General features: G+C 30.0%; 5 protein-coding genes and 1 pseudogene across 5 annotated transcripts; all 6 read left to right on the forward strand.

Annotated features, from left to right (window-relative positions):
* Positions 1-4,944: 4,944 nt before the first annotated feature.
* LOC100248552 (probable LRR receptor-like serine/threonine-protein kinase At1g07650) lies at positions 4,945-8,739 on the forward strand. The gene is made up of 3 exons (XM_059739754.1): positions 4,945-5,302; positions 7,219-7,403; positions 8,370-8,739. Exons 2-3 carry the CDS (start codon positions 7,354-7,356, stop codon positions 8,581-8,583), a joined length of 264 nt encoding a protein of 87 aa, XP_059595737.1. The 5' UTR covers positions 4,945-5,302; positions 7,219-7,353; the 3' UTR covers positions 8,584-8,739.
* Positions 8,740-21,594: 12,855 nt separating this feature from the next.
* Positions 21,595-22,644, forward strand: LOC132254297 (receptor-like protein EIX2). Its single transcript, XM_059739601.1, has one exon. It carries the CDS (start codon positions 21,595-21,597, stop codon positions 22,642-22,644), a length of 1,050 nt encoding a protein of 349 aa, XP_059595584.1.
* Positions 22,645-26,160: 3,516 nt separating this feature from the next.
* Positions 26,161-28,138, forward strand: LOC109122235 (large ribosomal subunit protein uL30w-like). The gene is made up of 5 exons (XM_059739602.1): positions 26,161-26,264; positions 26,356-26,413; positions 27,354-27,433; positions 27,531-27,633; positions 27,716-28,138. The coding sequence occupies exons 1-5, from the start codon at positions 26,161-26,163 to the stop codon at positions 27,929-27,931; spliced, it is 561 nt and encodes a 186-aa protein (XP_059595585.1). The 3' UTR covers positions 27,932-28,138.
* Positions 28,139-34,490: 6,352 nt separating this feature from the next.
* On the forward strand, positions 34,491-39,549 carry LOC100852844 (receptor-like protein EIX2; annotated as a pseudogene).
* A 5,166-nt stretch (positions 39,550-44,715) lies between these two features.
* LOC132254298 (large ribosomal subunit protein uL30x-like) lies at positions 44,716-48,917 on the forward strand. The gene is made up of 5 exons (XM_059739603.1): positions 44,716-44,850; positions 47,212-47,238; positions 48,116-48,195; positions 48,293-48,395; positions 48,478-48,917. Exons 1-5 carry the CDS (start codon positions 44,716-44,718, stop codon positions 48,691-48,693), a joined length of 561 nt encoding a protein of 186 aa, XP_059595586.1. The 3' UTR covers positions 48,694-48,917.
* Positions 48,918-54,626: 5,709 nt separating this feature from the next.
* LOC104880447 (receptor-like protein EIX1) lies at positions 54,627-60,366 on the forward strand. The gene is made up of 2 exons (XM_059739756.1): positions 54,627-56,524; positions 58,048-60,366. The coding sequence occupies exons 1-2, from the start codon at positions 55,495-55,497 to the stop codon at positions 60,267-60,269; spliced, it is 3,252 nt and encodes a 1,083-aa protein (XP_059595739.1). The 5' UTR covers positions 54,627-55,494; the 3' UTR covers positions 60,270-60,366.
* Positions 60,367-66,379: the final 6,013 nt, after the last annotated feature.

The raw sequence follows: 66,379 nt of genomic DNA on the forward strand, positions 1-66,379 counted from the left end.
GGATTTCAGAGGATGAACCACCTAAGTACAAATCAAGGCTTGTGGCGAAGGGTTTTTCACAAAAGGAGGGGATTGACTACAATGAAGTGTTCTCACCTGTTGTGAAGCATAAATCTATTCGGGTCCTCTTAGCGATGGTAAGCGTTTTTAACTTGGAGCTTGATCAACTTGATGTTAAAACTGATTTTCTGCATGGAAATCTATTAGAGGAAATTTATATGAAACAACCTGAGGGATTTGTTGTTTCTGAAAAGTTTGATCATGTGTGTTTTTTGAAGAAGTCCTTGTATGGGTTGAAGCAATCTCCTAGGCAATGGTACAAGAGGTTTGATGCATTTATGGTCTCTCATGAGTTTATGCGAAATCAGTATGATAGCTGTGTTTACTTTAAAACATTGCCTGATGGTTCATTTATTTATTTGTTGCTATATGTGGATGACATGTTGATTGCAGCTAAGAATCGAGCTGAAATTAACAAACTGAAACAGTTGTTGAGTAGTGAGTTTGAGATGAAAGATTTGGGTGCAGCTAAGAAAATCTTGGGGATGGAGATTTGGAGAGACAGAGATGCAGGCTTGTTGTATGTCTCACAGCAAAAATACATTGAGAAGTTAATGCAGGCTTTCCATATGGATCACTCTAAACCGGTGAGTACTCCATTAGCTCAACATTTTAAATTTGATCATAGTACATTGCCTAACACTGATGAGGAGGTGGAGTACATGAAGAGTGTGCCTTACTCTAGTGTGGTTGGTAGTTTAATGTATGCTATGGTGTGCACTAGACCAGATCTTGCTTTTGCTGTTAGTGTTGTAAGCAGATTCATGAGTAACCCTGGTAAAGCTCACTGGGAAGCCGTCAAGTGGATTATGCGATATTTGAAGGGTTCAAGTAGTGTATGCTTGGTGTATGGGAATGGTGATGTATCTAGTGGATTGGTTGGGTTTACTGATTCTAATCATAGAGGAGATCTCATGAAGAGAAGATCATTGACCTGTTATATTTTCACTCTGTTTGGGTGTGCTATTAGCTGGAGAGCTTCTTTGCAGCCAACAGTTGCTTTGTCTACAACTGAAGCGGAATACATGTCCTTGACAGAAGGGGTGAAAGAAGGTATGTGGTTAAATGGTTTTCTTGGCAGCTTGGGTTTGAATTTGTCTAAGCCGGTTATCTATTGTGATAGTCAAAGTGCTTTGTGTTTGGCAAAGAATCCTGTTTATCATGAGAGGACAAAACATATTGATGTTAGGTTGAACTTTATTCGTGATGTGATTGAAGAAAAGTTATTCTCCATTGAGAAGGTTGCCACGGAAGTTAATCCTGCAGATATGTTGACTAAGCCAATTACTACTGAAAAGTTCAAGCATAGCTTGGACTTGGTGAATGTTTGCAAAGTTTGAGCTTGAGGCCCTTCGGGGCGTAGCAGATGAGTAGTTCTATATTCTGAATTGAAAGAAGAAAGAAAACTCAATTCAAGGTGGAGAATTGTGGAGTTGAATTGATTTTTTCTTTGTAATATGTTGAAGCTATCCTTGTAAAACATGGGCTAAGGCTAAATGGGCCGGGTCTTATTGTTAAATGGGTTTTAGGGTTAGGGTTGGTATATGATAACTAGAACTCTTGTAAACTCTATAAATAGGTGGCTTGGGAAAACGTAAAAGTGAGATGGGAAGGTGCATGAGCCGTCTTTCAATAGTAAAGAGAATTGCTCGCTCTCTGCCCGTGGACATAGATCACTTTGATCGAACCACGTAAATCTTGTGTTTGTTCTTGTGTGTGATTGTTTTCTTCCATTATTCCACGATTCTATTGCTTGCTTGCTTTACAAAATATTTATTTATTTATTATTATTATAAAATAGATATATTAAAAATAAAAATGATTAATATATGTAATTGAAACAATTTACTTCTTTGTAAGGTATGTAAAGTAAATCCTTATTTTATCTTATTATTAAAATAATAATTTTGTTTTTTTTTTTAATATCCAGCCTAAAGACTGAAATGTTAAAAAATAAAATCAACACCCCTATTCAAGTATTATTTTCAAAAATATTATAAAATTATTTTATTATTAAAAATATAAATTTTTAGATTTCTATCCCCGAGTTCGTAATGTGTGGATGACTCACGCCTGAGTAGATTAATTATTACATCCAGCAAACTATTAATTATTGCAAATTAACACAACTGTATTTTTAAAAATACAAGTTGGATGACTCACCCAACTTGTATTTCCTTTATCTTTTGGGTAATCGACTAACAGGGACTATCCCATATTCCATAGACACCTTACTTTTCTTTTAAGTCATGGATTTTTCAAGTAAAAATTTGATTGGAAGCATTCCTTCTACCATAAATAATCGCTCTAGCCTAATTGTTCTAGACCTTGGAAATAACAATTTGCCTAGAATGATACCAAAGTTATTAGGTCAGTTACAATTGTTGGAATCACTACACCTGAACCACAACAAGCTTTCAGGAGAGCTCCCCTCATCTCTGCAAAATTTAACAAGTTTGGATGTCCTTGATCTCAGTTACAATAGATTTTCAGGTCAGGTTCCTGCTTGGATTGGAGCTGCTTTTGTAAATCTTGTAATACTCAACTTGAAGTCGAATATATTTTTTGAAAGACTTCCTTCCCAACTTTCAAATTTAAGCTCCATGCATGTCTTAGACCTTGCAAAAAACAATTTGATGGGTGAAATTCCAATCACTTTGATTGAGCTTAAAGCTATGGCTCAGGAGCAATTGAATATATATATCTGTTAAATATGAATGTCAACTCCTTGTATGACGAAAGATTAGTTGTGATTACCAAAGGCCAAAGTCTAGAATATACAAGGACTCTTTCTCTTGTTGTTAGCATAGATTTATCCGGTGATAATTTAAGTGGAGAGTTTCCCCAAAGAATAACAAAATTAAATGGTTTGGTGGTTTTGAACTTGTCCAGGAATCAGATCACTGGCCAAATTCCTGAAAGCATTTCATTATTGCGTTAATTGTCCTCTCTTGATCTATCAAGTAATGAGCTTTTCAGAACCATTCCTTCAAGCATGTCCTCATTAACATTCTTGGGTCATTTGAATTTGTCAAATAATAATTTTTCTAGTAAGATCCCTTTTATAGGGCAAATGACAACTTTCACTGAGTCAACCTTTGTTGGGAAGCTTAATCTTTGAGGAGTTCTACTGCTCACAAAATGCCAAGATGAAGATCCAAATAAAAAGCAAAGTGTTATTGAAGACAAAAATGGTAGTGACTATATTGATCAATGGTTTTACTTTAACGTTGGCTTGGGATTTGTGATGGACATTTTAGTTCCATATCTTGTCTTAGCAACAAAGAAATCTTGGTGTGAGACCCATTTTGATTTTGTGGATAAAATTGTCAAATGGTTTGAGAAAATAAAGGTTATGCTTAATGAATAAAAAACACCCAAAGGGGGAGGAGGGGGAGGGTGAATTGGGTTTTTAAAAAACTTTTCCAACACAACAAGTTCAAACAAAATATAAACAAAAATAAAGAGATAGAGTTAGAGAATTCAAACTCGGGTTTTATAGTGGTTTGATCAGCACTTCCTTACCTATGTCTACTCTCCTCAATCTCCTAACCAAGTGAAGGTTCCACTAACTTGAAGTTTCAACCAAGCTTCCAATCTTCTTACACTTGGATTCCGACTCCAATGGGCTCTTATCTCTTCAAGATTCAAACCTGTTGAAGGCTTTAACACTTGGTTTTTACAAGAATGAATCCTCAACCTAGCTCAAAGAGAGCTCAAATACAAAACAAAGTTAGGATGATTCACAAGGGTCCACTAAATGATATGCAAGTGATGATTTAATGCACTAAGAAAGAAATGAGAGCTTTCAGGCCAAGAATAGGTAGGTAGACAATTAATTGCAAGTGTTCTCTATCTCATAAATGAAATGGAGCTCTTAATTTATAGGTTTTAAGCTTGGGAGACAAAAACAACAAAATGCAGCCTCGACCAGTCGAGTTAGGGGTCGACCAGTTCATTAGCCATTTGAGCATTTAATGCTTTGGCAGGTTACCGTTGCCTCGACCGGACCTCGATCGGGAATGGGTGAACCTCAACCGGGAAGAGGAAGCTACTGGATGAGAGAGAGTGTTTTTGACACTCCTCGATCGGACCTCGATCGGACAAGGGCAACCGGTCGACCAGTTCCCCAACCGATTGAGTTGATTGGCTAGAGCCTTGACCGGTTTAGCCTTTTGATCCCGAAAACCTATCTTTTTCAATTCCTTTCTTTTTTAACACTTAGGCAAAGTCTTTAGGTGAATTAATATATCAATTTTAAAACATTTTTCCTAAGGTACATTTAATAAAAATCAGGTTTTAACGAAATCGAAATTTTAAAGGATAAATCGAGTTTTCAAAAATGCATGAAACGATATGAAAAACCTAAGTGCACCCATGCATTCATCTTACATTCGTTTCCTATGATCAAAATACTTCCAAAAGTCTTGATCTTGTATCCATTTGACCCTTTGATGAATTTTCGAATTTTCAAATTTATACCTGAGATTCTTTACCATTCAAACCAATTGGTCACTTAACCATGGTTTGTTATTATTAAAACCCGATTAAGAAAACCCTTGAGCTAATATGGTTGTTAAGAGGAAGAGCAACCTATACCATAAATCACCCGTGAATGAGGTAAATTTTGTTTGTGGATCTTTGTTTGTTTTATATATCAGTATAAGCTTTGGAAGCCAATTTTATCACATTGCAATAGATGAAAAGTCTTGGCTTTTAATTTATTCATAGGTAATTATTTAATATATTAGTTTTGGGCATGGATTTTATACTCTTTTCTAATTTCTAATTTGAGTAGGATATGATGGTCATATTACAATATCATGTCAAATATTTCTTTTTCATGTCCTAAAATTAGTATTCTATAAAAAATTTGATTAGTTCAACTTAAGATATTAGTATTCTTTTCATATTTAGCCCTTGCGTTTGGTTGCCGTGAAGGTGTAGGAAAATGAAAGAAAAATCAATTTGAATTTTGAATTTTTGTAAAGTGATATTGAAGCTGCCTAGCCCTAGCACTGGTACTAGTATAAAAATTCAATTTTGTCGCCACTGTTACTGTTGATTTGCTCAGAATTTTCTAGCAGTGTCGATGGATTAAATTTTTTTACAATTTCTACTTTCTCTCTCTATCAGCATGTAAGCGTCCAATATTATCTGTATATTTGACTGAAATTTATAGAAATGGACGGTGTTGATGATTGGAAGAAGAATCTGGAAGAGGAAAAGCTTCGATTTTAAGGTTCCCTCTCTATAATCGCATATGCAATTCATTTTTGGGTTTGATTGCGTCAATCGTCAACACTTTTATCTTTATTTATTTATTTATTTTTTAGTTTTTTCAAAAACCGTTTTGCAGAGAAAACCGAGAGGAAATGGATAGGGGGAGAAATTTTCATGATTATGTGTCGTATTTTCTTGTGGTTTTTTGAAAATGAAAATTCCCTCTCAACTAATGTCAAGTGCTTATAATAGGTTTAATTCCGTGGGAGAAATTAATGATGAACGATTTGGCATTCAGGATTTTGATTACTATTATTATTATTGTTGTTGTTTTATTTTTTGTTTTTCTTATATTTTCTTGGTATCCAAACAAGGTATTAAGGTTTCAGAATTTCATTTCACATAAATTGGTTGATGATTGTTTTATGTTAGGTGTATGGTGTGGGTATTATGGTAGTTTAATTATTTGTTACAGGCATTTGTGTGAATGAATGCACTGAATGATCATCTATGAATTAGTTGTTATGCTATTGTGTTGCAACTTATATGATTTTAATCTGGATATATATGCAGGCCATGTAAAAGTAAAAAATTCAATGGCATAGATTTTAATCATTTTTGAATTTCTGGAAAGAAAGGTAGAAAATTTGATGTCTTAGCAGGTTCACAGTCAATAGTTCAAATAGTGCACCTATCTTATATTTTCCAGCAGCTAATGTTTAGTTCATCTTATTTTCACTTTGCGTGATTAATAGAATTTAATATTCTTTAAATGAAATTTTATTCAGGAAATGTAATTTTTGTCGAAACTAGCACAATGGTTAGTGAGAGTGTGGTATCTGAAATAGCACAAAGTAGGCAAGAGGAGCAGAACAATGAAACCTAGAAGGAGAGTGGGGCTTCAAAGCCCTAGCCGGAGAAGGATTCAAAGTCTAGACATAATGATCTCATGCTCAAGTCTGTTGATCCAAACAACCAAGGATCTGTTTTCAGGCCCTGTTTCTGTGATGTATTTCTGATTATCTTAGATTTCACCCGTATAAGAGAATGGAAAGCTAAAAAGTAGACATGTGTAGATTTTACTTATGTGTTCCTTTTAAACAAATGAGTAGCAAGGAAACCAAGGGTGGGCGGAGAGTCATTGCTCGCAGAATGGTGAAGGGTCATTCAAGAATAACCATGTAGCATCTTTGCCTCCATCCAAGTTCTCTTATGCAATCAAAATCTAAAAGCTTGTCGGCATCGTTAGCCTAAGCAAATATGAACTTTTATGTGGTGGTTTGGTCAACACTAACTAGGAACTCTTTTAGGTCTCCCTGATTTGTGCTCTCATCACAGATTCTGCTCCTTTCATGTGTAAAACAATTTGTTATTCATAATGATGCGCAAGTGTTAATTTTGAATTGCTTTATTGAATTAAATAACATTTTTTATTTTATAATTAGTTTGAGCTAATCTGTTTTGAGAGCAATGAGAGTAGAATGCAGTTCTGGATTTGATGGTCCTGATCTGCTGAGCATTTAAGAAAATAAGAAAGTATTGGAATGATTGATGCTTGAACATGGCATTTATGCCTTTCATTTTCCAAATGGTTTCAGGCAACAGTTCTCCTTGTGATTCCTGGACTTGGTAAATTGGGTTAGGTTAATGTCCATTGGAACTAAACCAACCTATACCCAACCAAAGCCACCCAAAATTTTAGCCTAGCACTCGTGGAATTAAAACTAGGAATTTTCGGCAGTAGGCACCTAAGCTCCCTAAACTTTTGTGAAAAATACCATCAAGGCATTCGACTTGTTTTTCTTCTTGGCTATGATTGCTCGTTCAACTAATATCACTTTTGAAACCATCCTAGAAGTTTTTTCTTTTGATCACCAATGTTTATCCTTCATTTCAAATGGAAAATTTGTGTAAAATCAAACTCTCATTTTGCAGTGGATATAATATGGCACCTGAATATGCAATGCCGGGGTATTTAACCAATAAAGCAGATGTTTACAGTTTTGGAATTGTTGCCTTGGAAATTGCCAGTGGAAGAAGCAACATTACTTATAGGATCTTCAAGGATGAATGGCTTCATCGTCTAAACTACAAGCTGTAAAACCTGTTGAGAACCCAGAGTGAGTATAAATTTCCCAGCTTGATCAAAGTGGAAGTGAATAGGATCAGAATCATGAACCCTTAACCATGGCTCTTGATTTATATATATAAATATATAGTCATCACATCATGGCAACTACATTTTCCTATCTTGGGCCGAAGTTATATTCTAATTCATGGCATCCTTTGGACCATTTTCCTTGTTCATGACTTTATATGGATAAAATAGTCTCTCTTGAACAAAAATTTGCTCAGACAAATCAAAATTGCCCCAGTACTACTAATACTAACATGTATTGCTTCCTCTTCAACCTTAAACGAAGAAGCAGGTAGTATATGCTCTCTTCCTGAATGACTTCAATTATACAAATTGTGTGGTATTACCATATTAGTAATAAGACGTCATCAAGGACTTGCCTGGACCACTCTGAGCAAACCCCTGTATTAGCATGCCTCTTTCTAGGTAGCAGGCTAGCTAAGCACATCCCATTCATCACATACCAAATATTTAACTCATTCAATGAGGTTGTGACATTTCCATGGCTTCATTCAGCACATGTTGAAACAAATCATAGTCTTATTGCTTGAGTCCATATCGCTTGATTTAAACACAAGCAATTCTCTTTTAGGTTATGTTTGGTTCCCGGAAAGTACAAAGGAAAGAAAAAAAATGCTAAGGAAAATGATTTTCTCATATTTGGTTATTCTATAAAATATTCCAAAGAAAATTAAATATAATTAAAATTAGTTAAGAAACTTATTCATTTTAAAATTATTTAATCTTTATATTGATGAGTTAAAATAAATAAAATGAGTTTGAAATAGCAAATGAAAAAAATTTATGATCTTTAATTCTATTTTTTATTTTCCTTCACTTTTTCTTTCCTTTTACTTTTCCTTTCTATTTTCTTTTATTTGCATTTTCCCTCAAATTTTCCGAGAACCAAACATAGCTTACTGTATTTTCTTTGTTTCTTGATTTCTAGGCACTCATTAAAAGGGAAGGGGGATTTGATGGATCTAGTCTACCCCAAATTGGGCTTAGACTTCAACAAGGAAGAGATCATGGCGATGATGATCAACATAGCTCTCTTGTGCACAAACGTCTCTCCAACATCCACGCTAGCTATGTCATCAGTTGTGAACATGCTTGATGGCAGAACTGCTATTCAGGACATTGTTTCTGAGTGCTCCTTGTGACGATTTAAAGATCAAGAAGATGAAGAAGCATTGTGACATCTAAGAAAAGAGCACGGGTTTAGCAGTAGTGTGACATCTTATTCGTACTAACCTTAGGGTGCTAAAGGATGTAATATTTATATTAAATTATTAAATTATTAATATTCTTTGTGTGAATTTATGGGCCTTAATTGTTTTTAGCTAAATTCATCTTTTGTTTTTTTGCTTTTATATATATATATATATTGATCCTAATTCATGTCAAGGTGGTGATTCATATAATTTATAATTTTAGTTTTTAGCATTGAGGCACAACAATGGTAATATGATCATTGATGCTCTTTAGATAGCAATTTAGTACTATTAGAAAATAAAATAAAATTAATTTTTTAATTGAAAATAAACTTTTGCCACAATTATTTTTTATTTTTTTTAATGGTGGAATTTAATCATTAACCATAAATATTTTTCATAGTGACCTTTTACCATGAATTTTGTGTTCATGGAAAATTTTGATTTTTGCCATGAATTGATTTTGTGGAAAAAGGTGAGTGTTGCTACGTGTTTTATTTTTTTGGTGAAATATAACATATTGCCACAAATTTTATTTTGTGGAAAATTTTTGCCTTTTTGGCTATAAAATTAATTTTTTATTGTAAAAAATAATTACTCACAGACTTGTACCAACAACCTTGCCACAAAAATTTTAGTGGACAATTTTTTTTTGCCATGAAATGCTACTTTTTAAGTACAAATTAGTACATGGAAAAAGCCCACATTTGTGGTAGTTTAATGAGAAGAAAAAATGACTAAAATTATTTTAATGAGCAAAGAAGACTTCAATCAAGGTATAACTTTGTGAGTAAACAAAATGTTGTAACATAGTCTACACTTCATATAGATAAACTAGTTCATATAAGTATTTTCTCTTTATTATAGTAATATTTTTCTATTTTTCTTTTATTTTTATATGAACAAATGTGATTATGTGGAGTAAAATCTATTTTCCCTATATAATGATTGTTAGGAAGTGTCTCGAATTCCTAATTAGTATAAATTCTTTTTTTGTAAAGAATATTATATATAATATTTCTAGGTTGATATATAGTGTAATATTAGACTTCCTTATAGAATAAGGAAGGTTTTTGAAATATCTCAATAAATATTCTAGGTCTTGGGGAAAAAGTTATGAGATGGAGATGGGCTTGTAAAGATTATACGAGGTGAATAAAGATGTGAGGAAGAACGGGAGGTACTCGGTGGAGTGAGAGGGCTCATGGTAGGGTAGGGATACGAAGAATGGGGAAACATGGGATGTTTCAAGAACCTAATAGTTGTATCTGGTTATATCCTTTGTAATGTTTTGGTTCTATCTTTTGTAATATTCTTTATTGTATGGTGGAATGATTCTCTCTCATGTGTGGATGTAGGCGTGGTTGATCGAACTACATTAAAACCTCGTGTACCGTTTGTGTTGATTATTTTATTTTTGTGTTCTTGATTAACGATGTTTGCATCAAAGCTTCCGCCATCATAATAAACTGGTATTAGAGCTTTGAGTTTAAGATTTCTGGAAAAGTAAAAGATCACAGAGCACACAAGATGAAAACAAAAGGAATTTTCAGTTAAAGGTGGAGTCGATTGCTCTCTCATGGTGATATGATACAAAAGCTTGTCTCATGGAGAGTTTGAAGATCGACTTCATGGAATTTGGTCCAAGGTGGAAATTGTTAGGAAGTGTCACAAATTCCTAATCAGTATAAATTCTTTTTTTGTAAAGAATATTATATAGAATATTTCTAGGTTGATATATATTGTAATATTGAACTTCTTTATAAAATAAGGAAGGTTGTTGGAAATATGTCTATAAATATTCTAGGTCATGAGGGGAAAAAGTTATGAGATGGAGATGAGCTCATAAAAATTATACGAGTTAGATAGAGATGTGAGGAAGAACAGAAGGTACCCGGTGGAGCGAGAAGGCTTATGGTAGGGTTATGGTTTTGTCCTTTGTAATGTTCTCTATTGTATAGTGGAATGATTCTCTCTCATCCGTGGATGTAGGCATGGTTGACCGACCCACGTTAAAACCTCGTGTACCATTTGTGTTGATTATTTTATCTTTGTGTTCTTCATTAACGATGTTTGCATCAAAGCTTCCACCGTTGTAACAATGGTGTTATTTAACAATTTTCTTTTAATTTAAATTAGTGTATTATTAATATGATGGATTTGTATTATGATATAAAAATAATGTTTTGATGACTAAGTAGAAACTTGTTTTATCCAATATTATAAAAAGAAAAATCATCTTAATCAGAAAATTAAATAACCAAGTCAAGGTATTTTTTTTTTCATTTTTGTTTTAAATTTTGGGGAATGTTTTACTTGAACATGGTTTAGCTTTTTGACTTGTTAACATAGTTAATACTATATAGAGGATAAAGTTCCTTTAGTATTGGTCATGATCAAACAAAATAAAGACTGGTATGATTTCAAGTTTAAGGTCTTTTAGATTTCGTATAAATTCATCCTTAGAAATTTTACTTAAACATCATGAGACTTTTTGACTTGACAAAACTTAACAACATGGTCTACACTTTATATAAAATAAATATTCTTTATCATGGGCTTATTATCAATATGACCTTGTGACATGACAAAACTTTTACCAAGTGGTCTACACTTTATATAATATAAATATTCTTTATCATGGGCTTATTATCAATATGACCTTGTGACATGACAAAACTTTTACAAAGTGGTCTACACTTCATACAAAATAAATATTCTTTATTGTGGATCATGATCAAGAAAAATATGGACTATTATGATTTTATTTTTAAATGGTTATTTATTCTCCATTTTTATGTAATTTAAAATTTGTATAATAATAAAAATTTGGAAGAAACTAATCTTTTACAACATAAGGCGATATGATTATGTGCATGTTTTTGATTACTTGGACATCAAAAATTAAGTTTGTGGATTGGATCAAGTTATTTTCTAATACTATTTTCCTTTAAAGTTAAAAATGATTTCTTAAGTTTTCAAACATATATATATATATATATATATATAATATAATTTATTATGCATGTATAAGAGAACAAATGGGATGCAATTAAATAATCGTAATGATGCTACTTTGGCACATGTAGATTTGAATTAACTTTCTTTATTTTGATGTTTGCTTTTACGAATTAATCAAGATTAGATGTAGTAATTGAATTATGTGTCCTTCAATTTATAATATTTTTTTTTATAATTATATATAATAAATCTTTAATTTTATAATATTATTATTCAAGTTAGTCTTATCTCATTTATAATAATTTGAGAACATTAAACTTATCTACTATTATTACTTAAGTAGGCAACATTTTCCATAGATTCAAATATTTGAAAAGATATCACTACTTCAATAAGGTTATAAAGTTTTTTTATATTATGAATAATGGGATGGTTGTTAACTTAGTTGCTTTATGATGTTATATGTTTTGGACCTAATAATGGTTACATTCAATAACAGATTATAACTTTTTCCATGGGTCATTCACAATGAGAGAAGACATAGATCAATATTACATAAATTTTTTGACTTCTATAGAAATTTATTGTCCTTATTAATTTTTTGATAAGACATTTTACACTTTTTAGAAAAATAAACTAGTTTTTTCTAAATGAAAAAAAAAATAGTAAATGTTTTTATCATTTTCTAAGTGGCCAATAAATTTCCATGACTTATTTAACTAAGTGAAGTAAAAAAAAAAAAATTGTCAACCTTCTTTTAACTATTCTGCATAAATAGATTTTTATTGAAATTCCTTGATAGCTTCTACTTATTAGACTTTAGCATCTTATGACTAAAATAAAAGTTTTGAAATTTTTAAGTTTTGAGTATTAGCCGAGAAGATTTTCTATTTTTTTATATTTTACTTTAGCTATTCTTCATTTATTATTATGTAAAAACTCTCTAATAATTATAAAAAGCTTGGCAAAATAAGATCCAAGTAGAATATATTCTTATATTTCCACCATTTTATCTATTTGCAAGAAAAACAATCATATGGGATTGAGACTTTTCTAAATAGCAAAACTAATAATGTTCTTTTCTCTTTTTATAATACTCCTTTTATTTTTCAAGAAAATCAATGAGTTAATATATAAGCAAATTTTTATTCTTCAAATTAAGCATATACTTGTTATTTAAAAAAAAAAAAAAGGAACTATGAGCCAAATAAGGTCTATCAAAGTTTCTTTAAATTTCATCTAATATTTTATTTAAAACATATACAACTTATTTATTTTAATATTTAGGCAAAGAATATTTTTATTTAATATGTAAAAGAACTTAAATTCAAAAAATAACTTTCTCAAAGGTTTCTTTTTTCTTGGTGTAAACATATCATATTCCAAGCTTGGAGCTAAAAGAGTATTTAGAATGCCTTTTAACTTTGTAGTGGTTTAATTATAAGTATATATATTATATAAAACTCTTTTAATGGTCACCAAATACCTATGGACATTAAAAAAAGTTAGATCAAAGAAAATTATACTTACAATCCACGATTATGCTTGATGTAAAGTAGTTCATTGTTTTTAAGTCTCATACGAAATAGTTTGTGCAATAAAATAGTTTTTTAAGGGACAAAAAGTAATTGATGTTGTTTTTTCGATAATTCTCCTTATTTATTTTTTGTAAGATAAAATTAATAGCCTAATCATTATAGAACTTTCTTTTATACCATAATGAGTTGTATAATTTTCAATACTATTTTGGTATGTTGAATGTCCTAAGCCAAGGTCTCCCAAAGTTTTAAAACAAATGTAGTTTTCTAACATGGAAATGAATTTTGATTATATATATATATGGATACCCCACTCATGCCTTTTTCTTTTCTCCTAATCAAGGTCTTCTAAAGTTTAAAACAAATGTACTTTTTAAATTGTAAATCAATTTAGATTGCTTTTCTTCTTAAATCTATTGGCACGAAGTCAAGATCTTTGAAAATTTAATTATATTCCACATCTTAATACTACATTGCCACTATTTTCCCCTTGAAGTCTAGGTCTTCCAAAGTTTAAAACTATATACCTCATTGCCATTTTTTTTCGTCTAAGTCTAGGTCTTCCAAAGTTTAAAACTATATGCCCCATTGCCATTTTTTTCCACTTCAGGTCAAGTCTTCCAAAATTTAAGACTATATATATAAAGTTAAATTATATTTCAAGCTTTAATACCCCACTCACACATTTTTTTGTCCTCCTAGTCAAGGTCTTCTAAAGTTTAAAACAAATGTATTTTTTAACTAGTAAATCAATTTAGATTACTTTTCTTCTTAAATCTATTGGCACGAAGTCAAGGTCTTTGAAAATTTAATTATATTCCACATCTTAATACTACATTGCCACTTTTTTTCCCTTCAAGTCTAGGTCTTCCAAAGTTTAAAACTATATACATCATTGCCATTTTTTTCAACCAAGTCTAGGTCTTCCAAAGTTTAAAACTATATGCCCTATTGCCTTTTTTTTCCTCTTTAGGTCCAGGTCTTCCAAAATTTAAGACTATATATATAAAGTTAAATTATATTTCAAGCTTTAATACCCCTTTCACACATTTTTTGTCCTCCTAGTCAAGGTCTTCTAAAGTTCAAAACAAATGTATTTTTTAACTAGTAAATCAATTTAGATTACTTTTCTTCTTAAATCTATTAGCACGAAGTCAAGGTCTTGAAAAATTTAATTATATTCCACATCTGAATACTACATTGCCACTTTTTTTCCCTCCAAGTCTAGGTCTTCCAAAGTTTAAAACTATATACCTCATTGCCATTTTTTTTCGTCTAAGTCTAGGTCTTCCAAAGTTTAAAACTATATGCCCCATTGCCATTTTTTTCCACTTCAAGTCTAGGTCTTCCAAAATTTAAGACTATATATATAAAGTTAAATTATATTTCAAGCTTTAATACCCCACTCACACATTTTTTGTCCTCCTAGTCAAGGTCTTCTAAAGTTTAAAACAAATGTATTTTGTAACTAGTAAATCAATTTAGATTACTTTTCTTCTTAAATCTATTGGCACAGAGTCAAGGTCTTTGAAAATTTAATTATATTCCACATTTGAATACTACATTGCCACTTTTTTTTCCCTCCAAGTCTAGGTCTTCCAAAGTTTAAAACTATATGCCCCATTGCCATTTTTTTCCACTTCAGGTCTAGGTCTTCTAAAATTTAAGACTATATATATAAAGTTAATTATATTTCAAACCTGAATACATCACTCACACCTTTTTTTTCCCCTCCTAGTCAAGGTCTTTTAAAGTCTAAAACAAATGTATTTTTTAACTTGTAAATCAATTTCGATTATTTTTCTTCTTAAACCTATTAGCATATAGTCAAGGTCTTCGAAAATTTAATTATATTCCACATCTGAATACCCCATTGCCACATTTTTTTTTCTCCATTTCCACTTCTATTGACATTTCATTGATTGGAAGTCAATGGGTCGAGGTACTAAACCAGCTTCCAATTTTAACTAAGTTGCATCTAACTCATTGTCTACTCCATAGCTCAATTCTAGTAACTATCCTATATGAATAAAGTTTCACTGAAATTTCGTATCAGTATCTATTTACAAGATTTCAGCATCTCGTGATTGGAATAATAGTTTTTGAAAAATTTAAGTTTTGAGTATTAGATGAGAAGATTTTCAATTCTTGCTATTCTTCATTTAATATAATGTAAAACTCGTTAATGATTATAAAATGTTTGGCAAAACAAGATTCAAAAGTGGAATCTATCCTTAAACCTTAAATAATTTTTTTTTTAAAGACTATTTTTATAAACTGAAAAACTAATAATAATCTTTTCTCTTCAATAGCACTCCTTTTACATTGTACGATAAAACTAATGAGCTAATCTATAAGCACATTTTTAATCAAGCATATAATTGTTAATATACATTTTTCTATTTTAATATTATGAAAAAATAATGTTATTTCGTATGCAAAAGAACTTTAATTAAAAAAATCATTTTCTTAAGGTTTTGCTATAAACATATCACATTGTAAACACAACCCTTGGAGTTAGAGGAGTATTTAAGTTTAAAATATTACTTGATTTAGAATCTATTTGTTTATTAAGAAAATTTGAAAAATATAGCTATATGCAAAGGAGAAATAAGGGAATCAAAATTCATTTTAGGCCAACTTTGGTCAATTATTTTCTAGTACAACTCATTTTGAACCGGTTTTCATCTATTATTTTTTGGTACTCACTGGTCAATTTTAAAGTTTCAAATTATTTATAAAAAATATTATACTCACTAACAAATTGAACACAAGTCTTACTTCATTTGAAGTCCATTTATCTATTGTGCAAATTTGTAAAATTATAGTTATATGCATAGAAGAAACAAGAGTTATTTTAAACTAAAGTCCATGAATTTCTTGTGGTGATTAAGTTGCTTTTTGAGTCCCAAATTCTTTCCTGAAAGTAATAAACTTTTAAAAAAAAATCCAAACCAAGTAAGTATTGCTTGATTTGAAGTCTATTTATCTAGTAAAAAAAGAAAAGAAAATTATAGTCTTACACAAAAAATAAACAATAGAGTCATTATATACCAATTTTGTCTATAAATTTATGTTATTAACTGAGTACGTGAGTTTGAAATTATTTTTAAAAATTATTAGATTCAATAAAGGATTGGAGCATTAGGTCTAGCTAGATTTACATTTTATTTTCCTAGTTAAAAAATTCATAAAAATATAGTCGTGTAATGAAGAAACTAGAAAAGTTATTCATAATAAATTTTGGTTCATGAATTTTTTTAATATTAATTGGATTAGCTTTGAGTTTGATGACTGTTTAGTATTAATTGGATTGATTTTGAGTTTCAAATTATTTTTAAAAATGAATAAATCCTATATATTAATATTACTTGAGTTGGAATCTATTTGCTTAAAAAAAAAAATTAGATAAGTTAAAGGAAATAAAAAATTATGTGTAATTAAGAGAAATATCATATTTGATGATTTTTTTGGTATTGATTGGTGAAGAGAAAATGAAAAAAGAAAGAGAAAATGAAAAATTATTTTTTTATTTCTTTTATGTTTTCTTTTGCTTTTAAAAACAAGTGAAAAATAATTTTTATTTGTTTTTCGGAAATTGTTCTCTATTTAACTTTCATTTTAAAAATTGTTTTCAAACAAAAGGCCAAATAATGCTATAAATTTTTAAATTACACCACCAAACAATCTTATAGATTTAATAGTATTTTTGTATGCTAAATGACCTAAGCTCTTTATTTATTCTTGATAACTTGATTTACATTTTTTGTTTCTTCCAATTAAGATTTTTTTTGCGTCTAGAATGAGTATAGTTTTTTTAATTCTTAAATGAATTTTCATGTTTATCTTAATCTTATTGACCTTGACTTAGTGCCAAGTTATGGCTTTTCTATCCACACTTTTTTTTTTCTTTTTTTTTTCGTTTTTGTCCAAGTCAAGTTCTTCAATCAAGACACTTGGTTTCTATGGTGACACAAGGACTGAGGTCATTTTCCACTCAATTAGAATTTAATATGATACAACTCATATAATACTAAAAAAGAAAAAAAGTGAGGCTATCATTGTCATTACTTTAAACCACCTTCTATAAAAGCAAGGGAAACGAGAAAGAAGTTTCAAGTAAGGTTCAACTCCACTAATATTGATAAATTATTTTCAATATGCTTTTCTATATAATCCTCTTAACTCTCTTACAGGTGATTTCGGTTTTCGACAATCAAAGTAAGGTTGATCTATGAGATGATCATAACTGTTTTTCTTAGTATATATTTACATATGCTATTAGTAGATCTTTTTAGACTGGTGATGTTTGTTAAATGTGTTGTTTAAATAAGTTTTTCATGTTGATGCAATTGTCTTTTAAGTTTTGTCAATTTTTTCATTTTTATGTTGGAAATAAAATTTTAATTCAATTCAAGAAAATGCTGACCACATATTGGAATTCAATTTTTACAGGTGCTCTCTACTAGAGAACTGAATATTTACATGGAGAGAATTTCAATTCTTGGTTTCAGTTTATCCATTCTCTATTTCATAACAACAGAACTTGCATGTAGTGGTCATACTCATATTGGCAACAATGTTCAATCTGTACAAAAGGCGCTTATTGACTTCAAAAGCAGTCTCAAAGATCCCAACAATCGGCTTTCATCATGGAAAGGAAGCAATTATTGCTCTTGGAAAGGAATTAGTTGCGAAAATGGCACAGGATTTGTCATTTCAATTGATCTTCATAACCCTTATCCTCGTGAGAATGTATATGAGAACTGGAGCTCTATGACCTTAAGTGGAGAAATTAGTCATTTGTTGATAAAACTCAAGTCTTTGAAATATCTAGATTTGAGTTTCAACTCATTCAAAGCCATGTCAGTTCCTCAATTCTTTGGGTCTCTGAATAATTTAATATATCTAAACTTATCGAGTGCTGGGTTTAGTGGATCAATTCCTTCAAATTTAAGGAATCTTTCTGGCTTGCAATATCTCGGTCTTTCTTCTGAGTATCTTGATGATATTGATTTTGAATATTGTAATGATTTATTTGTTGAAAATATTGAATGGATGACTGGCCTTGTTTCCTTGAAGTATCTTGGTATGAATTATGTTAACCTTTCATTGGTAGGAAGTCGGTGGGTTGAGGTGGCAAACAAGCTTCCAAGTTTAACTGAGTTGCATCTAGGTGGTTGTAGCCTCTTTGGCTCATTTCCATCTCCAAGCTTTGCTAATTTTACTTCACTTGTTGTTATAGATATCAACAACAACCAATTTGATTCCAAGTTTCCTGAATGGCTTTTAAATGTTAGCAACCTTGTATCCATTGATATAAGTCAGAATCTATTACATGGGAGAATTCCACTTGGTCTTGGTGGGCTACCCAATTTTCATTACTTAGATCTATCTGGGAATTTGAATCTCAGGGGCAATATCTCTCAACTGTTGAGGAAGAGTTGGAAAAAGATAGAAGTTCTAAATTTGGCTCATAATGAATTTTATGGTAAGCTTCTTTGTGTTATTAGAAAAATTGACATTTCTTTGTTGATATGTTAATGTATAGTTAAGTATAGTTCACAATTGTGTATATAAGTGTTGAATATGTATCAATATACAAATATCAAATAATCACTATATTTGATTCACTTGTTAGAAAAAAAATTCTTCTTATTTAAAAAATATATTATTTTGAATTTTAAATTTCTTAGAAGGAAATTTAGTTTCTTTTTTTTATCTACGAAAAAGTATCTAGTTTAACAATTTATGCTTATGAAGTATCAATGTTATTTAACAATTTTTTTGTGTAAAGGTAAGTGATTATATAAAGTGTTTGTCTACATAACTATTAAAAAAAAATTGTATCTTATAGGAATATGATTTTTTTTTTTAATCCTTAACTTCCGTTTTTACTTTAAATTAGTTGATGAATGATTTATTATTTATTATTGTCAATAATTATACATTTGTTATATTAATTATTTTTTGAATGTTTTCGTTTCATTTTGATATAACTCTCATTTTTTCTTTAGTTTTGCTCCTGAGGATATAATAATTTGAGCATGTACTAAATGGAATATTTATAAGATGGTTGAATTGATATATGATGTGCTTTGTCACTTATGTTTTAATATTTTACTAAATTTTGTTATTAAATGTTTTCCATTTTTTACTCTCATGGTATACCTTCTTTTAAACTATTCTATTAAAATTTTATTCTAAATTGTTATGTTTATTTAAAGTACTTCATGTTCCTATAAAATTTAAATAATTATAATTTACTATTCACTTATATTTGAAAAGCTTGTAACTAATAAATTAAAAAAATCACATTGTATTAAAATTTAAAAATTTGTTTTCTTTGTATCTCCAAAAAGAATTAAATTCCTATTTTGACAATTTATGTTTGTTAAGAATCTTTATCATCAAACACCCTTCAATCATCTCCTACATATTTTCAATTTCTATTTTCTCTCACTAATTCATCTATTATATCAAAATATTATACTAGGTTGAACTCCTACTTTTCTCTAGCTTTGTTCTGTAATGGTACGTTCTACTTTCAAAATATTATATCTTTGTAGATAGGAATAATTTTCTATTCAAATTTTCTAGGAGTTTGTAAATAAATAGAATAACCACTTGGAATTAAAATAATTGTTTAGAAAAACATTTTTTTTTTTGCATTGCTAAAATACAAATTATATTTTTGGTAACTTGGATTTATTAAAAAAAAATATAATTACTTTCTCAATCTTTTGGTTTATATTTTCATTTTCTATATTTTCTCATTGAACTATCACTTTGTTCAAATTATTTTAGTTTATTGTTAAAGAAACAATTAATGTCAATGATTAATCCTACTAGTCTTATAACAGTGAAATCAATTACTTTATTTCATGGTTATCATAAAAGAAAAAAAAAGTACCTAAAAAAAAATCCAATATTTTTTATTACTTTTTCTTTAAAGTAATTGTTCATGAATTAATTTGTTTTGTTATTTACTATTTTTATTATTTGTTTGTTACATAATTTTAATTAGTATATATTTTTATTTTTGGTCATTGCAGGTTCAATTCCAAGCTCCATTGGAAATTTTTGCAACTTAAAATATCTGGATTTGAGTTTTAATCTCTTGAATGGAAGTTTACCTAAGATTATCAAAGGACTTGAAACCTGCAATTCTAAAAGTCCTTTGCCTAATTTGACGGAATTATCCTTGTATGACAATCAATTGATGGGAAAATTGCCGAATTGGTTGGGTGAGCTTAAAAATCTCAAGGCACTCGATTTATCCAATAACAAATTTGAAGGTCCCATCCCTGCTTCTTTAGGGACATTGCAACACTTGGAGTTTCTGTCTCTTCTAGAGAATGAGTTGAATGGAAGTCTCCTAGATAATATTGGACGACTTTCTCAACTGCAATACTTGGATGTTTCTTTCAATCATTTGAGTGGAAGTCTCCCGGATAGTATTGGACAACTTTCTCAACTGCAAGACTTGGATGTTTCTTCCAATCATTTGAGTGGAAGTCTCCCAGATAGTATTGGACAACTTTCTCAACTGCAAGACTTGGATGTTTCTTCCAATCATTTGAGTGGAAGTCTCCCAAATAGTATTGGACAACTTTCTCAACTACAAGACTTGGATGTTTCTTCCAATCATTTGAGTGGAAGTCTCTCTGAACAACATTTTTTGAAGCTGAGTAAGTTGGAGTATTTACAGATGGGTTCCAATTCTTTCTATTTGAATGTTAGTCCCAATTGGGTTCCCCCTTTCCAGGTGAATGAACTTGATATGGGTTCATGCCACTTGGGTCCTTCATTTCCGACTTGGCTTCAATCTCAAAAGAACCTCGAGTATCTTGATTTCTCAAATGACAGCATTTCAAGTCCCATTCCAAACTGGTTTTGGAATATTTCTTTTAATCTGCAACAGTTGAATCTTTCTCACAATCAATTACAAGGTCAACTACCAAATTCATTAAAATTTTCTATTGGCGGTGGTGCTTACATCGATTTCAGTTCCAACCTCTTTGAAGGACCTATTCCTTTTTCAATCAAAGGGGTCCCTTTTCTAGATCTCTCCCATAATAAATTTTTTGGCTTTTTTTCACCGAGCAGAGGTGAATCCATGTTAGGCTTGCGTGCCCTTCTGCTTTCAGATAATCAAATAACAGGATTCATCCCTCTAAACATAGGAAAATCCATGCCAAACTTGTCTTATCTTTCTCTTTCAAGTAATCAAATAACAGGGGCCATCCCATCAAACATAGGCGAATCCTTACCCAACTTGGTTTTCCTTTCTCTCTCGGGTAATTGAATAACAGGGACCATCCCAGATTCCATAGGACGCATCACCAATCTTAAAGTCATTGATTTTTCAAGGAATAATTTGACTGGAAGCATTCCTTCTACCATAAATAATTGCTCTAGGCTTTTTGTTCTAGACCTTGGAAACAACAATTTGTTTGGGATGCTACCAAAGTCGTTGGGTCAGTTACAATTGCTTCAATCACTGCACTTGAACCACAACAAGCTTTCAGGAGAGTTCCCCTCATCTTGGCAAAATTTAACAGGTTTGGATGTCCTTGATCTCAGTTACAACAGATTATCGGGTCAGGTTCCTACTTGGATTGGAGTTGCTTTCGTAAATCTTGTAATTCTCAACTTGAGGTCGAATATGTTTTCTGGAAGACTTCCTTCTCGACTTTCAAATTTAAGCTCCCTGCATGTCTTAGACCTTGCACAAAACAATCTGATGGGTGAAATTCCAATCACTTTGGTTGAGCTTAAAGCCATGGCTCAAGAGCAAATGAATATATATCAGTTAAGTGTGAATGCCAACTCCTCGTATACCAGCTCCTTGTATGAAGAACGATTGGTTGTGATTGCCAAAGCCCAAAGTCTTGAATATACCAGGACTCTTTCTCTTGTTGTAGGCATTGACCTATCCGACAATAATTTAAGTGGAGAGTTCCCCCAAGAAATAACAAAATTGTTTGGTTTGGTGTTTTTGAACTTGTCGAGGAATCACATCACTGGCCAAATTCCTGAAAGCATTTCAATGTTGCGACAATTGTCATCTCTTGATTTGTCAAGCAATAAGCTTTCCGACACCATTCCTTCAAGCATGGCCTCATTATCATTCTTGAATTATTTGAATCTACCAAATAACAATTTCTATGGTGAGATCCCCTTTATAGGGCAAATGACAACCTTCCCCGAGCTGGCCTTTGTGGGAAACCCTAATCTATGTGGAGCTCTACTGGCCACAAAATGCCAGGATGAAGATCCAAATAAAAGGCAAAGTGTTGTTAGTGACAAAAATGATGGTGGCTATGTTGATAAATGGTTTTACTTGAGTGTTGGCTTGGGATTTGCCATGGGCATCCTAGTTCCATTTTTTGTTTTGGCAACAAGGAAATCTTGGTGTGAGGCCTATTTTGATTTTGTGGATGAGATTGTCAGATGGTTGTTGAGAGGAAGAGCAACCTATGCCAAAAATCATCCTAGAAGGCGATAAATTTTGTTTGTAGATCTTTCTATGCTTTATGTATCATTGTAAGCTTTGGAAGTGAATTTCATCACAGTTGCAATAGAAGAAAAGAACTTGACACCTTTTATTGATTCTACACTAAGAAGTCTTGCTTATCATATTTCTCAGCTCCTTATCAATCATTGTGAAATTTTGTATGAACATAACCAAAGAAGTGAAAAAACAGTTTCTGAATTTTCAATGGAAGCAAATACATCTTATTATACCTTATTCAAGTTCTAAAGCAATATAGATTGTAGAGCCTCATCTCGATCCTCTTCATAAAGAACAGAAAAAACTGGAGGGAAAAGTTTTTTCAGTTCTGAAGTCATTCTAAGAGTAAAGAAAAATTAGACTTCTTTCACTTGAGACTATCAAGTGTTCTCTAGGTAGATGATTATTTTTGTATTCCTCACTAGCCAGCCTTTTGGGCTCTCCTATGGTCCCATCTCTGGGCCTAATTTCTGGGCCAATTTTGGGCCTCCCTTTTTTAACATATATAATTTTTCTGAAGCCTTTTTTCCCACCTTAAAGGGACCATTTTCTGGCAACTTTGGGGCCTTTGAAAATTTTATTTTATTTATTTATTTTTCTAATATTTTAGCTATGAATTATAATATTTTATAAATTCACACAAATATTTATCTACTTTAAAAAATAATATTAAATTATAAGAAATAAATAAAAATAAATGGATAATAAATATTTCAATAAACCACGTCACGATAAATTTCATACATAACAAAAAATATAAATTATGTATATTTTTTTTAAAAAAAGATGATAATATTTTAGTGAAAGTTATAAAAGATACATTAATATAAGAAGTTGTTAACCTTATTTTTAGGGTGTGAAGTGATCTTAAACACAACATTAATGGGCTTAAAAGCGGGCTTTTGCTCCTCAATTGGAGCTACCACATGGCACCATGTCATAAGCCAACCCTCCCCTCTTCCTCCCCTCACCCACACCCAACTGAAGCCCACCCCACATGATATCCAACCCAATAAAAATGGGCTGGGCCTAATTTTGGCCCATTTTCCTGGGCTGGACAATAGTCATATGTAAAGTTCTATTATCATTTATCATAATCAAACAACGTAGTCTACACTTCATACAAAATTGACAGGTCATAAAAGAATACAAACTATTCTAATATAATTTTAAAATGATTATTTATTATCCATATGACTATTTGGCTTGACAAACTTTACAACGTGGTCTACACTTTATTCAAAATAAATATTCTTTATTTTGGATTATAATCAAGAAAAAAATGGATTATTATGATTTAATTTTAAATGATTAATCATTGTTCATGATTAAATCTAGGCAAATTAAGTTGTTAGATATTTGTATAAGAAAAACAAAAGGAAGAAACTAATATATTAAATTAAGTCAAAAGTGATTACTTAAATTGTAAAACAGATATAATGTTTATTAATCTATTATGTGTGTATAAGAAAATGAATTGGAAGCAATTATATTAATGACCCTACTTTGACATATTTGGATTTAAAATAGCTTTTCAATGTTTTCATAATTTACAATTGTGGATAATAAATCTTTAATCTTATAATATTATTGGCTAAGTTAGCACTGTTTGATTTGTAATAATTTGAGAATATTAAACTTATTTATTTTCATATCGTGTGGACAACATTTTTTTGTGGACTTGAATGTTTGAAAAGATATCACCCTTTAGAATGATTGTAAGGTTTTTATTATTATAAGTTTTTCCATTTGTCATGCAACATTCGTAGTCACTTTCTAGGTGAGCAACAACGTGAAGTAACTACCAATCTCATATGCTAAAACACATTTCTGGGTAAATTGTTTGGTTATCAATTTGGACCATAAAAAGCGACCCTACACAAACCCTAATTCTACAATGAGAGTGAGATGAGACAATTAAAAATTTGAAAACAAATTCCCAGAGAAAAAGCGAAAATGGAAGTGGGTATGGTCAATTAAGATAAGAAAGTTTGGAATTGTGAGGACTTTTGGATAAGTGCAGAGGAGGTTCTTGTGGTTTTGTATTTCTCGGATGTCCAAAGATGTTGTGGTGCTTGGCAATTTGAATTTATTAAAATATAAATGAGGTTCAATTACTCTCCTATTTTTTTTCAAAAATAAAAAGGAAAAAATATGTATATTTTAAATATTTTTAAATGATAGCTTTTAATAAAATACTTTTAAAATTGATTTTTAACATATTTTTTAGCAACTTATTCTAGTTTATAATATTGGCAACCTAGTTAGATTTTTAAATTTCTTATGAATGGTAAAAATTGTTTTCTATTTCTTTCAAAAATAACAAAAAAATAATAATAATGGTTTGTGATGGTTTCAAATAATTTTATAATTTTAAAGGATAAAAAAAATTGTTATTCTAAAATGAAAATAAAAATATATGAGTTTTCTAATAACAAGTGAAAGTTATTTTTGTTGAATTTTAATTTTAATATTTAATTTTTTAATTTCATTTGAAGATAAATTAATTTAACATTACTGAATTATTTTAAAAATAATAATGGAAGACTTTTTTCTACCTAGAAAATTAATTTTAAAAAATATTTTAAAAAAAACATCATTTCTAATATTTTACAAGCACATCACGTTGATAAATATATTTATTTATTTTTTGTTTTTCAACTTTTTATCTTTTATTAAAATTTTGTGAAATTATTAATTTTTAGATATACACTTGAACTATATTTTTCATTAAAAATGAATATTAATATTTGAAAAATTTTAAGAATAAATTATAATATTTTAAAAATTCACACAAGCTTTTATTTACTTTAAAACAAATACTCAATTGAAAGAAATAAATATCAATTAAATGAATAATAGCATACCCTTATTCTACAATGAGAGTGAGATGTGAAGCATTATAGGATGAAACATTTAACATAAGATTCCTAGATGGAAGTGGGCATGGTGAACTGGGACGAGAAAGTTTGGAATTGTGAAGACTCTTGGAGAAATGGAGAGGAGCTCGTTACATGCCATTAACCTCCCCTTCACTTAATACATGTGTTGTGCTAGAGGTAATGGCACGATAGAACCATAGAACCTCAAAATGATTGACCCAAAAATTGAGGAATGTGACAAAGAAATTTAGGATACTAATTCATCATCTTATATCATCTTATTTTATTGCCCATATTCTTTGTTCCTTGTAAAATCAATAGTAGGCTTACTTGGTTATTTTAAGTGGCTTCTAAATATTATAAGCTATAGTTTAGTCGAATTAGACTGAAAGAATAGGCAAAATAATTACTGCAGAGTCAAATGCAACATACCACAAGGTCTTGCCCCACCTCTTTCTTACTCTACATCTCTTTTAAATAATATTTTTTTAGTTGTTTTCTCTTTTTTTAGGACTATCTTTAAAAAATAATTATATAGAATGATTAAAAATAAAACACTAAATATAAAAATTATTTTTAAAAACATATTTAATAATATTAAAAATATGTTAAAAATATTTCAGATTTCATGCAGCAAATGGAGCCGATTCAATTGAAGCATGAGGCTAAGCTGAAGGGTGGATTTTACGTTGATCCAGAGGTTAAACTTCTATTTATTATTCGTATCCGTGGGTATGCACTTGGACTATAGTTATTTCCATTGATACCTTTACTTTCATATTAATATTCTGGTTCTCATTCCCGTCCACTCTGGAACTTTCAGTATCAATGCTATGCACCCGAAGACGAGAAAGATTTTGCAGCTCTTGCGTTTGAGACAGGTTAGATGTCAAACCATTGCATCTGGAAATGAGAAATATATGGCTGTTATAAATCTAATACCATGCTTTGTGCTTGACAGCGTTAAGTTTCTTCTCATATCTTATATAGATATTCCTCTTCAAAGGATATAGTGGGGTAGGGAATTGGGGTTGAACACCAGGGTGCCCTTTTTAGGAGTAGTATTGCTAGTTCTTGCATTGTTAATCAGAATTGTTTTCTTACTGTATCAGATCATATATATATATATATATATATATATATATATATATATATATATGTATGTATGTATGTATGTATGTATGTATGTATATTTGTTTCACCTCAGAATCTGATGCATATACCTTAGCACTGCTGCTGTGATCAAAACTTTGGGCAGATAGAAATTGGTATTATCCGTATTTTTTCTACGCTTTTGATAGTAGACTCTGACAGTAGTGGCAGTATTTACCAGCTAGCTATGCCCAGGTACAATGCGTGATACTGTACCATATTGCTTCTGAGATAGGTTATGGAACTGTGGCCCATTAGCATTCATATCATGTCCATAAAACACGCTTGACACTCAAATGGCAAAGACAAACTACAATTTTCATTAACCAAAATAAATTGTCTAGTGAGAGCAAATAATCTAGATTGAAACGTTGAAAATCAATGCCTAACTATAGTACTCAAGAAGCTGAATTAAATGTATCGAGGATCAAATATCCCAAACTTGTATTCTTGATGCTATTTTGATGGTGAATGATTAGTTCATCTAACAAACTGCTTCCTTTGTGATTGAACATTGTTAGTTTTATGTCAAATGGATTAGTTATGCATCATCAAGGAGGATATAATGTCTCTTATCATGAGCTTACTAATCTAAGCAAGCTATCCCATTAGAAAAATGGAGTGTTCTTTGATGACATAAGATCTTCTCATTCACTTCTTTGAATACAGATGTTCAATGGGGTGTTTCTTAAAGTGAACAAAGCAACAATGAACATGTTGCACAGGGTTGAGCCTTATGTGACTTATGGGTAAGTATCTCACTCTTTTGTTTTTCTTAAAATCCTATAAAAAGTCTAAACTTGTATATTATTCATTTCTAATGTATTTATATTGCAAATATTTTAGGTACCCCAATTTGAAGAGTGTGCGAGAATTGATTTACAAGAGGGGGTATGGAAAGTTGAACAAGCAGAGAACTGCCTTGACCGACAACTCCATTGTGGAACAGGTTTTTATGTCATTCTGTATCTTGGTTTTCTATGAGCGATTGTTTGCTTTATCTTGTTGCTAACCTGCTTTTGTGATGATAGGCTTTGGGGAAGTTTGGTATTATTTGCATGGAAGATCTTATTCATGAGATCATGACTGTTGGACCTCATTTTAAGGAGGCCAACAACTTCCTATGGCCATTTAAACTGAAGGCACCATTGGGTGGTTTGAAGAAGAAGAGGAATCACTATGTTGAAGGAGGAGATGCTGGAAACCGTGAAAATTACATCAATGAGCTCATTAGAAGAATGAACTAGACAGCTTGCGGTACTTTTGGCCTTTTCTTATTGGAAGTTTGATATCTTTTGTTTCTTATTAGCAATGATAAAGTTGGAGAATTCTTTTTCGGGTCATAAATATGAACAAAGTGTTGAGAAATTTAATTTGATATTTGTTTTTAGACTTTGATAGTAGATAACTTTATTACCTCTTGGAATTTTATCAGCATCCATGGAATTGATCAATGAGTGATTTTCTATTATAGTTGCTTACATTCAAATTTTTGTGTTGCAAGGTCAAATTTATATATGCCATTTAAATTTATTTATGCCACTTAACAACATTTTCCATATGACCCTCTGAGAATGAAATCTATCTTTAACAATCAAATGTATATCTATATATATATATATATATATATATATATATATATATATATATATATATATATATATGTATTTGCATGTTTGTGTGTAGGATAAATTATAAAATTACCCTTACAATATATGGTGCTTCAATTGAGTTTGTAAACCTTTTTTTTCTAGTAAGGTTATTCATTGTATGTGTCAAATCAACCTCTTTATTATGGTTTTTGGAGCAAATTTGTTGGAAAACCTCTATATGTACACTTGAATTCATCTTCATATGATATGTTTGGATGTCTAAAAACACAATGTTTAGTATTAGATTGACACGATTAAAGGTTTGTTTCAATTTAGATGGTTTTTGTTTTTTCTACATAACTTTAAGTAGAACTCAATTTCACTCTTAATACAATATAATAGTATTAAGTTGATTTTTTTTTATTATTTTACTTTTGTAAAGTGGTAAGTATTAATAGGGTGAGGCCATGCTGAGATCCTATTTGGATTGTTTTAATAGTTATTTTTAGTATGTATTAAAAAGCCAAATATTTTAACTTTTTTATTTAGTCAAAAAATTTTAAAAAATGCATAATAAGTGAAAAAAAAGTTAAAAGAAAATCATATAAAGTCTCGACATTATGTTAAAAAACAAACAATACAATAGTCTTTAAATTTTTTTTCTGATGTTATGTTTAAACCATGTTCAAGTTTCAAATGCATGTTGTATGTAAAGATTTTTGGTCTAAACTTGTTTGACTATCACACATATATAAAAATTTTAATTTTTTAAAATAAAAATATATTAACTATTTTCTAGTTTTAGAAAGAGAAAAAAGAAAATGTATTAATTGTCTATTTTTAAAAATAGAAAGCATAAGATATATTTCCAATACTAATCACGAAAAAATAAAATAAAATAAAATCTAATAGTAAAGAAAAATGAGTAATCTTAGAATGAGTATGGACGAGACAGACAAGAAAAGCTCGCCATGGAGACATTCTTATTACATATTCCTAACCCAAAAAGGGAACATATGGAACCTCCTTTTTCTTCCAATGCACCAACAACACAAAGAAACACAAAGAATCCCCATCATTGAATACGAGCCATGGCAAACATGAACATTAAATGGTGGTTTGAAAATATTTTCAAAAATAGGTTATAAAAAATAAATTTTGAAAACAATTTTTATAATTATCTTTAGAAATTAAATTTTGTTGAGAATTCAAATATGAAATGATTTTTCTCTAACTTAATACTTGTTTCTACCACCGTCCGGGATATATGTGTGTATCTCTTTAAAAATGAAAAAAAGAACAACTTTAGTGCCTAAATTGGCTAAGTAATGATATTGTATAGGACAAAGAGAAGGTGACAGTTATCGGGTGAACAGTTTTTTTGCCTCAAATCTTTAAAGATTTTAGATGTTTTATTATTTTTATTTTTTTTTAAATTTAGCCTTAATTCTTTAAATTGAGTCTTATTTTCAAGTATGTATATGAATATACCAATTAAAAAATTTAATTTTTATTTGGAATATGAGCTTAGAAATTGAATGATGTTTTTTCATCAATATCGATTGAGATTTTAAACGAGTGTTAGACATGTTTAGACCATAGATGAAAAAGAAAAGAATAATAGTAGATTAGGTGCAAAATTGTCTTGATATAATGATTAACCAAAGGATGCTATATCTTCTTCTATATGGAATTAATTTTCCTTTATTATTGATATATTTCACTATTTTTATTTTAATTCTATTTAAACAAAAATAGTCGTGTGAACTAAAATCGATGTTCCTTTTGTTATGGTGTTTTTTGACAATTTTCTTTTAATATTATTTTTAAAAAAGTTATAATGTAGGGTAAGACATTTTGGTAAAGGTAATAATCAATTCATTTCTTGACCAGTTGATTATTTTCTTATTATTAAGATGTAGAATGATCTGAATAAGAAAAAGGACGTAGTCAAGGTCTTTTATTTTATTTTATTATTATTTTTAAAATTTTAGAGGATGTTTTACTTGAACACAGTTTAACTTTTTGACTTGATAACGTGGTCAACACTGCATAGAAAATAAACTTCCTTTATCATCGGTCATTGATTCGACTCATGGTAGCTTAGCTTTAAAGGCGTATCAACAAAATTTATACCTTAAATACTATTACTAAAGTAGCCAAGCTATTATAGCATAGTGGTTCTAGGATCGTTCACTGGGAAGGGTTTTCGCAAACACAAGTGATATTCAATTTAGGAAAATAGGTGATTTTCTTATGGATGTTAGCTTTAAAAGAAGATGTAAATGTTTTAGAAAGATTTAAACTAATCCAAGCTAACATTAAAGACTAAAATGAAAGGGTGTAAAAACAAGTTTCTCAAAGATAGGATAGCTATGCTCTGGCTCTTATGCAAATTGGAAATCTCAGGATAGGCTCCTCGCGTTGGGGTTGCAACTATGGTGATGCTTGCTTCCCGAACCGGTATGGATTTAGCAAATCAAGTTTTAATCCTTTAAAATGGCAAAATAGATGGTAGTGAATTTCATCAATGGTTATTCACCTTAGACTTCCTTTGAATGGCTCGTAAGAGATAACTAATGGTCTAAAGCCAAAAGCTTACCAAATATTGGCAACTCAAAGTCATTCCAGGTGATAAACTCACCTTTCAATGGCCATTGAAATTGGTTCTAACGGATTAATGCAAAACTTGGAATTGAAAACCTCACCTTCCAATAGCTCGTAGGAGATAACTAATGGATAGAAATCCAAAAGCTTATCAAGTATTGGCCGTTGGAAGTTGTCCAAAGGAAATAAAAACTAAACTTTGCATTAATGAACCTTTAATGAAAAACGACTACCTTACCTTCCAGGTGCGAGAAATTTCCATGGGAGTGCATCCAAGTCATCACATAACATCCATACTTTGAGAAACTAAAAGTTTTAGCCAATCATCCTCTGAGGAAAAGCCCTTAGAGGCTGTTTGGCTACTAAGAAAATAGAAACGGGAGAGCTCTGTAAAAATTCTAAGTGTCAAAACGTAACATGTATTCTATATCTTCCAAGAGGTGATTTCCACCCCTTATATAGTCTTTACAAAAGCAAAAGCTTGTGATTGGTTAGTTACAAGGATAAGAAAGGAAATTACATCAAAAAATACATAGGAAAATATCTAAAGTGGAGTCGGCAAAAACAGAGGAAAATTCGGAAGGTGTTGTGCGAAATTTTCGCACAAGCTTGGAGCAGTTATCTTCCGAATGACATATCTTCCTCATTTCAGCTCCAAATCGTACACGGTTTGAAGCTTTGGATTCTTGACTTCCTGAGCTTTGAAATGGTATATAGAATGTAGAAAATGGACTTCGGGAAGTGCTCCAAAAGTGCAAAAGAAGACTGCAGCTGCTGTCCTCTGTTTTCTTCACTCTGTTTTCCTCTTCTCCATTGTTCTTTCCTTGCATACTTTGAATGACTTTGGCAAAGGGCTATGGAGCTCCAAAGCTGGGTTCTTCATGAATTTGAGCTTCCAAAAGCTTTGCCATAACTTGTCCAAGTAGCTCCTCCATCATTTGGCATGCTTGAATTGATTCATAAGCTGATAAAAACATGTAAACTTGCCAAAAAATGGTTAAAACCAATTACTAAGGACCTTAATGAATTAATTGGGTTAAATGAATATGATTACTACTCAAAGGTGCTTAAAACCATTATAATTAGGTCTACAAAATAACACTTTTTCGTAGTAATCAGTCATGATCAAACAACGTGATCTACAATTCATATAAAACTGATGGGTCGTGAAAAAGATAAGATTTTTTTTTTTTAATTTTAGAGGATGTTTTACTTAATCATGGATTAACTTTTTGACTTGATAATGTGGTTAATACTGCATATAAAATAAAGTTCTTTTTATCATCGGTTATGATCAAACAACATGGTTTACACTTCATACAAAATTGATGTGTCATGAAAAAAATACAAACTATCTTAATTTGATTTTAAATAGTTATTTATTATCTATTGTGGTCAACACTAGATAGAAAATAAAGTTCATTTATCATTGGTCATGATCAAACAACGTGATTTATACTTCATACAAAATTGATGTGTCATGAAAAAAATATAGACTATCTTAATTTGATTTTAAATAGTTATTTATTATCTATTGTGGTCAATACTAGATAGAAAATAAAGTTCATTTATCATCGGTCATGATCAAACAACATGGTCTACAATTCAAACAAAATTGATGGGTCATGAAAAAGATGCAAACTTTTAAAAAATAAAAATAAATTTAGAGGATGTTTTACTTGAACACGTATTAACTTTTTGACTTGATAACGTGACTAATACTTGCATATAGAATAAAGTTCTTTTATCATCGGTTATGATCAAACAACGTGGTTTACACTTCATACAAAATTGATGTGTCATGAAAAAAATACAAACTATCTTAATTTGATTCTAAATAGTTATTTATTATCTATTTAACTTGACAAACTTTACCACGTGGTCTACACTTCATGAAAAATAAATATTCTTTATTGTGGATCATGATCGAGAAAAAAATGGGCTGTTATTATTTGCTTTAAATGGTTATTCATTGTCCATGATTAAATCTAGGCAAATGAAGTTATTTCCTTGAACACGTAATAATCAATTTAGAGGATGTTTTACTTGAACACGTAATAATCAATTCATTTTTTGGCCGTTGATTATTTCCTTATTTTTAAGATGTAGAATGATCTGAATAAGAAAAAGGACGTAGTCAAGGTCTTTTATTTTATTATTATTTTTAAAATTTTAGAGGATGTTTTACTTGAAGACGGTTTAGCTTTTTGACTTGATAACGTGGTCAACACTGCATAGAGAATAAATTTCCTTTATCATCGATCATGATCAAACAATGTGATCTACAATTCATACAAAATTGATGGGTCGTGAAAAAGATAAGATTTTTTTTTATATATAACTTATTATTATTATTATTATTTATCTTGTGTGGATAACATTTTTTATGGACTTGATTATTGTTATTATTATTATTCATAATAATTTTTCTTTCATGAATTTTTTTAAATATCAATTGGATTAGCTTTGAGTTTGATGACTGTTTAGTATTAATTGGATAGATTTTGAGTTTCAAATTATTTTTGAAAACGAATAAATCCTATATTTTAATATTACTTGATTTGGAATCTATTTGCTTGATAAATTTTTTTAGATAAGTTAAAGAAAAAAAAAATGTGTTATTAAGAAAAAGATCATATTTGATGATTTTTGGTATGGCTGGTGAAGAGAAAATGAAAAAAGAAAGAGATCGTGTTTACTTTATTTGTTTTTATGATTTTTTAAATTATTTTGATTTCTTTATGTTTTTCTTTTGCTTTTAAAAACAAGTGAACAAAATTTTTATTTGTTTTTTGGAAATTGTTCTCTATTTAACTTTGGTTTTAAAAATTGTTTTCAAACAAAAAGGCCAAATAATGCTATAAATTTCTAAATTACACCACCAAACAACCTTATGGATTTAATACTATTTTTGTATGCTAAATGATCTCAGCTCTTAACTTATTCCTAATACCTTGATTTACATTTTTTGTTTCCTCCGATTAAGATTTTTTAGCGTTTAGAATTAGCATAATTTTTTTTAATTCATAAATGAATTTTCATGTTTATCTTAATCTTATTGACCTTGATTTAGTGCCAAGTCATGGTCTTTCTATCCACACCTTTTTTTATTTTATTTTAATTTTTTTTCCTTTTTGTCCAAGTCAAGGTCTTCAGCACTTGGTTTTTGTGGTGAGGCAAAGACTCAAGTCATTTTCCACTCAATTAGAATTTAATATGATACAACTCAAATAATACTAAAAACAAAAAGAAGTGAGGCTATCATTGTCATTGCTTTAAACCACCTTCTATATATTTTGTTGAATTGAAAATGCAAGGGAAGCAAAGAAAGAAGTTTCAGGTAAGGAACTAATATTGATAACTTATTTTTAATATGCTTTTCTATCTAATCCTTCTAACTCTAAGTGATTTCGGTTCTCGCTAGTCAAAGTAGGTTGATATTTGAGATGATTATAATTGTTTTTCTTAATATATATTTACATATGTTATTAGTAGATCTTTTTAGACTAGTGTCGTTTGTTAAATGTGTTGTTTAAAATAAGTTCTTCATGTTGTGCAATTGTCTTTTAGATTTTGCCAATGTTTTCCATTTTATGTTGGAAATAAAATTTTAATTCAATTCAAGAAAATGCTGACTACATATTGGAATTCAATTTTTACAGGTGCTCCTTACTAGAGAATTACATATTTACATGGAGAAAATTTCAATTCTTGGTTTCATTTTAGCTATTCTCTATTTCATAACAGAACTTGCATGTAATGGTCATACCCATGTCGACAACAATGTTCAATCTAAACAAAAGGCTCTTATTGACTTCAACAGTGGTCTCAAAGATCCCAACAATCGGCTTTCATCATGGAAAGGAAGCAATTATTGCTACTGGAAAGGAATTAGTTGCGAAAATAGCACAGGATTTGTCATTTCAATTGATCTTCATAACCCTTATCCTCGTGAGAATGTATATGAGAATTGGAGCTCTATGAACTTGAGTGGAGAAATTAGTCCTTCATTGATAAAACTCAAGTCTTTGAAATATCTAGATTTGAGTTTCAACTCATTCAAAGCCATGCCAGTTCCTCAATTCTTTGGGTCTCTGAAGAATTTAATATATCTAAACTTATCGAGTGCTGGGTTTAGTGGATCAATTCCTTCAAATTTAAGGAATCTTTCTAGCTTGCAATATCTCGATCTTTCTTCTGAGTATCTTGACGATATTGATTTTGAGTATCTTTATGATATTCATTCTGAATATTTTAATAATTTATTTGTTGAAAATATTGAATGGATGACTGACCTTGTTTCCTTGAAGTATCTTGGTATGAATTATGTTAACCTTTCATTGGTAGGAAGTCGATGGGTTGAGGTGGCAAACAAGCTTCCAAGTTTAACTGAGTTACATCTAGGTGGTTGTAGCCTCTCTAGCTCATTTCCATCTCCAACCTTTGTTAATCTTACTTCACTTGCTGTTATAGCTATCAACTCCAACTACTTCAATTCCAAGTTTCCTGAATGGCTTTTAAATGTCAGTAACCTTGTATCCATTGATATAAGTGACAATCAACTGCATGGGAGAATTCCACTTGGTCTTGGTGAGCTACCCAATTTGCAATACTTAGATCTATCTTTAAATGTCAATCTCAGGGGTAGTATCTCTCAACTATTGAGGAAGAGTTGGAAAAAGATAGAAGTTCTAAATTTGGCTCAGAATGAATTACATGGTAAGCTTCTTTGTGTTATTAGAAAAATTGATATTTCTTTGTTGATATGTTAATGTATAGTTAAGTATAGTTCACAATTGTATATATAAGTGTTGAATATGTGTCAATATACAAATATCAAATAATCAGTATATTTGGTTCACTTGTTGGAAACAAAATTCTTCTAATTAAAAAAAAATTATTTTGAATTTTAAATTCTTAGAAGGAAATTTAGTTTCTTTTTTATCTAAGAAAAAGTATATAGTTTAACAATTTATGCTTATGAAGTATCAATGTTATTTGACAATTTTTTGTGTAAAGGCAAGTAATTATAAAAAGTGTTTGTCTACATGACTATTAAAAAAAATTGTGTCTTATAGGAGTATGGTTTTTTTTTTTAATCCTTAACTTCATTTTTTACTTTAAATTAGTTGATGAATGATTTATTATTTATTATTGCCAATAATTATACATTTGTTATATTAATTATTTTTTGAATGTTTTCATTTCATTTTGACATAACTCTCATTTTTTCAATTTGTTTTGCTCCTGAGGATAATAATTTGAGCATGTACTAAATTGAATATTTATATGATGGTTGAATTGATATATGATGTGCTTTGTCACTTATGTTTTAATATTTTACTAAATTTAGTTATTAAATGTTTTCCATTTTTTACTCTCATGGTATACCTTCTTTTAAACTATTCCATTACAATTTTATTCTAAATTGTTATGTTTATTTAAAGTACTTCCTGTTCCTATAAAATTTAAATAATTATAATTTACAATTCACTTATATTTGAAAAGCTTGTAACTAATAAATTAAAAAAATCACATTGTATTAAAATTTAAAAATTTACTTTCTTTGTATCTCCAAAAAGAATTAAATTCCTATTTTGACAATTTATGTTTATTAAGAATCTTTATCATCAAACACCCTTCAATCATTTCCTACATATTTTCAATTTCTATTTTCTCTCACTAATTCATCTATTATATCAAATTATTGTAATTTATATACTGAGATATGACATTTCATGGTTGAGACTAGTAATTGAAACCATAAAATTGAACATTAAGTGAATATGATATGGCATTTCATGTTCTTAAATATTGTTATTGAAATTTTAAAAAATTTAAGGTAGTAAAAAATTTCTAATACGTATGTTTTTTAAAACAATTTTTGAATATCATTTTTTTTTATGGTAGTTTACTATTTATATTAGAGTTTCTATGAATTTCTATGTCTAGAAATAAAACATATGAAGCTTATCCAAGCACAACCTTAAAGAAACAATTAATGTCAATGATTAATCCTACTAGTCTTACAACAGTGAAATCAATTACTTTATTTCATGGTTATCATAAAAGATAAAAAAAAGTACCTAAAAAATATCTAATATTTTTTCTTACTTTTTCTTTAAACTAATTGTTCATGAATTAATTTGTTTTGTTATTTACTATTTTTATTATTTGTTTGTTACATAATTTTAATTAATACATATTTTTATTCTTGGTCATTGCAGGTTCAATTCCAAGCTCCATTGGAAACTTTTGCAACTTAAAATATCTGGATTTGAGTTTTAATCTCTTGAATGGAAGTTTACCTGAGATTATCGAAGGACTTGAAACCTGCAGTTCTAAAAGTCCTTTGCCTAATTTGACGGAATTATCCTTGTACTACAATCAATTGATGGGAAAATTGCCGAACTGGTTGGGTGAGCTTAAAAATCTCAGGGCGCTCTATTTATCCAGTAACAAATTTGAAGGTCCCATCCCTACTTCTTTATGGACATTGCAACACCTGGAGTATTTGTATCTTTCACGGAATGAGTTGAATGGAAGTCTCCCAGATAGTATTGGACAACTTTCTCAACTGCAAGGCTTGGGTGTTTCTTCCAATCATATGAGTGGAAGTCTCCCATATAGTATTGGACAACTTTCTCAACTGCAATGTTTGTATGTGTCTTCCAATCATTTGAGTGGAAGTCTCCCAGATAGTATTGGACAACTCTCTCAATTGCAAGACTTGGATGTTTCTTCCAATCATTTGAGTGGAAGTCTCCCAGATAGTATTGGACAACTCTCTCAACTGCAAGAGTTGGATGTTTCTTCCAATCATTTGAGTGGAAGTCTCTCTGAACAACATTTTTGGAAGCTGAGTAAGTTGTGGTATCTACGCATGGACTCCAATTCTTTCCATTTGAATGTTAGTCCCAATTGGGTTCCCCCTTTCCAGGTGAATGATCTTGATATGGGATCATGCCGCTTGGGTCCTTCATTTCCGGCTTGGCTTTAGTCTCAAAAGAAGCTCCTGAATCTTGGTTTCTCAAATTGCAGCATTTCAAGTCCCATTCCAAACTGGTTTTGGAATATTTCTTTAAATCTGCAATGGTTAAATCTTTCTGACAATCACTTACAAGGTCAGCTACCAAATTCATTAAATTTTTCTGGTCAATTAGAGATTGATTTCAGTTCCAACCTCTTTGAAGGACCTATTCCCTTTTCAATCATAGGGGTCTCTTTTCTATATCTCTCCCATAATAAATTTTCAGGCTTTTTTCCACCGAGCAGAGGTGAATCCATGTTAGGCTTGTATTACCTTTTGCTTTCATATAATCAAATAACAGGATTCATCCCTTTAAACATAGGAAAATCCATGCCAAACTTGTCTTATCTTTCTCTTTCAAGTAATCAAATAACAGGGGCCATCCCATCAAACATAGGTGAATTCCTACCCAGCTTGCAGTTCCTTTCTCTTTCGGGTAATCAAATAACAGGGAACATCCCTGATTCCATAGGACACATTACCTCTCTTCAAGTCATTGATTTTTCAAGGAATAATTTGACTGGAAGCATTCCTTCTACCATAAATAATTGCTCTGGCCTTTTTGTTTTAGACCTTGGAAACAACAATTTGTCTGGGATAATACCAAAGTCGTTGGGCCAATTACAATCGCTCGAATCACTGCACTTGAACCACAATGAGCTTTCAGGAGAGCTCCCCTCATCTTTCCAAAATTTAACAGGCTTGGAAGTTCTTGATCTTAGTTACAACAAATTGTTGGGTGAGGTTCCTACATGGATTGGAGCTGCTTTTTCGTAAATCTGGTAATACTCAACTTAAGGTCGAATAAGTTTTGTGGAAGACTTCCCTCCCAACTTTCAAATTTAAGCTCCCTGCATGTCTTAGACCTTGCACAAAACAATCTGATAGGTGAAATTCCAATCACTTTGGTTGAGCTTAAAGCCATGGCTCAAGAGCAATTTAATATATATCAGATAAATGTGAATGTCAACTCCTCCTTGTATGAAGAACGATTGGTTGTGATTACCAAAGGCCAAAGTCTTGAATATACCAAGACTCTTTCTCTTGTTGTAGGCATTGACCTATCCAACAATAATTTAAGTGGAGAGTTTCCCCAAGAAATAACAAAATTGTTTGGTTTGGTGGTTTTGAACTTGTCGAGGAATCACATCACTGGCCAAATTCCTGAAAACATTTCAATGTTGCGACAATTGTCATCTCTTGATTTGTCAAGCAATAAGCTTTCCGGCACCATTCCTTCAAGCATGGCCTCATTATCATTCTTGAGTTATTTGAATCTATCAAATAACAATTTCTATGGTAAGATCCCCTTTATAGGGCAAATGACAACCTTCACCGAGCTGGCCTTTGTGGGAAACCCTGATCTATGTGGAGCTCCATTGGCCACAAAATGCCAGAATGAAGATCCAAATAAAAGGCAAAGTGTTGTTAGTGACAAAAATGATGGTGGTTATATTGATCAATGGTTTTACTGAGCGTTGGCTTGGGATTTGCCATGGGCATCCTAGTTCCATTTTTTGTTTTGGCAACAAGGAAATCTTGGTGTGAGGCCTATTTTGATTTTGTGGATGAGATTGTCAGATGGTTGTTGAGAGGAAGAGCAACCTATGCCAAAAATCATCGTAGAAGGCGATAAATTTTGTTTGTAGATCTTTCTATGGTTTTAGGTATGATGTACTAAAAGACATGCACAAGTTGATTTTACCTACTAGGACTCCCCTGATGTAACAGAATCTCTCTTAACTCAGAGACAGCAACACTGACCCAAAGAAACCTATCAGACCTGAAACAGCTCAATTCTCCAATTAAATTATCCAGAAACTGACTTTGGCCGATGACTTGGAAATGAGGAGAACAGAGGATTGCACAAGATGAGATCAATTGCAATGGGCAGCACAGAGGATATTATTTTCAAGTATGCATTTTTTATAATCTTTTCTAATTTCTAATTTTATTTTATGTGATTTATAGAAAGAAAAAAAAAAGGTTTTTGTTAATATAAGTTGTGATTTTTCAATGTTATAGCCTGTTTAACTGCTACTAAGAAAAACACACCGTCTTTTCTCTTTGCTAGTAGAATTTATAATAGCCCCTAAAATTAAAAATAATTGGTTCTAATTTAAAATTTTTGAATTCTCTTAAATATGTAATTTTCATTTATGTTTCCACTAGCTTATAATATATAAATAGAATATGAACGTAATATTATAATATTATAATATTTTTTCTTTTTTCCATTTTTAAATTTTTTTTCCCAAGTTCAAAAACTTGATTAATTATTAAGAAAAATGGCTAAAATTTATAATTCTTGAAAGAAAAATTTACTTTTTTTTTTCAAACAAATTAAATAGATGATAACTTTTCATATATAATAAAAATATAAATTATGTATTTTTTTGTTAAGAAAATGGTAATCTTTTAATAAAAATAATAAAAATAGATATTAATATTTTAATAAATCAATAAAATTGTATTTATTTTTTAAGTTTTAAAATTTATAGATTTATTAAAATATTAGTAAAATAAAATTTATAAATTTATTGAAATATATTCATCATTATCATATTTGATATGCAAAATAAGGAGTGAAAATGGACATCTCATTCATTATCATGTTTGGAATGAGAATGGAATAAAAAATTATTCCAACAAATAAATAAATTTATGTAAATTATTTTTAAACACTTTTCAAATAATAAAAAACAAAAAACTGATTTATATAAGTTGTTTTTATAAATAATTTTTTATTTTGATTTTGTAAATTTAATTTGTATAATATAAATTTAATTTAATTTGTTTCTTATTACAAATAAAAAAAATAACCTTGTTTTTATAACTGAATTAAAAATAAATAGTTTTGAATAAAATATAAAAATAAATTAAAAATAATAATTTTATTATTACAAATAAAGTAAAAATAATTCAACTCTTTTCCTGGGCTGGGCCAGTTTGGCCCTTTTTATTTATTTTTTTAGTTTTGTATTCCCCACTAGCTAGCCTTTTGGGCTCTGTTATGGGTCCCATCTCTGGACCTAATTTCTGGGCCAATTTTGGGCCGCCCTTTTTTAACATATATAATTTTTATGAAGCCTTTTTTGCCTCCCTAAGGGGACCATTTTCTGACAACTTTGGGGCCTTTGAAATTTTATTTTATTTTATTTTATTTTTCTAATATTTTAGCTATGAATTATACTATTTTACAACTTCACACAAATATTTATGTACTTTAAAAAAGAATATTAAATTATAAGAAATAAATAGAAAATAAATATTTCAATAAACCACATACATAACAAAAAATATAAATTATGTATATATTTTTTAAAAAAAGATGATAATATTTTAGTAAAATTTAGAAAAGATAAATATTAATATTTTAATAAATTGATTTGTTCTCGTGGCACATGTCATAAGCCAACCCTCCCATCTTCCTCCCCTCACCCACACCCAACCAAAGCCCACATGATACCCAACCCAATAAGAAAAAATGGATTATTATGATTTAATTTTAAATTAAGTTATTAGACATTTGTATAAGGAAAAAAAAAACTAATTTATTATAATAAGGTTATTGTATGTCTATGTTTCTCGTTAGTGGGGGACGTAAAGGAATCAAGTTTGTGGGTTGGATTATATTATTTTTTAATATCATTTTCCTTTGAAGTCAAAAGTCATTACTTAAATTGCAAGACATATATAATGTATGTGTAAGAAAATGAATTGGAAGCAATTATATTAATGACCCTACTATGCCATATTTGGATTTAAAATAACTTTTCAATGTCTTCATAATTTACAATTGTGGATAATAAATCTTTAATCTTCTAATATTATTGGCAATAATTTTGAAAAGCAAAGCGATTGCGCTGAAATAATATAGAGGTTATATTAATTAGGACTTGATGAGATTATATTTAATATTTAAATATAAATTAATACTATTTTTAAAATTAATTAGGACTTAAAATTTTGTTTAATAATTTAATACTATTTTTAATTTACTAAATATTCTTTTAGTTTACCATGTGTAATTTTTTTTTAAAAAAAATTAAAATAATTTTATATAAATAAGAGTGTCTAGTGTATTAATTTTTTTTTTGGATTATGTGAAATCACATAATTAAAATTAATTTTTTAATACATTTTTTAATACAAAATTATACTCTATTTTTTGTTAAATACATTTATTTTTATCTTTTATCAAAGTTTCTCGAATTATTAATTTTTAGGCAAAAATTTAAATTCTTTTTTTTGTTAAAAATGAATACTAATATTTGAAAAATTATAGTTATAAATTTTAAAAATTCACTTAAATTTTTATTTAGATAAAAAAAAAATTAAATTATAAAAAATAAATGGATAATAATTATTTCAATAAATAATATAATGAATTAATGCATAATAAAAACATATAAATTAGTATTTTTGGGTTAAAGGATTATAAAATGCATACCTTATGTTTTCTATTGTTTTCTAATTCCATGCATATCTTATTGTTTTGGGTATTGAGGAGAGTTATTTGACACGTATCAGAGGGGATATGCTCTCCTTTTGGGGGTGTCTTGAGCAAAGGCAAGAAAAATACAGGAAGCAGAGAGTTGTGAGGGAGGGTAGAGGTGCAGAGAGGCTTGGATGATATGATAAGAGAAGGAAGAGAAAACTAGCAAAGAAGCGGGGACTGTGAGAAAGTACATAGAGAAAATGAGAAAAAGGGCAGAGTAGGGTGGAGCTAGGGGAAGACTACAAAGAAATTTTTACTAGAGGAGGATATTCAAGGTTGATGGATGAGCTGGTTTTAGCAAGATTTTTGATAGGAGTCTTAGGGAAGGAATGAAAGTTGTGAGAGAACCAACAGAGAAAGAGTTTTACAGAGAAGAGCCAGAGAGGGAGAATAAAGGAACAGACTGGTCTTGCTTGAGTTGGAAGAAGAGAAAGCTTGTTGAAAGGGGCCAACATTGCTTATGAAGAACATCCTCAGGTATGACTGCCATGGATCCTTTGTTTTTCTTCATTGTTATATAGTCTCTTTCTCTTTTCTCGATATTTTCTGTGGATTGCTTGACTAGGTGTTTAGTTTTATGATTCCTGTTTGGTTTATGGGTTTATTGTTGCTATCTCCTTCATTTTCTTTAGGGTGATTTGAGAGCAACACAGCTCTGTTTTAGCTTCACTGTACATCACGTGGAAGTCTTGCTTTTGTTTTCATTTCCATGGGATGCATTCTGGTTCACTCACCTACATCTAAGCCTGTGGATCAAAACATGAAACGTGACTTTCACTAGTTCATTCTGGTTTCATCCTTCGTACTCTGTTTTCTTGGTTGTCTTCTTATATTCCTTTGTGTGTTTTCGGGTGCATATCAGTATGTACATCACCAGTTGACTATGCTAGAGAAGGGCTTCTGAATGCAGTTGAAGCTCGAGACCCAAATTTGGAATAAGAGAGCAGGCTCGGTGACTCTGATGTGATTGTTGTTTCATGGGAAAAGTGAATTGGCACCGGTTGAACATAGGTTACCAGAGAATGGTAAATATATGGCTTGGGTTCCTTAGGCTTTGGGCTCACTATTGCAGACTGCACCATAAGGAGGAAGTGAGCATAAGTTGATTATTACCCCTTTAGGTGTTGGAAATGAAGTGGGTCAGTCTTGTGTCTTTGTGTCCTACAAGAGGAAATCTGTAATGATGTTGATGATCATGATAATGAGTCAGGTCATACTATTTCAGAATTAGGCATTAAATTAGTCCAAGAACCATAAATTGGTGCTTTTGGAGAACAATGTTCTTGATGATGACATAAAGCTAGTTGTGAGCCAGAGTGGGGAAATCAGTATTGTAGATGCCCCAGGATTTCCTAATGTAAAGACATGCAGATGAAGCCAGTAAAGCCATTAAAGCCAGTAAAGCCAAATGGTGTTGTTTTCGTAGGATTGTTAACAGCTTGTACCCATGCATGGTTGGTTGAGAAGGAGGTTCAATCACCGGATGGGTCTGTTGAAATCAAAACAGGATGGTCAGTGAGAAAGAGCTCTCCAGTGGCAATCCCATATTTGGGTTCAATACTGGAACAAAAAAAGTATGAAGATCTATTGATTGCTGGAATTGTTACTGTTTTTCACCCAAAAGGATTCATTTCAACTTTTGAATATATTGAAAGTGGAATTGCGAAATTCTTGGTGAATTACTTATCCAATGGTCTATACATGAGATAAAAAGTCAGCTCACTGTGCATGTGAGCCCAAGCTAGTTCCCTAACTCTAGTAGCCTGAACCATCAGTTTGTCCCCCATCACCATATTCAACAATCATTCCTCATACCCCCTACCTTCAATTTCAAACCTATCATACTCCCTCCATGATCCTCACTTTCTTTTCTCTCCATAGCATGCTCTTCAGAAGATAAGCATAATTCAACCAGAAGTAGCTCGTGGTTGGGCCATGGCTGGCTAATCTCTCTCATCCGGCCTCTCATCATTACCCAAGACGACCCCAGCATACCCATAGCCATCGTTCAGCTTGAAGACGTGTCTGAACTCCTGGGTAGTTGTCATCGGGACTGTGATGGAATAGTGCAACCATATTTAGGGTATTCAATTTGTTGTTGACGATTATGGAAAATTTTCCTGTGTTACTGTTGATTTCCTAGAGAATATTGCGGACTAACATACAATACCCCGATAATGCTGCATACAATCTGGGGCCCTGAATCCTACATGAATCGCAGAAGTTGTAGGCAGTTTTGGTCCTTGATGCAACCTCATGATGACAAGACAAATACAGGGCCAAAAAGTTGGGCATTATATTATGGTTGAAGTTGTGTATCAGAATTCTGGCCAAATAGCTCCATTAGATGGGGTTATCAAATTAAAAGAAGAATACAATTTCTGTGTCTTATTGGATGAGAGAAATCTTGTGCTATGGAATGCATCTAAGAAGAAGGTGATTATGGATGATCCCATAGCTTGCATGGCCATCTTCTTAGGCTCAATAAAAGGAACAGAGACTAAATTACCATGTGTTTGTCCAAGTTGCAATTCTCCATGTTTGGGTCTCTGAGGAATTTAATATATCTAAACTTATCGAGTGTTGGGTTCAGTGGAGTAATTCCTTCAAATTTAGGGAATCTTTCTAACTTGCAATATCTCGATCTTTCTTTTGAGTATCCAATCTATATGAATTTTGGATATTCTAATGATTTATTTTGTTGAAAATATTGAATGGATGATTGGTCTTGTTTCCTTGAAGTATCTTGGTACATAATATGTTAACCTTTCATTGGTAGGAAGTTAATGGGTTGAGGTGTTAAACAAGCTTCCAATTTTAATTGAGTTGCTTCTGGATAGTTGTAGCCTCTTTGGCTCAATTCCATCTCCAAGCTTTGTTAATTTTACTTCACTTGCTGTTATAGCCATCAACGTCAACAAATTCAATTCCAAGTTTCCTAAATGGCTTTTAAATGTCAGCAACCTTGTATCCATTGATATAAGTTACAATAAATTACATGGGAGAATTCCACTTGGTCTTGGTGAGCTACCCAATTTGCAATACTTAGATCTATCTTGGAATTTGAATTGCAGTATCTTTCAATTGTTGAGGAAGAGTTGAAAAAAGATAGAAGTTCTAAATTTGGCTCAAAATGAATTACATGGTAAGCTTCTTTAGGTTATTAGAAAAATTGATATTTCTTTGTTGATATGTTAATGTATAGTTAAATATAGTTGATAATTGTGTATATAAGTGTTGAATATGTATCAATATACTAATATCGAATAATCACTATATTTGGGTTACCCGTTGGAAACAAAATTCTTCTTTTTAAAAAAATGTTATTTTTAATTGTAAATTTCTTAGAAGGAAGTTTAGTTTCTTTTTTATCATGAGCATTTAAATTATTTTGTTGTGTGAACGTAATGTAAAGAATATGTTTGATTTGATAAGTTTGAAATAGACGTGGGAATAAAGTTGGTTTTTCTCTCTTAATTTCCACATAAAACAAAAATAGAACATGTTACGTGGGAAAGAAAATTATGGGAAAAAGAAAGAAAATTGCCAGTGGAATGATTTGTCACAAAAAAATTAACTTGTAGAGTTTGTTTCTTTTTTCTTTTCTTTTTTCTTTTTAAAAGAAGAATATTATATTTGTAACATTTAAACTTGATTGTTAAAATCAACATCATAAAATCCAATCATGAATGCTAATATTAAAAATAATAAAAAGTGTAATTAAAGACAATGTAAATATTAGCTTTTTTTTAAAATGACATTAAAAATAATAAAAAAAATGCAATTAAGACAATTTAAATATTAATTTTTTAAATAATTTTTTAGTAATCTATTTGGATTTAATTTGTGGAACCAATTTCGACACCATTTTCAAGTGATAGTTATCTTTTGTTTAGATTAATATAAGAGTCGTAGTGATTTTCGAAAACGCTCCCATATTTTTTAATACTTGAAAGTTTTTATCTTTCGAGTATTAGAAAAGTTAAAAATGCTTTCTGAAATCATTGTCAAAATATATTTTAAGGCGTTATCTATTTTTTCTAGTTCTTGCAATGGATTAAGTATTGAATTATATAAGATGGAGACATCTTATGGATTATTTGAGGGTCTGTTTGGAACAATGACAATGAAAATGAAAAAAGAAAATTCCATTTCATTTCTCATTCTCATTCTTATTTTTTGTAAAACTTGGTTCATCCATAATTTCCATTGATTTTTTAAATGTTTTTTAGAATTGCAATTATTTAATGCATGAAACTTTTTAAAAACTTGAGAACAGCTTTCTGAAGTCTAAAATCTTTACACTTAAAATATTTAAAGGAAATTTCTTTATGATATGAAAAGAGGCTTCAAGCTCGAATCTTCCCATAATTTTAAATGATGTTTTCTAAAGATATACAAAATGGTAGAAAATAAATAATGGTAGAAAGTCAAACGCGACTCATAATAATTATGGAGACTTCCCATCAAAATAAATTTATACAATCTATATTTTCAAAATTTATACATAATATTCATGAATCTCAAACATCAATAAAACAAATTGTAATCATAATTAACAAATTTAAATCATAAAATTAATAATTATTTTATCTACATTATAAAATTCATTTCAAGAAAGTTTTTTGGGGGCCCGTTATAATACTGAATCAATACATATTGAAAAGTGGTACTAACAAAAAATGTCACATATATATTTTAGGTATTATACTTTCTATATCAATCCCATTTATTTATACCCTTATCTAACGATCTGAGTTTTACCATTTATTTTGAATGACCTGTCAAAAATATTAGATTTTGCAGCTCTTGCGTTTGAGACAGGTTAGATGTCAAACCATTGCATCTGGAAGTGAGAAATATATGGCTGTTATAAATCTAATACCATGCTTTGTGCTTGACAGCGTTAAGTTTCTTCTCATATCTTATATAGATATTCCTCTTCAAAGGATATAGTGGGGTAGGGAATTGGGGTCGAACACCAGGGTGCCCTTTTTAGGAGTAGTATTGCTAGTTCTTGCATTGTTAATCAGAATTGTTTTCGTACTGTATCAGATCATATATATATATATGTATGTATGTATGTATATTTGTTTCACCTCAGTATCTGATGCGTATACCTTAGCACTGCTGCTGTGATCAAAACTTTGGGCAGATAGAAATTGGTATTATCCGTATTTTTTCTACGCTTTTGATAGTAGACTCTGACAGTAGTGGCAGTATTTACCAGCTAGCTATGCCCAGGTACCATATTGCTTCTGAGATAGGTTATGGAACTGTGGCCCATTAGCATTCATATCATGTCCATAAAACACGCTTGACACTCAAATGGCAAAGACAAACTACAATTTTCATTAACCAAAATAAATTGTCTAGTGAGAGCAAATAATCTAGATTGAAACGTTGAAAATCAATGCCTAACTATAGTACTCAAGAAGCTGAATTAAATGTATCGAGGATCAAATATCCCAAACTTGTATTCTTGATGCTATTTTGATGGTGAATCATTAGTTCATCTAACAAACTTCTTCCTTTGTGATTGAACATTGTTAGTTTTATGTCAAATGGATTAGTTATGCATCATCAAGGAGGATATAATGTCTCTTATCATGAGCTTACTAATCTAAGCAAGCTATCCCATTAGAAAAATGGAGTGTTCTTTGATGACATAAGATCTTCTCATTCACTTCTTTGAATACAGATATTCAATGGGGTGTTTCTTAAAGTGAACAAAGCAACAATGAACATGTTGCACAGGGTTGAGCCTTATGTGACTTATGGGTAAGTATCTCACTCTTTTGTTTTTCTTAAAATCCTATAAAAAGTCTAAACTTGTATATTATTCATTTCTAATGTATTTATATTGCAAATATTTTAGGTACCCCAATTTGAAGAGTGTGCGAGAATTGATTTACAAGAGGGGGTATGGAAAGTTGAACAAGCAGAGAACTGCCTTGACCGACAACTCCATTGTGGAACAGGTTTTTATGTCATTCTGTATCTTGGTTTTCTATGAGCGATTGTTTGCTATATCTTGTTGCTAACCTGCTTTTGTGATGATAGGCTTTGGGGAAGTTTGGTATTATTTGCATGGAAGATCTTATTCATGAGATCATGACTGTTGGACCTCATTTTAAGGAGGCCAACAACTTCCTATGGCCATTTAAACTGAAGGCACCATTGGGTGGTTTGAAGAAGAAGAGGAATCACTATGTTGAAGGAGGAGATGCTGGAAACCGTGAAAATTACATCAATGAGCTCATTAGAAGAATGAACTAGACAGCTTGCGGTACTTTTGGCCTTTTCTTATTGGAAGTTTGATATCTTTTGCTTCTTATTAGCAATGATAAAGTTGGAGAATTCTTTTTCGGGTCATAAATATGAACAAAGTGTTGAGAAATTTAATTTGATATTTGTTTTTAGACTTTGATAGTAGATAACTTTATTACCTCTTGGAATTTTATCAGCATCCATGGAATTGATCAACGAGTGATTTTCTATTATAGTTGCTTACATTCAAATTTTTGTGTTGCAAGGTCAAATTTATATATGCCATTTAAATTTATGTATGCCACTTAACAACATTTTCCATATGACCCTCTTAGAATGAAATCTATCTTTAACAATCAAATGTATATATATATATATATATATGTATGTATTTGCATGTTTGTGTGTAGGATAAATTATAAAATTACCCTTACAATATATGGTGCTTCAATTGAGTTTGTAAACCTTTTTTTTCTAGTAAGGTTATTCATTGTATGTGTCAAATCAACCTCTTTATTATGGTTTTTGGAGCAAATTTGTTGGAAAACCTCTACATGTACACTTGAATTCATCTTCATATGATATGTTTGGATGTCTAAAAACACAATGTTTAGCATTAGATTGACACGATTAAAGGTTTGTTTCAATTTAGATGGTTTTTGTTTTTTCTACATAGCTTTAAGTAGAACTCAATTTCACTCTTAATACAATATAATAGTATTAAGTTGATTTTTTTATTTTTTTTTATTTTTGTAAAGTGGTAAGTATTAATAGGGTGAGGCCATGCTGAGATCCTATTTGGATTGTTTTAATAGTTATTTTTTAGTATGTATTAAAAAGCCAAATATTTTAACTTTTTTATTTAGTCAAAATTTTAAAAAATACATAATAAGTGAAAAAAAAAGTTAAAAGAAAATCATATAGTCTCGACATCATGTTAAAAAACAAACAACACAATAGTCTTTAAATTTTTTTCTGATGTTATGTTTAAACCATGTTCAAGTTTCAAATGGATGTCGTATATTAAGATTTTTGGTCTAAACTTGTTTGACTATCGCACATATGGTTATATGATCTTTTATAATATTTATGATATATGTGTGTATCTCTTTAAAAAAAAAAAAAAGGAACTTTAGTGCCTAAATTGGCTAAGTAATAATATTGTATTATTATTTTCCTCGAATCTTAAAAGATTTTAGATGTTTTATTATTATTATTATTTTTTAAAATTTAGTCTTAATTCTTTAAATTGAGTCTTATTTTCAAGTATGTATATGAATATACCAATTAAAAATTTTAATTTTTATTTGGAATATGAGCTTTGAAATTGAATGATATTTTTTCATCAATTTCAATTGAGATTTTAAACGAGTGTTAGACATGTTTAGACCATAGATGAAAAAGAAAAGAATAATAGTAGATTATGTGCAAAATTGTCTTGATATAATGATTAACCAAAGGATGCTATATCTTCTTCTATATGGAATTAATTTTCCTTTATTATTGATATATTTCACTATTTTTATTTTAATTCTATTTAAACAAAAATAGTCGTGTGAACTAAAATCAATATTCCTTTTGTTATGGTGTTATTTGACAATTTTCTTTTAATATTATTTTTAAAAAAGTTATAATGTAGGGTAAGACATTTTGGTAAAGGTAATAATCAATTCATTTCCTGACCAGTTGATTATTTCCTTATTATTAAGATGTAGAATGATTTGAATAAGAAAAAGGACGTAGTCAAAGTCTTTTATTTTATTATTATTTTTAAAATTTTAGAGGATGTTTTACTTAAACACGGTTTAACTTTTTGACTTGATAACATGGTCAACACTGCATAGAGAATAAACTTCCTTCATCATCAGTCATGATCAAACAACGTGATCTACAATTCATATAAAATTGATGGTTCGTGAAAAAGATAAGATTTTTTTTTTTAATTTTAGAGGATGTTTTACTTAAACATGGATTAACTTTTTGACTTGATAATGTGGTTAATACTGCATATAAAATAAAGTTCTTTTTATCATCGGTTATGATCAAACAACATGGTTTACACTTCATACAAAATTGATGTGTCATGAAAAAGATACAAACTATCTTAATTTGATTTTAAATAGTTATTTATTATCTATTGTGGTCAACAATAGATAGAAAATAAAGTTCATTTATCATCGGTCATGATCAAACAACATGGTCTACAATTCAAACAAAATTGATGAGTCATGAAAAAGATGCAAACTTTTAAAAAATAAAAATAAATTTAGAGAATGTTTTACTTGAACACGTATTAACTTTTTGACTTGATAACGTGACTAATACTTGCATATAGAATAAAGTTCTTTTATCATCGATTATGATCAAACAACGTGATTTACACTTCATACAAAATTGATGTGTCATGAAAAAGATACAAACTATCTTAATTTGATTTTAAATAGTTATTTATTATCTATTTAACTTGACAAACTTTACCACATGGTCTACACCTCATGAAAAATAAATATTCTTTATTGTGGATCATGATCGAGAAAAAAATGGGTTGTTATTATTTGCTTTAAATGGTTATTCATTGTCCATGATTAAATCTAGGCAAATGAAGTTATTTCCTTGAACACGTAATAATCAATTTAGAGGATGTTTTACTTGAACACGTAATCATCAATTCATTTTTTGGTCGTTGATTATTTCCTTATTTTTAAGATGTAGAATGATCTGAATAAGAAAAAGGACGTAGTCAAGGTCTTTTATTTTATTATTATTTTTAAAATTTTAGAGGATGTTTTACTTGAAGACGGTTTAGCTTTTTGACTTGATAACGTGATCAACACTGCATAGATAATAAATTTCCTTTATCATCGGTTATGATCAAACAACGTGATCTACAATTCATACAAAATTGATGGGTCGTGAAAAAGATAAGATTTTTTTTTTTTTTTTAAATTTTAGAGGATGTTTTACTTAAACATGGATTAGCTTTTTGACTTGATAACGTGGTTAATACTGTATATAGAATAACGTTCTTTTTATCATCGGTTATGATCAAACAACGTGGTTTACACTTCATAAAAAATTGATGTGTCATGAAAAAGATACAAACTATCTTAATTTGACTTTAAATAGTTATTTATTATCTATCGTGGTCAACACTAGATAGAAAATAAAGTTCATTTATCATTGGTCATGATCAAACAACGTGGTTTATACTTCATACAAAATTGATGTGTCATGAAAAAAATATAGACTATCTTAATTTGATTTTAAATAGTTATTTATTATCTATCGTGGTCAACAGTAGATAGAAAATAAAGTTCATTTATCATTGGTCATGATCAAACAACGTGATTTGTACTTCATACAAAATTGATGTGTCATGAAAAAAATATAGACTATCTTAATTTGATTTTAAATAGTTATTTATTATCTATTGTGGTCAACACTAAATAGAAAATAAAGTTCATTTATCATCGGTCATTATCAAACAACGTGGTCTACAATTCAAACAAAATTGATGGGTCATGAAAAAGATGCAAACTTTTAAAAAATAAAAATAAAAATAAATTTAGAGGATGTTTTACTTGAATATGTATTAGCTTTTTGACTTGATAACGTGGTCAATACTGCATATAGAATAAAGTTCCTGTCTCATTGGTTATGATCAAACAACGTGGTTTATACTTCATACAAAATTGACATGTCATGAAAAAAAAATACAAGCTATATTAATTTAATTTTAAATAGTTATTTATTATCTATTTAACTTGACAAACTTTACCACGTGACCTACACTTCAAGAAAAATAAATATTCTTTATTGTGGATCATGATCGAGAAAAAAAATGGGCTATTATTATTTGATTTTAAATGGTTATTCATTGTCCATGATTAAATCTAGGCAGATGAAGTTATTAGATATTTGTATAATAAAAAATAATTTTGGAAGAAACTAATCTATTATCAAAAGGTTATATCATTTGTATGTTACTCATTAGTTGAGTTTGTGGGTTGAATCATATTATTTTTTAATACTGTTTTCCTTTGAAGTTAAAAATGATTAATTAAGTTGCAAGACAAATATATTGTTTAATTTATTATGTGTGTATAAGAAAATAAACTAGACACAATTATATTAATGATGTTAGTTTGACATATTTCGATTTAAACAAAAGTAGTCATGTGGACTAAGTTCGATTTTCCATTTATTATGGTGTTATTTACCAGTTTTTTTTTAAAAAAAAAAAACTATAATGTAGAGTTGTCCTTAAGGTAATGATCAATTCATTTATTGACTAGTTGATTATTTCCTTTAATTTTGTATTATGATATAAAATTAGTGTTTTGATCACTATTAAATATTTCTTTATATCCTATATTATAATTAGATATAAAGTTGTTAGTGTTATTTTTAAAGTGAAAAATGATCTTAATGGGACCAAGTCTAGGTCTTTTGCTTTTTTGTTTTTTGTTTTAATTTTAGGGATGTTCTACTTGAGCATGGTTTAACTTTATGACTTGATAGCGTGGTCAACACCACATAGAAATTAAAGGTCTTTTATAATCGATCATGATCAAAAGTTCCTTTATTATTGATCATGATTAAACAATGTGGTCTACACTTCATAAAAAATTGATAGATTGTGAAAAAAAATGTAAACTATTGTAATTTGATTTTAAATTGTTATTTATTATCCATATGACTATTTGACTTGACAAACTTTACAATGTAGCCTATACTTCATGCAAAGTTAATATTCTTTATTATGGATCATGATCAAGAAAATAATGGACTCCTATGATTTGATTTAAATGGTTATTCATTGTCCATCATTAAATCTAGTAAGATATTTCTATAATAAAAAAAAATTGGAAGAAACTAATCTATTATCATAAGGTTATATCATGCGTATATTTCTAATTAGTCGGGACTTAAGGAATTAAGTTTGTGAGTTGGATCATATTAGTTTCTAATATCATTTTCCTTTGAAGTAAAAAGTGATTATTTAAGTTGCAAGACAAATATATTGTTTAATCTACTATGTGTGTATAAGAAAATAAATTGGATGCAATTATATTAATGGTGTTATTTTGGGATATTTCTATTTGAAATAATTTTGCAGATAATAAATATTTAATTTTATAATATTATTGGCCAAGTTAGACTTGCATGATTTAAAAAAAATTTGAGAATACTAAACTTATGTATTATGTAAAATATTTTTCATGGACTTAATGTTTTAAAAGATATTTCTCTTCAATATGGTTGTAAGGTTATTATTATTTAAACTTATCTATCATCTTGTGTGGACAACATTTTTCATGGAGAATTTTTTTTATATAACTTATTATTATTATTATTATTTATGGCGATTGCAGATGATATAACTAGTAAAGATGTTCCTCCTTATGTCAACATATTTTATTGTCTAGGACCGGTGGATTTAAAAAACCTCGCGAATTGACTTGGGTTACAGGTGTGGTTCGATAACATTTTTTAAGGACTTGATTATTGTTATTATTATTATTCATAATAATTTTTCTTTCATGAATTTTTTTAAGTATCAATTGGATTAGCTTTGTGTTTGATGATTGTTTAGTATTAATTGGATAGATTTTGAGTTTCAAATTATTTTTGAAAACGAATAAATCCTATTTATTAATATTACTTGATTTGGAATCTATTTGCTTGATAAATTTTTTTACATAAGTTAAAGAAAATAAAAAAAAATGTGTTATTAAGAAAAAGATCATATTTGATGATTTTTGGTATGGTTGGTGAAGAGAAAATGAAAAAAGAAAGAGATAGTGTTTACTTTATTTGTTTTTATGATTTTTTAAATTATTTTTATTTCTTTATGTTTTTCTTTTGTTTTTAAAAACAAGTGAACAAAATTTTTATTTTTTTTTTTGGAAATTGTTCTCTATTTAACTTTGGTTTTAAAAATTGTTTTCAAACAAAAAGGCCAAATAATGCTATAAATTTCTAAATTACACCACCAAACAACCTTATGGATTTAATACTATTTTTGTATGCTAAATGATCTCAGCTCTTAACTTATTCCTAATACCTTGATTTACATTTTTTGTTTCCTCCGATTAAGATTTTTTAGCGTTTAGAATTAGTATAATTTTTTAATTCATAAATGAATTTTCATGTTTATCTTAATCTTATTGACCTTGACTTAGTGCCAAGTCATGGTCTTTCTATCCACACCTTTTTATTTTTTATTTTTTTAGTTTTTCCTTTTTGTCCAAGTCAAGGTCTTCAATCAAGGCACTTGGTTTTTGTGGTGAGGCAAAGATTCAAGTCATTTTCCACTCAATTAGAATTTAATATGATACTACTCAAATAATACTAAAAACAAAAAGAAGTGAGGCTATCATTGTCATTGCTTTAAACCACTTTCTATATATTTTGTTGAATTGAAAATGCAAGGGAAACAAGAAAGAAGTTTCAGGTAAGGAACTAATATTGGTAAATTATTTTTAATATGCTTTTCTATCTAATCCTTCTAACTCTAAGTGATTTAGGTTTTCGCCAATCAAAGTAAGGTTGATCTTTGAGATGATTATAATTGTTTTTCTTAATATATATTTACATATGTTATTAGTAGATTTTTTTAGACTGGTGACGTTTGTTAAATGTGTTGTTTAAAATAAGTTCTTTATGTTGTGCAATTGTCTTTTAGATTTTGCCAGTGTTTTCATTTTTATGTTGGAAATAAAATTTTAATTCAATTCAATAAAATGCTGACTACATATTGGAATTCAATTTTTACAGGTGTTCCTTACTAGAGAATTGAATATTTACATGGAGAAAATTTCGATTATTGGTTTCATTTTAGCTATTCTCTATTTCATAACAACAGAACTTGCATGTAATGGTCATACCCGTATCGACAATAATGTTGAATCTGAACAAAAGGCTCTTATCGACTTCAAAAGTGGTCTCAAAGATCCCAACAATCGGCTTTCATCATGGAAAGGAAGCACTTATTGCTATTGGCAAGGAATTAGTTGCGAAAATGGCACAGGATTTGTCATTTCAATTGATCTTCATAACCCTTATCCTCGTGAGAATGTATATGAGAACTGGAGCTCTATGAACTTGAGTGGAGAAATTAGTCCTTCATTGATAAAACTCAAGTCTTTGAAATATCTAGATTTGAGTTTCAACTCATTCAAAGCCATGCCAGTTCCTCAATTCTTTGGGTCTCTGGAGAATTTAATATATCTAAACTTATCGAGTGCTGGGTTTAGTGGATCAATTCCTTCAAATTTAAGGAATCTTTCTAGCTTGCAATATCTCGATCTTTCTTCTGAGTATCTTGACGATATTGATTCTATGTATCTTTACGATATTGATTCTGAATATTTTAATAATTTATTTGTTGAAAATATTGAATGGATGACTGACCTTGTTTCCTTGAAGTATCTTAGTATGAATTATGTTAACCTTTCATTGGTAGGAAGTCAGTGGGTTGAGGTGGCAAACAAGCTTCCAAGTTTAACCGAGTTGCATCTAGGTGGTTGTAGCCTTTCTGGCTCATTTCCATCTCCAAGCTTTGTTAATCTTACTTCACTTGCTGTTATAGCTATCAACTCGAACCACTTCAATTCCAAGTTTCCTAACTGGCTTTTAAATGTTAGCAACCTTGTATCCATTGATATAAGTCACAATCAATTGCATGGGAGAATTCCACTTGGTCTTGGTGAGCTACCCAATTTGCAATACTTAGATCTATCTTGGAATTTCAATCTCAGGCGCAGTATCTCTCAACTATTGAGGAAGAGTTGGAAAAAGATAGAAGTTCTAAATTTGGCTCGTAATGAATTACATGGTAAGCTTTTTTGTGTTATTAGAAAAATTGATATTTCTTTGTTGATATGTTAATTTATAGTTAAATATAGTTCACAATTGTGTATATAAGTGTTGAATATGTATCAATGTACAAATATCAAATAATCACTATATTTGGTTCACTCGTTGGAAACAAAATTCTTCTTATTAAAAAAATATTATTTTAAAATTTAAATTTCTTAAAAGGAAATTTAGTTTCTTTTTTTTATCAAAGAAAAAGTACGTAGTTTAACAATTTATGCTTATGAAGTATCTATGTTATTTAACAATTTTTTTTTTTTGTAAAGGTAAGTAATTATAAAAAGTGTTTGTCTACATAACTATTAAAAAAAATTGTATCTTATAGGAATATCATTTTTTTTAATACTTAACTTCCTTTTTTACTTTAAATTAGTTGATGAATGATTTATTATTTATTATTTCCAATAATTATACATTTGTTATATTAATTATTTTTTGAATGTTTTCATTTCATTTTGACATAACTCTCATTTTTTCAATTTGTTTTGCTCCTGAGGATAATAATTTGAGCATGTACTAAATTGAATATTTATATGATGGTTGAATTGATATATGATGTGCTTTGTCACTTATGTTTTAATATTTTACTAAATTTAGTTATTAAATGTTTTCCATTTTTTACTCTCATGGTATACCTTTTTTTAAATTATTCTATTAAAATTTTATTCTAAATTGTTATGTTTATTTAAAGTACTTCCTGTTCCTATAAAATTTAAGTAATTATAATTTACTATTCACTTATATTTGAAAAGCTTGTAACTAATAAATTAAAAAAATCACATTGTATTAAAATTTAAAAATTTACTTTCTTTGTATCTCCAAAAAGAATTAAATTCCTATTTTGACAATTTATGTTTGTTAAGAATCTTTATCATCAAATGCCCTTCAATCATCTCCTACATATTTTCAGTTTCTATTTTCTCTCACTAATTCATCTATTATATCAAATTATTGTAATTTATATACTGAGATAAGACATTTCATGGTTGAGACTAGTAATTGAAACCATAAAATTGAACATTAAGTGAATATGATATGGCATTTCATGTTCTTAAATATTGTTATTGAAATTTAAAAAAATTTAAGGTAGTAAAAAATTTCTAATATGTATGTTTTCTAAAACAATTTTTGAAGATCATTATTATTATTTTTTTTTATGGTAGAGTTTATTATTTATATTAGAGTTTCTATGAATTTCTATGTTTAGAAATAAAACATATGAAGCTTATCCAAACACAACCTTAAAGAAACAATTAATGTCAATGATTAATCCTACTAGTCTTATAACAGTGAAATCCATTACTTTATTTCATGGTTATCAGAAAAGATAAAAAAAAGTACCCAAAAAAAATCTAATATTTTTTCTTACTTTTTCTTTAAACTAATTGTTCATGAATTAATTTGTTTTGTTATTTACTATTTTTATTATTTGTCTGTTACATAATTTTAATTAATGCATATTTTTATTCTTGGTCATTGCAGGTTCAATTCCAAGCTCCATTGGAAACTTTTGCAACTTAAAATATCTGGATTTGGGTTTTAATCTCTTGAATGGAAGTTTACCTGAGATTATCAAAGGACTTGAAACCTGCAGATCTAAAAGTCCTTTGCCTAATTTGACGGAATTATACTTGCACAGGAATCAATTGATGGGAACATTGCCGAATTGGTTGGGTGAGCTTAAAAATCTTAGGGTACTTGCTTTATCCGGTAACAAATTTGAAGGTCCCATCCCTTTTTTTTTATGGACATTGCAACACCTGGAGTATATGTATCTTTCATGGAATGAGTTGAATGGAAGTCTCCCAGATAGTGTTGGACAACTTTCTCAACTGCAAGGCTTGGGTGTTGGTTCCAATCATATGAGTGGAAGTCTCTCTGAACAACATTTTTTGAAGTTGAGTAAGTTGGAGTATCTACGGATGGGATCCAATTGTTTCCATTTGAATGTTAGTCCCAATTGGGTTCCCCCTTTCCAGGTGAAATATCTTTTTTTGGATTCATGGCACTTGGGTCCTTCATTTCCGGCTTGGCTTCAGTCTCAAAAGAACCTCGAGGATCTTGATTTCTCAAATGACAGCATTTCAAGTCCCATTCCAGACTGGTTTTGGAATATTTCTTTGAATCTGCAACGGTTGAATCTTTCTCACAATCAATTACAAGGTCAGCTACCAAATTCATTAAAATTTCATTATGGTGAATCAGAGATTGATTTCAGTTCCAACCTCTTTGAAGGACCTATTCCTTTTTCAATCAAAGGGGTCTATTTTCTAGATCTCTCCCATAATAAATTTTCTGTCCCTATCCCACTGAGCAGAGGTGAATCCATGTTAGACTTGAGATACCTTCTTCTTTCCGATAATCAAATAACAGGGGCCATCCCATCAAACATAGGCGAATCCCTACCCAACTTGATTTTCCTTTCTCTCTCGGGTAATCAAATAACAGGGGCCATCCCATCAAACATAGGTGAATCCCTACCTGGCTTGTATTTCCTTTCTCTCTCGGGTAATCAAATAACAGGGACCATCCCAGATTCCATAGGACGCATCACCTATCTTGAAGTCATTGATTTTTCAAGGAATAATTTGATTGGAAGCATTCCTTCTACCATAAATAATTGCTCTAACCTTTTTGTGTTAGACCTTGGAAACAACAATCTGTTTGGGATAATACCAAAGTCGTTGGGCCAGTTACAATCACTCCAATCACTGCACTTGAACCACAACGAGCTTTCAGGAGAGCTCCCCTCATCTTTCCAAAATTTAACAGGCTTGGAAGTTCTTGATCTTAGTTACAACAAATTGTTGGGTGAGGTTCCTGCATGGATTGGAGCTGCTTTCGTAAATCTGGTAATACTCAACTTGAGGTCGAATGTGTTTTGTGGAAGACTTCCCTCCCGACTTTCAAATTTAAGCTCCCTGCATGTCTTAGACCTTGCACAAAACAATCTGATGGGTGAAATTCCAATCACTTTGGTTGAGCTTAAAGCCATGGCTCAAGAGCAAATGAATATATATTGGTTAAATGAGAATGCCAACTCCTGGTATGAAGAACGATTGGTTGTGATTGCCAAAGGCCAAAGTCTTGAATATACCAGGACTCTTTCTCTTGTTGTAGGCATTGACCTATCGGACAATAATTTAAGTGGAGAGTTTCCCCAAGAAATAACAAAATTGTTTGGTTTGGTGGTTTTGAACTTGTCGAGGAATCACATCACTGGCCAAATTCCTGAAAACATTTCAATGTTGCGACAATTGTCATCTCTTGATTTGTCAAGCAATAAGCTTTCCGGCACCATTCCTTCAAGCATGGCCTCATTATCATTCTTGAGTTATTTGAATCTATCAAATAACAATTTCTATGGTGAGATCCCCTTTATAGGGCAAATGGCAACCTTCCCCGAGCTGGCCTTTGTGGGAAACCCTGATCTACGTGGACCTCCACTAGCCACAAAATGCCAAGATGAAGATCCAAATAAATGGCAAAGTGTTGTTAGTGACAAAAATGATGGTGGCTTTATTGATCAATGGTTTTACTTCAGCATTAGCTTGGGATTTACTATGGGAGTCCTAGTTCCATATTATGTTTTGGCAACAAGGAAATCTTGGTGTGAGGCCTATTTTGATTTTGTGGATGAGATTGTCAGATGGTTGTTGAGAGGAAGAGCAATCTATGCCAAAAATCATCCTAGAAGGCGATAAATTTTGTTTGTAGATCTTTCTATGCTTTATGTATCATAATAAGCTTTGGAAGTGAATTTCATCACAGTTGCAATAGAAGAAAAGACTTAGCTTTTAATTTATTTTAACTTCAGAACATATCCTTTGTTTATAATCTGCAGCGTTTTGGCATTGGCAGAAGGCTTAGAAAAGAACTTGACACCTCTTATTCATTCTACATTCAGAAGTCTTGCTTATCATATTGTGAAATTATGATATTGTGAAATTCTGTATGAACATAACCAAAGAGAAGTGAAAAAACAGTTGTTTCTGAAGTTTCACTGAAAGCAAATACATCTATTATACCCTATTCAAGTTCTAAAGCAATATAGATCGTAGATGATTTCCAGATACCCCTGTGCCACCAACACAACACAAATATATAAATAAAAACAAATTAATTAACCAAGAATAGGTAAAATTCACACAATGGCCTTTATTTAATTACTGAAACATGAATATATAAACAATTCAGCCTGGTCATGCCCACCACTGTGAATTCTGCACAGTAGCAATATTAGGTATGATGTACTGAAAGACATTCACACAAATCTTTTCTCTTTGCTAGTAGAATTTATAATAGCCCCTAAAATTAAAAATAATTGGTTCTAATTTAAAATTTTTGAATTCTCTTAAATATGTCATTTTCATTTATGTTTCCACTCTTATAATATTTAAATAGAATATGAACGTAATATTATAATATTATAATATTTTTTCTTTTTTCCATTTTTTAAATTTTTTTCCCAAGTTCAAAAACTTGATTAATTATTAAGAAAAATGGCTAAAATTTATAATTCTTGAAAGAAAAATTTACTTTTTTTTTTCAAACAAATTAAATAGATGATAGATTCTTGAAGGGTGAAAAGCAAGAAGAAATAATGTGTTTTTTATGGTTTATACAAGATACCATTTCCTTGCTCATGGCCATTTCCATCAGGAAATGACAGCGGTGCTGTGACACTAAGTGATGAAGCATGGTACTATCCACCACCATTCATTGAACTTGTCGACAAATTTTTTAACTATAAATTATAATGTTTTACATAAATTTTTATTTACTTTAAAACAAATACTACATTATAAGAAATAAATACAAAATAAATGGATAATAATTGTTTCTCTAAATAACATAATGATAACTTTTCATATATAATAAAAATATAAATTATGTATTTTTTTTGTTAAGAAAATGGTAATCTTTTAATAAAAATAATAAAAATAGATATTAATATTTTAATAAATCAATAAAATTTTATTTATTTTTTAAGCTTTAAAATTTATAGATTTATTAAAATATTAATAAAATAAAATTTATAAATTTATTGAAATATATTCATCATTATCATATTTGATATGCAAAATAAGGAGTGAAAATGGACATCTCATTCATTATCATGTTTGGAATGAGAATGGAATAAAAAATTATTCCAACAAATAAATAAATTTATGTAAATTATTTTTAAACACTTTTCAAATAATAAAAAACAAAAAACTGATTTATATAAGTTGTTTTTATAATTAATTTTTTATTTTGATTTTGTAAATTTAATTTGTATAATATAAATTAAATTTAATTTGTTTCTTATTACAAATTAAAAAAAATAATTTTATTTTTATAACTGAATTAAAAATAAATAGTTTTTAATAAAATATAAAAATAAATTAAAAATAATAATTTTATTATTACAAATAAAGTAAAAATAATTCAACTCTTTTCCTGGGCTGGGCCAGTTTGGCCCTTTTTATTTATTTTTTTAATTTTGTATTACCCACCAGCTAGCCTTTTGGGCTCTTTATGGGTCCCATCTCTGGGCCTAATTTCTGGGTCAATTTTGGGCCGCCCTTTTTTAACATATATAATTTTTATGAAGCCTTTTTTGCCTCCCTAAGGGGACCATTTTCTGGCAACTTTGGGGCCTTTGAAATTTTATTTTATTTTATTTTATTTTTCTAATATTTTAGCTATGAATTATAATATTTTACAACTTCACACAAATATTTATGTACTTTAAAAAAGAATATTAAATTATAAGAAATAAATAGAAAATAAATATTTCAATAAACCACATACATAACAAAAAAATATAAATTATGTATATTTTTTTTTAAAGATGATAATATTTTAGTAAAATTTATAAATTGATTTATTCTCGTGGCACATGTCATAAGCCAACCCTCCCATCTTCCTCCCCTCACTCACACCCAACCGAAGCCCACCCACATGATACCCAACCCAATAAGAAAAAATGGATTATTATGATTTAATTTTAAATGGTTAATCATTGTCAATTATTAAATCTAAGTAAATTAAGTTATTAGATATTTGTATAAGAAAAAAAAACTAATCTATTTTTAAAAAAACTATTTTTAAAATTAATTAGGACTTAAAATTTTGTTTAATAATTTAATACCATTTTTAATTTACTAAATATTCTTTTAGTTTACCATGTGTAATTTAAAAAAAAAAAAAACAATTAAAATAATTTTATATAAATAAGAGTTTCTTGTGTATTAAAAAAATTTTGGGATTCTGTGAGAGCACAAAATTAAAATTAATTTTTAATACATTTTTTTATACAAAATTATACTCTATTTTTTGTTAAATACATTTATTTTTTTATCTTTTATCAAAGTTTCTTGAATTATTAATTTTTAGATAAACATTTAAATTCTTTTTTGTTAAAAATGAATACTAATATTTGAAAAATTATAGTTATAAATTTTAAAAATTCACTTAAATATTTATCTAGTTAAAAAAATATTAAATTATAAAAAATAAATATAAAATAAATGGATAATAATTATTTCAATAAATAATATAATGAATTAATGCATAATAAAAACATATAAATTAGTATTTTTGGGTTAAAAAATTATAAAATGCATACCTTATGTTTTCCATTGTTTTCTAATTCCATGCATACCTTATTGTTTTGGGTGTTGAGGAGAGTTATTTGACACGTATCAAAGGGGATATGCTCTCCTTTTGGGGGTGTCTTAAGCAAGGGCAAGAAAAATACAGGGAGCAAGCGAAAGAGGGAGCAAAGAGTTGTCAGGGAGGGTAGAGGTGCAGAGAGGCTTGGACGATAAGAGAAGGAAAAGAAAACCAGAAGAGAAACGGGGACTGTGAGAAAGTACATAGAGAAAATGAGAAAAGGGGCAGAGTAGAGTGGAGCTGGGGAAGACTACAAAGAAATTTTTACTAGAGGAGGATATTCAAGGTTGAGGGATGAGCTGGTTTTAGCGAGATTTTTGAGAGGAGTCTTGGGGAAGGAATGAAAGTTGTGAGATAACCAATAGAGAAAGAGTTTTACAGAGAAGAGCCAGGGAGGGATAAGAAGGGAACCGACTGGTCTTGCTCGAGTTGGAGGAAGAGAAAGCTTGCTGAAAGGGGCCAACATTGCTTATGAAGAACATCCTCAGGTATGACTGCCATGGATCCTTTGTTTTTCTTCATTGTTATGTAGTCTCTTTCTTTTTTCACGATATTTTCTGTGGATTGCTTGACTAGGTGTTTAGTTTTATGATTCCTGTTTGGTTTATGGGTTTATTGTTGCTATCTCCTTCATTTTCTTTGGGGTGATTTGAGAGCAACACAACTCTGTTTTAGCTTCACTGTACATCACGTGGAAGTCTTGCTTTTGTTTTCATTTCCATGGGATGCATTCTGGTTCACTCACCTACATCTAAGCCTGTGGATCAAAACATGAAACGTGACTTTCACTAGTTCATTCTGGTTTCATCCTTCGTACTTTGTTTTCTTGGTTGTCTTTTTCTATTCCTATGTGTGTTTTCAGGTGCATATCAGTATGTACATCACCAGTTGACTATGCTAGAGAAGGGCTTTTGAATGCAGTTGAAGCTCGAGACCCAAATTTGGAAGAAGAGAGTAGGCTCGGTGACTCTAATGTGATTGTTGTTTCATGGGAAAAGTGAATTGGCACCGGTTGAACATGGGTTACCAGAGAATGCTAAATATATGGCTTGGGTTCCTTAGGCTTTGGGCTCACTATTTCAGATTGCACCATAAGGAGGAAGTGAGCATTAATTGATTATTACGCCTTTAGGTGTTGGAAATGAAGTGGGTCAGTCCTGTGTCTTTGTGTCCTATAAGAGGAAATTCGTAATGATGTTGATGATCATGATAATGAGTTAGGTCATACTATTTAGAATCATGCATTAAATTAGTCTGAAAATCATAAATTGGCACTTCTGGAGAACAATGCTCTTGATGATGACATATAGCTAGTTGTGAGCCAAAGTGGGGAAATCAGTATTGTAGATGCCCTGGGATTTCCTAATGTATAGACATGTCGATGAAGCTAGTAAAGCCAGTAAAGCCAAATGGTGTTGTTTTTGTAGGATTGTTAACAACTTGTACACATGCATGGTTGGTTGAGAAGGAGGCTCAATCACCGGATGGGTCTGTTGAAATCAAAACAGGATGGTCAGTGAGAAAGAGCTCTCCAGTGGCAATCCCAGATTTGGGTTCAATACTGGAATAAAAAAAGTATGAAGATCTATTGACTGTTAGAATTGTTACTGCTTTTCACCAAAAAGGATCCAATTCAACTTTTGAATATATTGAAAGTGGAATTGCGAAATTCTTGGTGAATTACTTATCCAGTGGTCTGTACATAAGATAAAAAGTCAGTTCATTGTGCATGTGAGCCTAAGCCAGTTCCCTAACTCTAGTAACCTGAACCATCAGTTTGTCCCCCATCACCATATTCAACAATCATTCCTCACACCCCCTACCTTCAATTTCAAACCTATCATACTCCCTCCATGATCCTCACTTTCCTTTCTCTCCATAACATGTTCTTCAGACGATAAGCATAATTCAACCAAAAGCAGCTCGTGGTTGGGCCATGGCTGGCTAACCTCTCTCATCCGGCCTCTCATCATTACCCAAGACGATCCCAGCATACCCATAGCCACTGTTTAGCTTGAAGAGGTGTCTGAACTCTTGAGTAGTTGCCATCGGGACTGTGATGGAATAGTGCAACCATATTTAGGGTGTTCAATTTGTTGTTGACGATTTTGGAAAATTTTTTGGTGTTATTGCTGATTTCCTAGAGAATATTGCGAACGAACATATAATACCCCGATGATGCTCCATACAATTTGGGGCCCTGAATCCTACATGAATCGCAGAAGTTGTAGGCAATTTTGGTCCTTAATACAACCTCATGATGACATAACAAATGCAAGGCCAAAAAGTTGGGCATTATATTATGGTTGAAGTTGTGTATCAGAATTCTGGCCAAATAGCTCCATTAGATGGGGTCATACAAATTAAAGGAAGAATACCGTTTATGTGTCTTATTAGATAAGAGAAATCTTGTGTTATGGAATGCATCTAAGAAGAAGGTGATTATGGATGATCCCATAGCTTGCATGGCCATCTTCTTAGGCTCAATAAGAGGAACAGAGACTAAATTACCCTGCATTTGTCCAAGTTGCAATTCTCCATGTTGTGGTGTGTTTCTCCATGTTTGGGTCTCTGAGGAATTTAATATATCTAAACTTATTGAGTGTTGGGTTCAGTGGAGTAATTCCTTCAAATTTAGGGAATCTTTCTAACTTGCAATATCTTGATATTTCTTTTGAGTATCCTATCTATATGAATTTTGGATATTCTAACGATTTATTTTGTTGAAAATATTGAATGGATGATTGGTCTTGTTTCCTTGAAGTATCTTGGTGCATAATATGTTAACCTTTCATTGGTAGGAAGTTAATGGGTTGAGGTGTTAAACAAGCTTCCAATTTTAATTGAGTTGCATCTAGATAGTTGTAGCCTCTTTGGCTCAATTCCATCTCCAAGCTTTGTTAATTTTACTTCACTTGCTGTTATAGCCATCAACGTCAACAAATTCAATTCCAAGTTTCCTAAATGGCTTTTAAATGTCAGCAACCTTGTATCCATTTATATAAGTTACAATCAATTACATGGGAGAATTCCACTTGGTCTTGGTGAGCTACCCAATTTGCAATACTTAGATCTATCTTGGAATTTGAATCTCAAGGGCAGTATCTTTCAATTGTTGAGGAAGAGTTGGAAAAAGATAGAAGTTCTAAATTTG

This window comes from Vitis vinifera, chromosome 9 (genome assembly GCF_030704535.1).
Source record: "Vitis vinifera cultivar Pinot Noir 40024 chromosome 9, ASM3070453v1".
In the NCBI taxonomy this organism is placed as follows: Eukaryota; Viridiplantae; Streptophyta; class Magnoliopsida; order Vitales; family Vitaceae; genus Vitis; species Vitis vinifera.

Bases quoted from the DNA above. Each gene is read 5' to 3' on its own strand.
- LOC100248552 (XM_059739754.1), top strand. From the start codon at position 7,354: ATGGCTTCATCGTCTAAACTACAAGCTGTAAAACCTGTTGAGAACCCA. The intron at 7,404-8,369 runs GTGAGTATAAAT...CTTGATTTCTAG, and splicing joins AAACCTGTTGAGAACCCAGA to GCACTCATTAAAAGGGAAGG.
- LOC132254297 (XM_059739601.1), top strand. From the start codon at position 21,595: ATGCTACCAAAGTCGTTGGGTCAGTTACAATTGCTTCAATCACTGCAC.
- LOC109122235 (XM_059739602.1), top strand. From the start codon at position 26,161: ATGCAGCAAATGGAGCCGATTCAATTGAAGCATGAGGCTAAGCTGAAG. The intron at 26,265-26,355 runs GTATGCACTTGG...TGGAACTTTCAG, and splicing joins TTTATTATTCGTATCCGTGG to TATCAATGCTATGCACCCGA. The intron at 27,634-27,715 runs GTTTTTATGTCA...TTGTGATGATAG, and splicing joins ACAACTCCATTGTGGAACAG to GCTTTGGGGAAGTTTGGTAT.
- LOC132254298 (XM_059739603.1), top strand. From the start codon at position 44,716: ATGGTTGAAGTTGTGTATCAGAATTCTGGCCAAATAGCTCCATTAGAT. The intron at 47,239-48,115 runs GTTAGATGTCAA...CTTTGAATACAG, and splicing joins AGCTCTTGCGTTTGAGACAG to ATATTCAATGGGGTGTTTCT. The intron at 48,196-48,292 runs GTAAGTATCTCA...CAAATATTTTAG, and splicing joins GAGCCTTATGTGACTTATGG to GTACCCCAATTTGAAGAGTG.
- LOC104880447 (XM_059739756.1), top strand. From the start codon at position 55,495: ATGGAGAAAATTTCGATTATTGGTTTCATTTTAGCTATTCTCTATTTC. The intron at 56,525-58,047 runs GTAAGCTTTTTT...TGGTCATTGCAG, and splicing joins GGCTCGTAATGAATTACATG to GTTCAATTCCAAGCTCCATT.